Below are 69,632 nucleotides of genomic sequence, written 5' to 3' on the forward strand. Positions count from 1 at the left end.
GCAAAGTTTATACTACAAGTTTTAGACTGCAAGTTTTACATTGCAAGTTTTAGACTGCAAGTTTTACACTGCAAGTTTTACACTGCAAGTTTTACACCGTTGAAATTATATCACCGTGCACCGGAACCGACACATACTGCAACCTACCGGCGCTCCCTGCTCTCGACTTGCTGCCGCCTGACCAGTCATGGGAGATCGTGCAGCTGCCTACCACCACCATCAGGGGAGTACCGAACTGCGGTGCAAAATTAGACCAGGCCAACAGCCACTACCCATTTTTATTATAAATACATATTTTTCTTCTTAAACCGGCACACCACTAGTGGTCAATGTTAATGTTTCTATGTAGTGAATATTACCAATATTTGACTTGACTGCGAGGCCGCCAAGTTCCGCGTGCTACGGTTTGATGATGGGAACCTGGGCACAGGTTGCACCCGGATAACTAAGTCACTTAGCATTCCAACTGCTGCTGCACGAGGCTGCCGGCTCGAGTGCGTGCTTTTATTTGTATCACTCGCCACCGCGGCCGCTTGCGATCACCTGTGCTCGCCACGAGAACAGTGACAGCACAGGCCAATTTGGCAGAACCCGGTTCAAATCGCGCGGACCCACAGCGACGTCGTTCAACGCAAGATTATTACGAGAATCACAAGCGCGCTTCATCTGTGACGCTGTTCATTTATTTATTTCATTATTTTAAGAAATGTTACAACAGCGCTCCGACATTGTAGGGTTGGCGCTGGGCGAAATGACAGCAAAGCTTCATCAATATTCCTGCCATTGGCTACAGAAATTCTACCGGCACGTGGCAAAATCTCGTGTCTATCGACTTTGTAGCAGGGCGCGGTCTTCCCTGGCTACGTCGCGGTTTAATGTTAAGCTGGGCCACGGCGGCGGTCCCAAAGGACGAGCACGACGCCTGCTTTCCTCTGAATGAGAGGAGTGGCGTCCCAGGGCGCGCGGTGCACAACTAACATGTTTGATCTACGGTCGTCCGCGTACCGTCCGCGTACCGTCCGCAAAGCGACGGTCACCGGGCCGACAGTCAGCGTGCGCGACGACACTTCAACGGTTACCAAGAATACAAATCAATTCTAGGAAATGGTTTTGAATTAGAGCCGACAGCAAATTATGAATCAGGAACTTTATTGAAGCCATATGTACAAAAATACAAACATCTGAAAATACACAAGCGAGCCCCGCCGGGCACACGCGGCCTTGTGACGCACTCGCGTATACATATTAAATTCAATACAAAATTATATATAAACTCTATATGGAATATCGTTTAGGCCAATTTATTGGAATTCAGTAACAACATTACAATCTATATAAACACGGCGCCGCAGCGGCGCGCGCGCACCTCGCGTCAGTGCAACAACGCAGCTCGGTCGCGAGCGGTCGCGCCGGTTTGACTCTTATCTCCTAGTGATAAGACTAAGCAGGCAAACGTCAAGGCGTTTTATAAGAAGGCCACAGGTTGTAAACAAGTCGCGCGCGGCCGGGCCCAGCGCTACGTCTCGAAGTGCTTGTAGATGCTGGTCACATACGCCATCACCTGCTGCCAGTCCGGCCGCTCCTGCTGGATCATGTCCTGGATGTTCTGCAAGCACGATCGTTACATTTTATGCGAAGATTTAAAAGCAAGCACAAGGGTTCAGATAGCTGTTAAGGCCACCTCCAAGTGGAACCCACAATAAAAAAGACCCCGAGGAAGACCCAGGTAGAGCTGGCTGGAAAGTGGAGAGGAAGATCGCAGGAGTACCGGAAGACATCTTGGCAAAGAACGGTGAAGTATAGAACTAAGTAGAAGAGAGTCATGGAGGAGGCCGAGGCCCTTAAAAGGCTACAACCCTTTATGCAAGAAGAAAGAATAAAAAGATGGTGCAGATATAAAAGCAAACCGCAGGCTGTCTGTGTCAACGTTGTCAATGTAAAGTCAGTCAGTGTTTTTGTGAAATGAACGCGTGCATGCGCTCTAGGGTGTACGTACCAGCGTGGTGGGGATGCCGGCTGCCTCCGCGGCGGCGAAGGCGACCGCGAAGTTGGTGCGCTTGTCGTGCGGCGTGAGCTCGGCGTAGGGCACGCGCGCCGAGCCCGCGTACGAGTGCAGCAGCGCGCACAGCGCCAGCCCGTCGTTCCACGACGAGCTGCGCGCATGCGTAATACACACGTTACTGACCACCCAGCTCGCGAGAGCACGCGCTACGGTTCTAACGCTACCTGAAGTTGGTGATGTCGATGTTGCTGTAGCCCGCTGTCTTCTGCTGGCACCATTTGAGCAGCGCATTGCGCTTCGAGCCGCCGTTTTTGATCTGCAATGCGTTCAGGGGGTCCTTCCTCTCGCCTGCGTCGAATCAAATAAATCATTTTAATTTTCAATTGACCTCGACTATTAGCTTTGTGGACAAAATATTTACTGGCATTGAAGTGTTTATCAAAACAAAACTATCAAGATAGTTCTCCTTAGTCGAAACCAGAGACATCTACTAGTCTATTAGGTTTCATAGATCGCAAAGTATAACAAAAGGCACTCACAGATGTCCCCGTAGCTGTTGCGTCGCACGAACGACTCCATGGCCTTCTGCTGCAGGCTGGCCAGCGCGCGCTCCTCGTCGGGCACGTTGGTGGCGACGCTCTCTGCGGCACCGCTCGGTTAGCACACACACGCAAACGCACGCACACACGCGCACGCACACACACGCACGCACACCACTCGCACCGGACCCCCGACCCGCAGCCCGCGGTCTCGACACGTCAAATGTACCCCGCACGCGCTGCGGTGTCGGGGTCCAAGTCTGCGTTACTAGTTAGGAGATTATGCCGCCGGCCGGCAACGGTGCGAGTGGATTCACTGGGAGCGGATGCGCCAATGGAAATAGCAGGTCTCTTTAGCCACGAAAGCACCGAATCGGAAAGTGCTGTTGCTCTCCAAGGCAAAGAGCAACGATGCTCTAGCACGCGCGCGCGTAGCGGCGGCGACCCCGCCGGCGCAGCGCGCTCGGACACGTGACAAGCTAAGCGTGAAGCGACTGCACGCAGTCGGTAGGACAGGAGAGGATAAAGCGGGAAAGGGAAAGGATAACGCGCGCAGGGAGAAGCAGTCAGGTTAAATGCATGCGGAGTTGCCGGCGCCCGGCTCGCCGCGCGGCGCTGCAAACAGAAGAGAGGCGCACGCGCTGCAGTGGCCGCCGGAGAGGCTATTCATGCGCTAGTGTGTTTCCACTGGAAGTATTATTTTTAATGACAACAACGATTGCCGGCAGCGCCCCGGCGGCCGAGGCGGAGTACTCTTAGCCGGTGCAGCGACGTCTCGGACGCGTCGAGTGTGCCGAGGGAAGCGGGCGCATACCTGGCTGCGACGGCTGCGGCCGCGAGGAGCGCGCCGGCGATGCCGAGCCTGCCTTGGAGCCGCTGCCACCGTTTCCGGGCGCCTGCAATGTAGAGCAGTGAGCGTGGGCGCAGTGAGAGTGGGCGCAGTGGGCGCAGCGCTTGTCGTGCGTGCGCGGGCACGTACCTCGTCGAAGGAGGCGGCGCGCGGCTCGGCGGGCGCGGCGGGCCCGGGCGGCACCCAGTCGGCGGCGGGCGCCTGCTTGGCCGCCTTGGCCGCGTTCTCGATGCTCTCGATCAGAGACTTCACGGACAGCCGCGAGTCCTGCCGGCTCACTCCTGCGCAAACGTCGGAGCCCTCGTACGCGTGCACCCACGTCGTTCCGCACATCGATGCACAAGATGTATACGCAAATGCGCAAAATGCGATATCAGATAAATCAATCATATATTTTTTTCATATTATCTCTATTGTACGAGATTTTTTTTTAATGAAAGAGAAAAAAATTGAAACATTTCGAGGCAAACAATGAAAACACGTCTTTTCGCTTCTCATACAAATGACAAAATGAATTAAGACTCCCCGGCTGTCAAGCATTTATGGACATCCAAAACAAAAGCAAGAGCACCACCTCCAATGACAAATGTCGTGTGAAGCGTGGACACGGCGCACTGTGCCCAGGGGAGCAAAAGGTTTTTTTTCTGTAAATGACCGCTGTACGGTGTTAGCGCGTTAGATCAAACGAGTAAAGAGATCGTTTGGCGCATGGCGTCGGAGCCGGCGCCGGCGGGGCGCAGTGCGCGGGGCGGGGCGCGGAACGGGGCGCGGGGCAGTGCGCGGGACGGGGCGCACCTTTGGCGCGGCGGTGCGACGCAGCCGACGCCATGATGTCCTGCAGCGAGGCACTGCTCAGCAGCGGCGACGGGGCAGGCGCCTCCTCCGCGCGTGTCGGCGCCGCTGCACACAACAACACGCTCTCAGCCGGTTAGACCTCTATGGGACTGCAGCTCACGTCGCTTGGCGTGAGCTGCAGCCGCGGGGGGGGGGGGCAGCATTATATACACTGCCGCACAGGCGCACACGCTGTGTACGGAACCAGGCAAGACCTGGTTCAGAACGCAGTGTCAACTGTAATGCGTCATTGAATTAATTAACTTAATGACCGAAGCAGGGACATGAGCAAGCGAGAATAAAGCATTAAGCGTACAAAGCGAACAGAACACACTGCACCACCACTGCCACCCACCCGGCGTCCACCATCACCCGCCTCCCGCACCGACACCGCCACACGCACGCGTCCATGCCCTGCGCACGCGCGCACTCAAGCCCAACTTACGTATCGGCGACGAAGGCTGCGACGGCGGTAGCGGCGGTTGCTGGGGCGGTAGTGCGCGCAGCGACCGCACGGGCCGCGCCAGCCGCTTGTGCTCCGGCGTCTGCCAGCGGTAGGGCGCGCGAGCGCCGCGTGCACCCTCGTGTTTTCTCATCAATTGTCCGTCACCGTGAGGTTCGAGCGGGGACGTAACCGATCTCGCTGGGGAACGATGCTTCTTTTGTCTTTTCGCTCTCCTCGGAACCTCCAAGATCCCCTCCCGTGCCAATTCGGGAAAAACTTCTCCGTCCCCCCCGCCGCAGAGCTTGTCGTCGTCGGCAACGTTAGCGCTCAGGCAGGGGACGGGCGCAGCGGGCTGGCCGATCTCCTCGTAATAGTTCTCCTGCAGCGCGGGCGGTGCAGCCTGGTCGTCGGCGACCGGCCGGCCGGGCCGCCGCGCTGGGCCCGCGCGCGTTGCCACGGCGCGCTTGCTGTCGTCGGGTGCAACGGCTTCAAACGAGTCCTCGCTAGAACACTTCCGGGATAAAAATGGCAAATATTTAAACTTCGTGTTCTTTTGGTAAATTCCCTTCTTGGGACTGTCTGTTGGCTGCAGTTCGACAACTTTATTGCTGTCGCATTTTGTCCTCTCGTTCTCTAGCACCTGGTCGATGTCGTCGTAGTACAGGGTGCCGCGCGGTCCGCTCCCCGCCGCGCCCCTCGCAGCGCCCGCTGCGACGCTCACTTTGAAGATGGGCCGTATCAAGAGTGGGCTAATGACTACCGGAGAAATGTTGCCATCAGCGACACTGACTGGGGTCACGAATATCTTGCCGTCATTTCGGCACACCGGGTGTCGATGACGCTGCGTGGGGGGCGGCACCGGGTGCAGCGCGGGCAGCGGCGAGGGCAGCGGCGAGGGCAGCGGCGAGGGCAGCGGCGAGGGCGCGCGCGGCGCGGCGGCGTCGTGTAGGCTGAGTATTTTAAGGCTGTAGCTGAGGTCGCCGGCGGGTGAGCTGGCCGGCGCGTCCGGCGCTGCGGCCACCAACTCGTTGTTGTAGTTGTACCCCGCGCTTTTCTCATTTCGTTTCGTGTCATTTCGTGGGCTCATGTGTGCAAGCAAAGTATTCGGCGACCGCTCCGCTGACTCGTTTACTTTCTTGTCATCGCCGCGCGTCTCTTCCGTTGGTAGTGCTGAAGTGCGCGCGGGCGGGCGCTCGCCCTCGTCCCTCTGCTGCTTCCCGTGTTCCATTTCATTTCTGTGAGTGCTCGCGGCGTCATCGAAAATCGTTTCCAGTTCCTCGATAACGATCTGTGGAACGCAACTGTTGTGGTTTCCGTCGTCGGGAGGAGACGGAGCCACATCCGGCGCTCCGCTACGCACTGAAGTGTTGATACATTCATGACTCCCTAACAACTCTGCGCCGGCAGCCTCCTTAAAATTGTCTTCAAATGCATCGTTCCTGTTGTTACTGTCCGCTGGGAGCGATTCTGGTTGCAGGACCACGAGGCTTCCGGGTGACGCGGCGGATGAGCTGCACGGCATACCCTCCGGCAGCTCATCGACGTCGCTGCCAGCTGTGTCTAAGTAAGCGTGGTCGTCGGTCTCGCCGGTGGTCACGTCTGCAACGTCCACTTTAAAGGGGTCGGGCACAAAGTCCCCGCGCAGCGGCGGCATCGACATGCCGGTCACTCTGCTAAGGTACCGCGTCCGTATGCTGCGAAATATGTCTCCCGGCGAGCGGTCGCCCGGGGAGCCGCTGCCGTCGGCGTCGCGGGGGGAGGCGGGGGGGCAGGCCGTGTCATCGCAACGACCAAGAGCGCTATCGCACGCGGCACCTGCGCCCACCACACGGAATTGCAATTAGACAAGTGATGCTGCAGGTGCGGCCTGCGGGGATGAGCTACAGTTAGTTGGATACCCGCATAACAACCCCTACTCTACGTTTGTTTACCGAGGTGTCTGTGTCATGTCTACCAATCTGCCGAGTCTACCATGCAGCCGCCACCGCGCCGGTCGCGTGCACTCACCTTTGAGGGAGTGCATTTGGTCCTCCAGCAGCCGGATCCTGTCCCTGGCCATTTTGTTCTCCGAAACGAGTCGCTCGAGTTCCCGCTGCGCCTCGGTCTTGAAGTCGTTGGCGACACGGACGGTCATCAGCAGGTCGCTCTGGAACTGCTTCCACTCCGCTTCCTACAAGTTCAAAATAATTACGTGTGAACACGGCGCGTGCTTGTGCGTGCGTGTGTGCGTGCGTGCGTGTGTGCGTGCGTGTGCACGGTGTGCGAGTGCACTCACGTCGCGGTCGCGGTCGCGCGCGAGCTGCGCATGGCGTGCGCGCGCGTCGTGCAGCTGCCGCTCCAAGTCTGCGGCGCGCGCCAGGGCCTCGCCCGCTCGCGACATCAGCGACAGCTTCTCGTCCGACGCCACCTGCACCTGGAGACGAGCACGAGCACGTCATAATACTTGTACTAACAAAGTGTTGCTCAGCCGTTAAGTTCTAGTAGCTCGGATCGGTGATATAATCGTTGCCAGTTTGTGCGCTGCAGTGTTCACATCGCTCGCATTTATGTTCGAGCGCGCGTCGGACCCGCGCGCTACGGCTAGGTGGACGTTGCTGTTCATTTGCGTCGCTTCATTTATTTAAAGCGAAAATTTAGAGAACTTAATTCATTTATTGCCTCCAATTCCACGGCCAAGTGATGACAGCACTTTCCTACCTTATAAGCATTCGAGTTGTAAGCAAAGTTTTCGACTAATATATGTAGACATTGGTAGCGGTAAACGTTATCTGATAAGGAGACATTTAAAATAAAATTATTTAAATTGTGCTGTTTTTATGAAATCACTAGCATTATAAAAAAAAAATATTTTCGTCTCTGGCAACACTCGTATAACAGATGATTTGTCAATTTCAAATTCGATGCTCACGAGTTTGTTTATTAAGAATGACAGGCCAGAGGGGAATGCGATTTAACGGTATTTTTAAACTAAGCTACTAATTTCGTACACTGTGGAGCCACGCGATGGGACGAGCGTTTTTTTGTTTGGATGCACTTGTACCCTCGTCCTGTTACACCACAGACAAATAATTAGCTTCCGAAGAACGAACCATAAAGAGCTCCACCGACTCCGGCGCGGACAGCCTCCGCCGGCGCGACGCAACTAATTTCTCTGATAATCAGCAGCAACCGCCTTGTTTGTGATCGGCGGAAATTAAAATTAGTACTGAGCGTTTCCGAACCTGCATCTGTAGCTCGGCTATGTTCTCCTGCAAGGTGTTCACTTCACCCTGCAGTGCCGCCTTCTCCTGTCGCAATTGCTCCAGCTGGAACTCTAGTTCCGAAATGGTCGATTTGGCATTGTTCCGCGAGACCTGCAAAAGAGTAGTGGCCGCCGAGCTTTATCACAGTGACTAAAGAGTGGTTAAGAAATGAAAAAGTTACGAAGGTTACCAGAGCGTCGTCGTGCAGCCGGCGCGCGTCGTCGTGCGCGCGGTCGAGCTGGCGTTGCGCATGCGCCAGGCGCTCGGCAAGCGCGTGCGCGCGCGCCGCCGCCGCGTCCGCTTCTCGTCGAGCCGCCGCCGCCGCTGCCGCCTCTGCCGCCGCAGCGCCCTCCGCGGCGCCGGCCAGTTTGGCTTTGGCCGCGTCCAGAAGCTCACCGAGGGCCGCCAGCTGCTGCTGCCGCGCGCCGGCCAGCTCACGCGCCGCGGCCGCCTCTTGCTCCCAGTGCGCGCGCCCTGCTTCCGCGCGCTCCAGCGCCGCCTCCGCGCCCCTGAGCACACACACACACACCCGCTACAGGCGCACGTCCACGCCGCGACGACACGACGCACGCTCCACACTCACCGCAAACGCTCCGCCAGTGACTCGTTTTCTTTGGTTTTGTCTTCTAGAGTTTTGTTCACCTCCGCTAGCTCCGCCTGTAACTGCTCCTGCTTGCTGAGGAGCAGTCGTCGCTCCTCTTGTGACGCCTGCAAACACCACTCCGAACGTACAGAACTCTTATGATTTGTTGTCACGGATCGTACTGGATAAAAGCTTGTGAGTTTTGCGGAACCACTGGAGACCCCTGACTCACCTTCAACACGGCCAGCAACTGCTGGTCGCCGTCAGACGCAGGCACCGCCTCCGGCTCCGCGCCCTCGCGCAACAGCATCTCCTGCAGCGTGTCCACCTGCCACACATCGCACGAATAAAGGTCATCATCAGCAGCAGCGAATACGTCCGCATCTTGCAATGATTTCACCCACCTTGGTTCTGCTGTCTTCTAACTTCTCCGTCTGCCGGCACAGTGACTCCAGCAGCACCTGCTTCTCGTCAGCCAGCCGCTCGTTATCGGCGTGCGCGTCCGCCAGCTGAGCCTGAAGGTCCGCCAGCTCCGCCAACGTCGCCTGCAACTCTTCGCTCGTACTGCACACACAAACACGCTGCGTTTACACACACGTGAGCTTCTCCACCACAGCTGCATAGCGACTTCACGAGCTTTCCAAGAGGTAGTAATTGGCGCGTGTCATTTGGACAGTGGTTTAGCCAGCTCGGGACACCGCGGGAACAGTGCGTCTCTGCGGAAAGTGGCGGCGGCGATGCGTGCGGTCGGGGGGCGACATTGTTCTTTAATACAGACAGCTTCGCTCTTCGCTTTAGAGCGGACGCTACTGAATATGGGTATAGCTGACGAAGGTGCGGGGTCGCGTGATCACTAAATGCAACCAAAATGACACAATGAAAACACAAAAAAACGGGCGGTTAGCGCGACTGATAATGCAACAACAACGGTAACAGTAATGGTGGTCACCGAGCGCACGCGCAGCCCGCCCTGCGCGCGTCGACAGATGGCGCACGCCGGGCCCGTCGCGGCCAGCACAGACATGTCAATCATGGATACAAACTTATTACAGACGCGCAGTTGAAGCGCAACCGGAACTACTGCGCTCACGGGGCGCGCTCGGAGACGACGCGGTGAGCGCAGTGACGCGCCTGGTGGAGGCTCTCCGGGGAATAGTGTTCCCCTGCGTCGGCGGGGTTTTATACTCCCACCAGTCTCAACTACTGTTTGGCGGACGATGGGTCCACGTGGTCTCGAACCATCGCTATAGCTTCGGGCGCACCGCAAATCATGCGTACTCCCGGACGAGCTGTCCAAAATAGCACAGCGCGAAGGATAGTGGCAATAATGAAAAAGTTCGTAACGGAGATGTCGCGATCCCGCGCGACACGCTGGGGGCGCCCGGGGCAATTTGAGTGAACAGGAATTCTACATAATTCTTCTTCCCCCAGAGGCGATTTTTCTCGTGAAACCAAGAAAAGGGGTGAGAATTACAAGAAGTAGTTCTTCAGCGAAGAAGTTCACTCTGTGTAACCTGCGTACCTAGCTTGTAATATATGAGCGAGTGGTGCTTAAAGCAGCGGTATATCGACCTGTAATGGTGCTCCTCCATCTGCAGGATGCGGTCCTGCAGGCACGCCACCGACACCTCGCTCAGCGACGACGACGAGTGCTTGTCCCAGTCGGTCGCGCCGGGCTCGCCGCTGTCGCCCTCGCCCTGCCGGAGGAAGCAGAGGCACGGGTGAGCGGTGGCCGGCTGCAGGTGGCGTGCGGCGGCGTGCGGCAGGGTGCGGCGCGGGACGTACGTGGTGCGCGAGCGCGATGGAGGCGGGCGCCGACGAGTGCATGCGGCGCGGCGCCGGTGCGAGCAGCAGCTGCCGCTTCTCGCTGTCGGACAGCGGCGAGTGCGCCACGCCGCGCAGCCGAGCCCGCAGCGCGCCGTTCTCGTCCGCCAGCCGCTCCATCGCCGCCTCGCGCTCCGCGCCCACTGCCTGCGGACACACTGCAGTCACTGCGAGCCCGGCACGCGGCGCGCGGCGCCCCACTTGCGTCGCCGACGTACCCGCAGGCGGTCGAGTTCGGCGCGCAGGCGCTCGGCTTCCGCGGCGCACTGCTGCATGTCGTCGAGGCGCGCTTGCAGCCGCGCGCGTTCCGCCGCGCCGCCCGCCAGCTCGCAGCGCAGCGCCTCCAGCTCGCGCGCCTGAGCCGCCTCGCAGCCGCAGCGCCGCTCCTCGTCCGGCGGCGCGGAGCGCTGCACCTGCGACCGGGGAGCACAAGCAACCGTCATTAGCGACGCACTAGAGGCGACCTCGGGGACGAACAACGAACACTGAGAGCACTGACCTCGTGGCCGGGCGGGACGACGAGCGGAGCTACGAGCGCAGCCGCGGGCACCGGCGCGGGGCGCAGCTCGACGTCGCGGAAGGCGCGCATGTCGGCGTCCAGCGTGACGGGCAGGCTGACGCACTCGTGCGAGCCGCCCAGCTCCTCCGCGCTGCCGTACTCCCTCACCTGCCCATCCTCGTACTCCAGCGCCTCCCTCAGCTCGGGGTCCTCCGGTACGGCATTGTTGTTCCCCGATTCTTTCTTCTTGTGCGCCTTGTTCAACTTCTCCTTGGAGCCGAATATCTTGAGCGCCTTGTCGCGCGAAGGGGCGACTTTGTGATGCTTGGAGTCGAGGCTGGAGACGGAGGGCGCGCCTTTGAGCGCGGGCTCCTGCTTGCCCTGTTGTCCTCTACGGAACAACGATTTGAACTTCATCATCTTGCGGTCCTCACTGTCACTCGGTGCGATATCCGTGGCTGAGCGCGCTCCGCCGCCTGCGCGACCTGCGCCACTCCGACAATGACATAAAGGAGTTCGATTGCGCGCGTGTGCCTCGCGGCGCTCCCGCCGCAGTTACTTATATACCAGGACGTTAGCCGACGAGTCGAGCGCGGCGCGGCGGACGAGTCCCCTCCGAGCGACGATACGGATACGTCACGCGCTACATCATGATGCAGGACAGGCCGACGCGACGTGGGATTAGTTACGGTTTTGGAGGACTTCAAGAACAGGTCATGGGTGCGTTAAAAACGTCAAGTTGAATCTAGATTATGTCGGACGGCAGAAGCTTGGTCAGTCTTATTGGTTATGCTATCAAAGTCAGAGGCTTTATGCGGGCATGGATTGTAGGCGACGTCGTCAACTTTATCGCACGTGACCGGACGTACGTAACGCGCGAACCAACGCCATGAAGGAAGAACAATGGAGGCGGCCCCGCGCACGGGGCGGCGCGTGCGCACGCGGCCTCGGTTCAGATACGAGTGTCTTGATTTCCTCAGTAAAGACGCACCAGCGGGCGGGGCAGTCCGCCGGTGACGGCCGGCAGAGAGGCCCTTGGCCCGTGGTGGTCAGCAGCGGCAGGAGCGCGACATTATTCAACAAGTAAGACAAGCCCGCGAAGTTTTACGCAGATTTTCTCTCAAAAACGAAAGCAACAAAATTGTAATGGAAACGAGTAAATTGGTCAGAGCTAGCAAACGATTAAATTTAAATTAGATGTGGAGGGGAAGGAGACGTGTGAACAGTGGGCTGCAACATGCCCGCCAGGCAGCGCGGCGGCGCGGGCCCGCAGCTGGGCAAACACGGAGCCGGCGCCGCGCTGACGACGAGCCCGGTTCAATAATAATGTATAAAAGCAAAGCGCACACGGCGCCGCCGCGCGCCCGCCGCACTCCCCGCCGCACTCCCCGCCGCACGCCCCGCGGCGACCGAGTGCATTTTGCCTATCAAGTGAATCTAACACACAGCGAGTGGGGTCCCGGGCGCCGGCTGACCGACGTCCACAGTTGCCACGGGTGGAGGCCAGCGCTGAACATTCCAAACCTTTAACGAAGCTAAATCATTTAAATACGTTTGGAAAAACATTTCAGAATGTTAATTTAATCTTGTGGTTATCCACCAAGCATGACTTGCAGTGGTCACTTGTGGACGCCGTGAAAGTATTGGCAGATGAGCTCAGTTAGACGGAAATTGAAAATGCACCGAAGTGCCTGTTCAAATAAAAAATTAGCAGCCATCCAGCTGCGCCACGTGAAGGTATTTCTAGCAGTAGAGTACGCATTTGGCTAGGAAAGAGTTACTACTATTACGCAGGCCGGTGGTATGACAAGCTGTTCGGCTGAAATGTTTCGTCGTTTGATCGTGCACCGGTTGTTCAGATATCTAGGTATACTTTTGTTTATTAAGTTACATATCAATACAAACCAATGGACAGCCTTTGAGAGACCTCTGTTGGCATCGACCTTAAAAATTGAACGCGTTCTGTTTGCGAACAATGCCATCACCAATGAGCAGCGAAAAACGTTCCTGTGACAATAACACCTCGGGGTGAGCCTCTTCACCGACGGGCTCTCAGAACATTTCCGTTCGGATGGGTTCTGGCCTAACAAAAAGAAGTTAACAAATGTTAAGCTCTACTTCTTATTGTGCGCCGTTGCGATTCTCCAGCCTGTCTCTGCCAATGTCGCGCGCTGCGCACAAACAAATGTCTTCAACAATTCACAACAGACACGACAAGCGCCCCGCGCCTTCTCCAGGACAGTTATTTTGAAAGATTTATGTAATTGTGTTCAAATGAAAAATATTTAAGCTTTTTCAAAATTGTACTGAATATTAACAATACTGAGGTAAAGAGGCCCCACGTCTTTTCAAAAAGTCTCTAATACTATTTGATTTGTAAATCGAAGTCATTTTACTAAGTTTCATTTAGTCCGGAAACATCACCGCATACGAAGCTATTAAGCATTCACAACTACACGCAGACGGGCGAGCACTCCAGCGCCGAGCCCGACCTCGCCAGGTCCCGCCGAGCTGCCGCGCCTGCTCGCGGATAGAGTTCCTTGTATCAGTGAAAGTTACGTGCTTCACGGGTTGATATTTGTTGCCGTTGCGGCTCATAGGATACAGCGCGTCGCCGCGCTCCTACGCTACCGATCACTGTTGTGTTTGCTTCTCTATTGCAAAATTAACTTAACATTTCATGTGAATGAAATACTGCTACAACTGGGGATAAAAAGTCGCCCTATAGCGCAAATGGGGCTCTCGTCGCGGAACATTGACAATATATAGCAGCTACATTCCTCGCGGAACAAACTCGAACCCTAACACGTATATCTAGTTCGATGGCGCGACGCCGATCCCAAGGAATACAAGAGGACAAAAACAAGATACGCGCATTAGAAGCGCCGCGAGGCACACTCGGTGCAGCCGAGCGGTCGGCTGCGGTCGCGGCCCGGCGCCGGAGCAGGTCACAGAAAACGATTCGGGCGTGTGAACTCGTTAGTTTGGGGTCAAGTCGCCCTTGTCGGCGCGTCCGACTCCTTGTGAGTAAACTTGGCCCGCGCCCGGCGGCCGTATAAAGAAAGCGACCGAGCGCCGGCCCGTGGGCACACGCGCGCCGCCGCCACGCACCATCACCGAAGCACCAGTACTCGTTTGCAACGACCGCGCACTTTCAAACGGGCAGCGCAATATCGACACGCGCCCGCAGCCCTCGGCGCTCGACTGTCGCTCGCCGCGCAACGCCGCCCCGCGGCGCCGCGCCCCACCCCGCGACGCCGGTATAATCCGTCAGATTTAAAAACGATCAGTTCGCGACGCCGACCTTTAGTTTAGACTGTTATCGAAATCGGCGGTATCGCATTACCTAGAATACATTCTGTAAGAATAAAGAAGGAAGAGATATTCTTCTCTTTTTAACGTATGTGGCTGAAAAGTAATGCACGTGTTGTGAAGTGAGATAGATATATAGGCAAAAAAGATTATCGTCATCACGTGCGTTAATTTCCTGACTCACACCGCACACCGCAGCCGGTTTGCCATTTGGGACTCAGCCGCCCTGGCAATAGAGACTATTTTAGCGCAGCGCGTGCGAGCGGCCGATTTGTTTACGAGAAGTTTAGTCCGGGGACACTCACCGCGCAGTGCGGTCGGCGTCGCGTTCGGCGCAGCGCCGGTCGCCGCTGTTGAGCGACGCGACCGGCTCGGGCTTGGTGTCCGCGGGCCGGGCCCGGAGCGACGGTGGCAGTATGCTGAAGCTGTCGGGAGTCTTCGGCGTACGATTAGGGGTAATGGTTTTCTTCACTATTTGCAGGATAAGATTCGAGGTCCGTGCGTTGCGTCGCGGGCGCGAATCGGCGGGGTCCAGATCGGGCCGCGCGGACCGCACGGGGCGCGGGGCCCTGGCTGACCGCTCGACCGGTTTGGAGCGTTCGATGCCCCTCTTTGGCCTGGAGTCTTCCACTTGCGGTACTATAGACAGAATCCGTGTTACTATAATATACAAGTTTTTCTAATTTTAAAAGGAAAAATAGATACGCTCTTGAAAATTTTAATAATTATTCAGATTCAGATATTCTATTAGATGCGGCGCGAGGCGACGTACCCGGCCTGAGCCTGTTCCAAGTGATAGGCTTGGTCTCGGCGCTGCCGATTTTTGTGGTGTCCTTGACGAAACGCGAGTCGGCGGGCACCGCCTTGCTACGGGAGCTGAAGGTCGCCTTGAAGAAGCTCGCTGATGCCCTTGCACGATCCGCCTGCGTGCCAGGGCGGGCGTGAGCTAGTCTAAAAACAAAAACAAAGTACAGGGGACACCCGGGTTTGAACCGGGGACCTCTCGATCTGCAGTCGAATGCTCTACCACTGAGCTATATCCCCGTCGCAACTGTGCGCTAATATAAACCATTATATACTATATATGTTCATACAAAATCTATATCTGAATATGTTACATCTGCACCAATAGATGACACTATTTACAATTGTCAAATTGATTTTAAACAATTTTGGTATTTAGTATTATGTAAAAAGAAATCGAGTACTCACCGGGTCTGTACATCAGAGGGCGCGCTCGGCGCCTCCTGCCGCATCGCCTCCTCGATCTACCGACGGAAAATTGATTAGATATTGCGTAACGGCGGCGGCCGCGGCCTGGCCCGGCCCGGACCGGGGCCGAGCAACACACAGGCGCGGCGGACGCACACAAACGCGCACAAACGCACACAAACGCGCACGACAGCTGCACGGGATGCGCACCATCAGGTTCCCTGGGCGGCGCAGCGGACGAGGCAGACGGGCGCGGCCGGCACACGCGCGCGCTATCGGCGGCGCTCGCTAATCTCTAATTAGTAAATTTGCGAGCCGGCCCTTATCTCGGGGCTGCGCGCGCCGCCGCTGCGCACGCGCGGCCGCTTTGAATAAAATTATTGAAATGGTATCGGTCCCGTTTTCAACACCATTGGAGTATGTTCACTCCGGCGAAGTGAAAGCATTTCGAGCCACTTGTGGAGGAACCCATGCTATGATTCCTGGCGGCTCCCTGCACAACCACATGTTCCGCTGCGGGCTAGTATAGTTCCTCTGCGCTGCAGCTAACGGGGTGACCAGGGTCTGAATCGATGGCATCTTTTGCTAAACGAGAAAGTGCATCTAGCAATGCATACGGTAATATTAGTTAAATTTAAAAATTATGATTCAAGAAAAGTTGAAGCTATAACCGGGCCACCGCAATCGTTTAGTTCAATAATAATATTGTAATAACGCCGCATGCGACGGCATGCCTGCGGCGCAGCGCCACCTGCACTCGGGCGCGCGCACCGCCGCGGCGCACGGTGGCGCTTTTCCTGTCGATCAGTAGCCGACGCCTTATTGTTCACCGGTGATATGTTCTGGCGCAGATGGCGCTTATCTTAAACCACTTTTTATGTAACAAGGCCCAAGGCCCGAGAGCTTCCAGACTTGTCCCGACTGCCATATTGTTTTACAATGACATATTGTTTTATTGTATAATGAGTACGACTTAGACAGGTACCTATAGTATAAATACGTACAACATACCTATATATATACATAAAATGTACATAAAATATTATATACTCTTATGCCTATATTTATACTATTTGACAACCATTGTTACATAATAATAAGCATGTAAATAAAAAATAAAACTGTAGGCGGCTTGATTAATTAAGTAATTTTTAGTCTCCGTCGCGCTCTCTTTGAAAGTGAATTACGGAAAATGGTGCAAATATGGGCAAGATTTTATTGCTGATTCTGAAAGTAGATAGTTTAGCAAATGTAAAAATCATATTTTCTAATCAGCGGCAATCAGCGCTAACTACTAAAACTTGTCGTTAAACAATTTTTATTTTTTTTTCGGTTGCAGTGCATTTTATTTCTCCAATTTTTTAAATATTTATTATTGTTATTTTATTATAATTTTTATTTAATAAATTCACCAAATAGTTTCTCATGCATATAAAAATATAACATTGTAAATATTTTACGTAAAAGATATTTTAAGATGGTTTGAAGTTGTCCTAGATTTTTTCAAAAAACTTCTGTTTAAAAATTCCGCAACTTTGAGGTCTCATTCTTAATAAATAAAGATAATTACAAAAAAATACCTTGTAAATGAAAAAAACTACAGTTTTATCTCTGTATACCATAGATTATATATATCGTACGACATATCAGACGAAAATGAATTAAGAGATGATATTAGCGTCGATGCACCATAGTGCGTCGTTCGAATATGGGCCAGGAAGCTGTCATTTTAATGGTTTTAGTTTGAATTGAAAATCGTACTCAACCAGCACACGGGTCGGGAACTTGTAAAGCACGGCGGTGCGAAATACATTAGTATGAGCGTATATTTGTAATTTCTCTTCGACTCCCGCCTTGCTTGGTCTGTTACATTTCGCCAGAGCACCCGCAGCGCGATTCTAAACGGTAACCTAAAACTTTTGTTTTTTTTTTTCTTTATTTTATTTTTATGACGACCTCGCTCTGTTGTGTATTTTTTTCTTTGCTTCGCTCCGCACGGCTTCCCGACTGCGCCGGACGTCGTCAATGAAAATGAAATATTTGTGTTTGAATTGTTTATAAAACAGCTTTCGCGAACGTGGCACCGCTGCAGCTTGCTGCTAGCGAACCAGTCAAACATTTCGTGTGATCGTCACAGAATGCTGTTCGTTTCGGCACCATCAGCGGCACCGGGCCGGGGTGCCGGGGCGCCGGGGTGCCGGGGCGCCGGAGCGCGAGGGCCGCAGCTCGGGCGCGGCCGTCTCTTTGTTGTGGCCGCCTCGGTCGCCGGCGCTCGAATCTCCGGGCGCCTCACGGGGACGGCCCTACAGGCGGTGGCGACAGTGTACATCAGTGTACACGTCCATGTACCTGCACGTACACATAGCTGACACTTGCACTAAGCACTCGCTCGCTACGATGTCTCTAGAGCCTTCGACCGAACAAGTACCGAATGTTCGGAATGTTCTTTCAAAGGGGCAAACCAGCTGCCGATGCCTAATCCAAATGACCGACGCGCGTCGCGGGGGATTTACAAAATTCAACATATAAACCATTAAGCACAGTATCTTATGACGGGGCAGTCTTATGAATTCTATGTTTATTTCACAAAAAAGAGCTGCACGGCTTATTTAAACCTAAGAAGACAGGGGACTGACTGCGAGATGTGTTTTAAAAGACTGTGTGTCCTAACGGTTGGTTCTCAAAACATATTTAATAACAAATCGTTTGTGCTTGTTGTTAACCTATAGACACGGCTGATATTACAATGTACACGGTTTAGGACCTAAAGTACGTGATCGCTGGCGGCGCGTCGAACAGGATATCCCATGCCGGAGCCTTCTCTATTCACGTTGCGCAAAAGAGACCACTCTATGTTAGTTCTCTTCTTGTATAGTTTTTGTAGTTTCAAGGCGATATAAATAAGGTCTAAAAATGATCCGCATACGCGCTTCTTCTCTGAACTTCGTGTTGTTATTACCTCCAAGACCTGCCGGCTCTAGGGAGAATTCGATGACATTAAATATGTTAAATAACATTTAAAAGAGCAGCTGTTCAGTTTGTGGCCGGATCTTCTCAGCAGAGCAGCGTTGCCAGCCGGTGGAAGCCAACTGCTTATGTTAAGATAATTAACGATTCAAGAGTGTGTGTAAATGCCTACTGCAGTAGAGATGTTTTGAATTTTTCGTGTGATGCAACCCGAGCTGATTGACCGTAGTGTCGTAGCGGAAATCCGGCCAGCCCGCCAGCCGGCCAGCCCGCCAGCCGGCCAGCCCGCCAGCCCGCCAGCCCGCCAGCCCGCCAGCCGGCCACACGGCGGACGGCAAGTGTTGCGGACTCTAGACACAATTTGTCGCCGAGACCGACAGACTGTCAACCTGCAACTGCCGGGAAAGGGGGCGGCGGCCTCGCAGCTGTCGCTAAGCACATACAATCTAGGATATTACAACCTGAAAAGGTCTCAGGAAGGCCGCCGAACATTGCACTGCTCTACATTTCATTTAACAGCTGTCGGCCCACTGTGTGATGAACGCGAAGCCCTATTTTTAGCATTCATCCGATCGTTGCCGTAAACATTCTTCTGCCCGACGTGCTGAACCAGATGCCGAGAAGTATAATGACATTCTTGCAGGTGGTGTCTTGCTACCTCTGACAACTGATCCCTTGACCTTATTTTTTTTTTTTTTTTTTTTTTTTTTTTTTTTTTTTTTTTTAATTCGTACCCCTATCTAGTTTGGGACAGGGTCTTTTGTATCAATATAATTTTTCACATTTCTTATTATTTTCTTTCTCTTCTTTCTTTCCTTATAATGTCATTTCTTTCATTCTATTTTCTATCTTTCATTCCACAATTCATCTTTCTTTCTCATTCGCCCTATTCAGCTTTCATTCTTCCCTCTTTTCTTATTAATAATTACATTTTTATCTTTTTATTTACATTTGGATTTCTTATTTTATAATTATTTTTTATTTATCACAGTCTTATTTCTTAATTTTTTCCCATTTTATTGTCGCTTTGTTACTTACTTATGTTTGTCTTTTATTTATTTCTATTGTTCTTTTAACTATTTCTTTGCAGAGGGTTATGAAATCTTGCTGGTATTCTCCGCCTATCAGGGAGGCTATTGACTCCTCCCTGATTTGAACCCCAGACCGGCACTCGAAGCCGAACCGGAGTCCCCCGAATGCGGGACACCGGGCCACAAGGTGGATCACGGTCTGGTCCACGCCCGGTTCACAGAAGCACGAGGGGTCCTCCTTGAGCTTGAACCTATGAAGGTACTCAGAGAACCCCCCGTGCCCCGTGAAGAGCTGGGCCGAGACCGCGTCCACCTCGATGCTGCGGAGCACGCGGTAGGCTGAGACGGCGTCCGGGAAAAACATCCTCGTTACCGAAGCCGTCGTTCCTTCCACATACCTCCTGTTCCATTCGTCGAGCGACTCCAGTCTCAGTTGCCGCTTGACGAATGAAACAGGGCCCTTGACCTTATTAGTAGATAATGTGAACGCAGCTTAATCGAAACGCCGCGAGTTCGGTTTGGATTTGAATTTTATTGACTGAGTGGCTGGCGGCCGCAGTGATCTAAAACCATCCATTGACTGCACCCACTCCCTATTCCGACCGACGGAGCTTGGCTGCCTTCCTATGTCTCAATAACTTAACCCAGTTCAGTTAAATCGTGATGGCAATATAAATCAAGCGGAATGAGTTCCGTCTTGCAAAAGCGAACAACCTAGTTGCTCGCAGTAAACATTCGCTGGCACCTCATCGAGCAGCACGAGGGCAATAAACACGCCAGCGATGTCGCGTATAAAGCACGCCCGAGTGTTTCTACAGATGATCAAATAAAACTGTATGTCCTGTGCTTACTTCATTCATTAATCGGTGATTGTGTCGATGCAACGAATGTTCCAGCTCTACTGTACTTAGCTGTACCGAGCAAGATGCCCAGATTCCCGCGGCAGTGTAACACAAAAAGCCCGCGCAGAACGGTCGCATCCACTCCCTTCTACCGAGCCGTGGTAGCTCACGACTAAATTCATTGATTTATCTGTGCACCACCTAACTATTAACTGGTAAATATTGCCTTCGGCATTAAGTTCGTCGTTTTAATTGTATAACATTGCCGTTGAATTGTATAAGAAGTGTCAAATAAAAAAAAATAATTCAAATTGATATCATAAAGTCGTTCCTACACCCTGCGCGGCGCCGGCCGGGCTGCAGTTGTTTTGTATCCGCGGGCCTTTATACACTGGCGCGAGTCAATTGTGCCTTCACATATACACTACTCTTTTCTACTCGTCGCTACAGCATCGTCACCAGATGCCGCGCGAACTCTCGCACTCCCGACTGCTGCCCTAATCGGTTGTGCCGGTTGAAAAAAAGAAAATGTATTTATTTAATGAAAATAGGTAGTTGGCAACAAAAGGCAAAAAAAGAATAATATGTATGTATTTAATTAACTAAGGGTAGTGGGCAGAAGGCCTGGTCTAATTTTGCACCGCAGTTCGGTACTCCCCTGATGGTGGTGGTAGGCAGCTGCACGATCTCCCAGGACTGGTCAGGCGGCAGCAAGTCGAGAGCAGGGAGCGCCGGTAGGTTGCAGTATGTGTCGGTTCCGGTGCACGGTGATATAATTCCAACGGTGTAAAACTTGCAGTGTAAAACTTGCAGTGTAAAACTTGCAATATAAACTTGCAGTCTAAAACTTGCAATGTAAAACTTGCAGTCTAAAACTTGTAGTATAAACTTTGCAGTGTAAATCTCGCACCTGTGAATAAATGTCACAGTTATGATATACATATATAAGTATATGTACGATTTGCTCCGCTGACAGTAAACCCCGAGATGGCTTGCGACGAAGGAAGGGAAGAAGCCGAAAGCAGTTGATGTGATTGTTTACTGTCAGAACGGAGTTGCAAAATGTAAAGAATGTAAAACAAAAAATAGAAGAGATAAATAAATAAACAAATTGTAAAGTAATAATGAATACATAATGATGGAACTATGGACACAGACAAAATGTTGAGCTCTAACTTATAGATAAAGATGATAATGATGTCTTTATAATATTTGTTCAACACTTACCCCTTGGGGTGCGAGACGATGTAAAGGTTGTGGCGTGAACTAAATGATGCCCGGAAAATGAATAGGACCAAGGCGTGAATTTATAACGTAAATTCTAATTGGCCCCGGCGCGTGTGAAGACACATAGCTGGTGAACGCAACCGACACAAAGAGTGTGCGTCGGTGCGTGAGACGACACCTAGCTAGTGAACGCGACCGAGGCCTGGATCCTTCTCCTGGCAAATGTGAACTGCTGTCGCTGGTGCGCGGGCGCATAGGAATTTTTGTTATAAAAACAAAGATCCCTGAACCAATAGCACGCTCCCACGACCCCACGCCACTTGAGACGTACCGTTACCCGCTAAGGGTTGAACAATTTTTTGCTGTATTGCAATTTATGAGACGTTTCTCGTGATAATATTTTTTTGGTTAAAATTTTAACTAAGATTTATGTGACGTTAACTTGCAACGTTACATTACCCCGCGCGTCACCGAAGGATTTTATTTCATTTAAAGGAAATAAAATCCGAACTTATTGATAACAATTTCATTTTTATCCTTTTAAACTCATTCTTTCATACTTCTCGCAAACAAACTAGCAATAGTAATCATTATAAGGATTACTAACGCGACCAAACAATTATGAAGGTTATAGATTCATTCTAATAACCCAAACGAAATATTACGCGGTTAATGGTAATGCTTCAGTTTATGTTGTGTCGCATTATGTTTATTATTTATTCAAACCTATTATTTTTAAATCCTTTATGTGCCATGTTCCAACATTTTTACTGGTCATGTTTTCTAATACATACACTAAGAGAGAATTATTTTTAATTATACATTTTATTTAAAGAATCAAAAATAACGTATGTCTTAACAAGCACGTCTTCTACGCTATCGGAATCGTCCGAAATTTGATTGACTCTATTAGTATAAAACATCCCCAGAAGGAAAAAGAGGACCCAGTGTAGCGATTTGTTTACGTAAGTTGTTAACAATAGCGCCATGTTTAATCTATTTTTATAAGTTGGTAATGAGAGAAAGAAGAAAAAATTAAATGCACCACAATAAGGAAGGTGTTGAACAAGTATTCTACTCAATCTACTCCGTTCTGTTACAAATGCACTAACGAACGTTATGGTTGCTAGTATAAGAATTAAAAAAAATAACACAAAAAAATATGAAAATGATGCGTATAACTGCAACTAATGTGTACGGTCCTATGAAAAAATAGCAGAAGCAAAAAAAAGTTACAACATAAGAACAAAATGTATGTTAAACTAAACAAAAACTAGAAAGTGAAGTAGTTTTTTTTTGGTGAAGGATGTACACTTCAGTTGCTGGCAGTAGAAAAGGCAAAAATAACGTTTTACAAAATTAATTAAATAAAAAAAACAATCACATAACTACACTACAATGCAAAATCAGACCTTTTAATACCACGTTAAGGGCGCCAGTGTGCCGGTTTAGGATGAAAAAAAAATATATATATTTATATATATTTATATATATTTAATTAAGGGTAGTGAATGTTGGCATTAAAAAAAAAAAGCACACAAAGAAAAATATATATGTGTTTAATTATCTATGCGTCGGTGCGTGTGAAGACACATAGCTGGTGAACGCAACCGACACAAAGAGTGTGCGTCGGTGCGTGAGACGACACCTAGCTAGTGAACGCGACCGAGGCCTGGATCCTTCTCCTGGCAAATGTGAACTGCTGTCGCTGGTGCGCGGGCGCATAGGAATTTTTGTTATAAAAACAAAGATCCCTGAACCAATAGCACGCTCCCACGACCCCACGCCACTTGAGACGTACCGTTACCCGCTAAGGGTTGAACAATTTTTTGCTGTATTGCAATTTATGAGACGTTTCTCGTGATAATATTTTTTTGGTTAAAATTTTAACTAAGATTTATGTGACGTTAACTTGCAACGTTACACGGTAATTGGCTGTTCCAGGTTTCAAATAACACCCGGGTGCAAAGGACCAGACAAGTGTAAGCTCACTACTACAAGAAAAAGATACTCACTCATGGTGTCCGCCTGGGTCGCCTGCTCCCCCGGCTGCTCCCGCACCGCCCCTGCGCGCAGAGCGGGCCGTGAGGGGGCGCGATTTACAAACACCAACAAATATTTTGGCCACGTGTGGCGCACTAAGAATGATTGCGTCTCCGCCGGCGTGCGTCACGAAACAACTCACACCATCGGATACTGCCCCCGGGGCGGCCTTGCCGGCGCGGGCACGCGCGCACCGTGACACGGCGCGCTGCACAACCAATGCCGCTTTACAAAGTCGTGTGCCGCCCGCCATCTTATACCATTGTATTTAGCGCTGTCAGCCCTTCCGATTCTAACAGCCTAGACGCACTCGGGACTCGGATTCCGGAGCCCGCGAGGTAGGAAGCGACCGTCGTACTAATCATCAGAACAAACGTGTCGAAGAGATCAGAGCGGATCTAGCTATGAGATGGACTAATTCCCAACCGGCAGATCTCCTGAGAATTACATAATAGCACTGTCGTAAGGGATGCTGCGCATCGTCGCGAAACAGAATGACTTCGGACCAACGCTTAGAAAGCCAACCGAAGTCCTGCAGGGCGCTACCACTTCGCCGTGTTGAGAGCCTACCCTCGCAGTAGAGACATTACGAATTTTTACAAATATTAAATCCAAGTACACTTGCAGAGCTGGACGTTTACAGATTGAGATGACTCGATGTCGGCCGTGCACCGATCGATACCCGCAACGCCGCGCTGCGTGTCGGCGCCCGGTTCACGCAAGGAGAAACTCAGCGCTCGCCCGGCGCTGCGTGCGTGCCGACGGTTCGAAGTAGGGCTGCAGTCGCTGTTCGGTGCACTCGCACCGGATAGAGCTCAGTCGGTCGAGCAGCACCGTGCGACGCGCCCCTCGCTGCGCGCGGTGTGGGACTGACTGAAGCGCAGGGGGCGCCGCCCCGTCGGGGGCGGGAGGGGGCAGGGGGGAAAGGAGTTACGATGCGACAGCTGCCGAGGGCGCCGTGCGAGGGGTGCAAATGAAAAAGCGGTGTTCAATTTTATACAAACTTTATTTAAATCAAAAAATAAAGTCTACAGTAATCTTTTATTTTAATAATAAACTGTATAGCAATAGAATTTGTCTCAGTTGTCCAATCGTCACCGTGGCGCACCCAATTCGCTAAACCTTTACGTAATTATCTTAACAAATTATATTATCTCTTCTTTTACAGCTAAATTACACAGCATAAAATTTATTTCAATAAAAAATATCATCTCATAGTATCGAAGAACACTTTCACCTAACTACTTGGTGTCTAGTCGGTAACAGTCGAGGCACATCGTACTTGCACTTGCGGCCCTGAAGGCACCCGTCCCGCGAGCCCGCGCGGCTCCGTCCCCAGGACCCTACAACATAATTCTTTTCCCAAAAGAATAACCTCGCTAATTGTTTATTACAATAAAAGAATTCAATAGTCACTGTACAAAATCTACTCTGCATAATTTTAGCTAAATATCTTTATCTCTATATAAATATTTCGATTTTTGAGAAGAGCACTCGCGGCGCCGCGGCAATCACATTCCCGCGGGCCGCTGCGGCGCTGCAGGCATCTACGTGGGCTAATTGGTCGCGTGGTCCTCGAGTACCCCCTTATCCCCCCTTACGTGTAACTATTCAATAAGTCGTTTGTACTATCGTTGGCGCGGACGGAGCCGCGCGCGGCTCTGTCCGGGCGAGTGGTACGACGGAGCAATAAAATACAAAATAATAACAACACAAGTGTAACCGTATACGAAGCAGTCATCTTTGGATACATCAGCTCGCGCTATGAAACGTCAAACGTCAAAGTGTACCACCGTGGCAGTACTAGAAGGCACCGCGGGGGCTCGTCGCGCTCCGCGCCCGCCGCCGGGGCGCAGAGCGCGCGCCACTATTTGCCGAGGCGGCGCCGCAGCCGCTCGCGCAGCGCCAGCGCCGGCCAGGTGGCGCGCTGCCCGCCCGCCGCCGGCTCGCAGCGCGCGCGTTTAGCGGGCGGCGGCGCGGCCTGCGCTGAGGACGCGGGCTGCGCGGTCGGCGCGGCGGCGTTGCGCGAGCGCAGCGCGCGCGCCCAGCCCGTGGTGGAGTGCACCTCGTCGCTAGGCAGGCGGCGCGCGCGCGGGCGTGGCGCGGGCGCGGGGCGCGCGCGCGTCCTCCCCGCGCACAGGTTCTCCTTGCAGTGCGCCGCCGCGGCCCGCCGCGAGCCCGGGGCGCGCGCGCAGTTTCCCGGCGCGAGCTGCGAGCGTGTGCGGCGCGCCTCGTCGTCGGCGGCGGCGGGCGCGGCGGCGGGGGCGGGGGCGGGCGACGCGGCCGCGCGGTCCGGACGGCGCGTGAGGATGACGACGCGGTCGACGTGCTTGCCGCGCGCCTGGCGCGTGTGGGGGCGCGCCGGAGGTCGCGCGGGCGCGTCGGACTCGAGCTGCGGGTGCGAGCGCAGAACGCGATCGTGCGGCGCGGCGTCGCGGCGGGCGCGTCGAGCACGTGGTCGCGGCGCATCCGCTGGCGAGCTTGAGGAAACCTCGTTGATCTGTATGCCGCCATCAGCGTCGGGTTCGGGTGCGGGCGCGTCCCCGGCGGAGCGCGCGCGCCGCTCGGGCTGCGGGTCGGGCGCGAGCGGGCGCGCAGCGTCGCCGCCGGCCGCCGGCACGGGCGTGGTGAGCGCGGACTCGAGCGCGTCCGGCGCCGCCTTACGCCCGTTCGCTATCTCGTCGTATACGTCGGACAGCGTATTGACGACGCGGGTGCGGTTCAATAGGCGCGCCATGAAGTAAGACTCCGCCGGGTTTCCGTAGTTTGTGATGGCATCCTCCTCTGGCTCCCGAGGAGACTCCTCCCGACTAGGAACAGAGAAGCGACCGTCCAGGGTCGCGCACGGAGGTAGGGGGCTCCGCTCCGCGTTGTCCGCGGGGGGCTGCGGTTTCTCTACGTCAGAGTATCTAGTCATGATGGTGAGGCCGTTCTGCGGCACCTGGCGGGTGTCGGCGTCGCAGTGTGCGACTGCGGCGCTGGTGGCGGCTGGGGCGACAGCGGGCGTCGCGGAGGGGGTGGGGGCGTGCGCGGGGGCGGGTGCTTGCGGCGAATGCGCGGCATGCGTGCGGTGTGCGGCACCGGTACGCGAGCGCAGCACTGTGGCGCGCGGAGGCCCGGGCGGGTCCAGCATCAAGGTCACCACTGAAGTGTTATCGGCCCTCATGCGAGTATTCGACCACCTGCAACATGACACAGACATGCATTGATTTTTTATTACTGAGAAAGCTTACATCTGCATTTGTACTGACAGTAAAACGACTGACAAAATATATTTATAATAAATTGCTAATAACAAATAATAATAAGCTCCCACAGTTACCTTATTTATGACATGAGGAAACTAAGCAAGTATTTATAAAACAAACCAAAAACAAAAGTCACTGTCTGTCAACAAAAACTCTGTTTTGCAATATGTCAAGATAAAAAAAAACTGGAATGCAAACCTCTCCAGCGCATGGTCCACTAAGCTCTTGGAAGGGTTGAGCCAGTCGCGAGGCTGGTTGGCGCCGCCGCCCACCAGCGCGGCCTCGTTGTGCCTCTCCGTGGCTTGTACCAGGCTAACCGCTCCTTCTGGTGATATCATATTCCACAATCCGTCTGTTCCAAATATTAAACACCTGGAATAGGAAATCCATTTTTATCACAGTGCATACAGTATCTTTGTATGTTTGAAATTATCTCTCCTACTGACTGACAAGTCAAAGTGGATGGTGTAATGTTTTGAAGTTAGTGTAATGTTTTGGATAGCAGCCGGTGCAATCACAGCCAACATTTGAGCCTTCACAATCTGCAATGTACTACTTTTCTTTTTCTATATTCCTAAAACAATACAGCAATAGCATCTGCATGTTTGTTTTTACAATTACAATCAACATTACCACATTGCTGCTTGTCACATTGTATACAGAGTCTCTTAAACTACTTCTTAACTTAAATCTTAGGCTTTTACAATTTTTTATTATCCATGGACAACATGCTTTTGCTCATTACTAAACTTGAAATTACAATTTCATGTAGCCTGGCTGCTTTTAGAAGTAGGGTCTTTCAATTTAATAAACAGATGATAGCTGCACATGGTGCGCAATCAGTTTAAGATTCAATTCTTTGCAAACATGTTTTTGTTTATCAAAAACTGTCAATGTTAAACAAGATAATTTTTGTTCCTGCAGTGAGTGTCCAAAAATATGAACAATCACAAATGTCAAAATGAAGACATTGTAATAGTAATAACAAACAGCAAGTGATTCGGGGAACCCGCAGTGACGGGTAAGGTATTTTGTTTATTCCATTTCCACTTTTAGTCAGTGAACTTTTGTTCATAGTTCAGGTTTACAACAATGGCAGTATAATGTTAATGTAAATAGCACTTGCCTAAACTTGGAAGGGTCGATAGTCAGGACCCCAACATCAGGATCTGGGCTCACTATAAACTCATCATTTTGTGGGTTATAGCTCCATAAGTCACCCAGTGACCTTGCTACAGCTAAAAATGGTATCTCATCCATGGGAGTATTCTTTTTTATAGGTCCTTTGTGACCTAAACGCGGCCTGTTCCACACAACCCGTGGGACACCAGCTTTGGTAATCACTTTCCCACCACACTTTTGAATTCTTTCTATTTCCATGGTAGCTTCAGGTTTATGATCTGATGTCAGTGGTTTTGCAGCCCATTCCTCACTGCCTGGAACAGAACAATCACAACAATATACAATCACAAACACATTATGCTAACAGGTAGACACTCCACTTGGTACACCAAACCAGTGTAGTATATTTCATACAAAAACCAGTGTACAGGTGCAAGGATATTTTTTAATCAACTACAAGTGTTTACTTAGTCTGGCCATAAATACTGTTACTATTCAAAAAAAGAAAATATTACGTTTGAATTTGGAATCTGTCATTTTTATATGATTGCTTGATGTGTTTTCTTATTTTCGCGCCATTATATTGTTAAATATTTTGTTATATTAAAATGGAGTGGGGTGATAAAGAGAACCGAATCGCTGTGATTGCCTTACATAAAGTAGGTATGGAGAAAAGTGCAATTTTTAAAACCCTCCACCCGCTTGGTATTAGTCAAATGTTTGTTTACCGGGCTATTGATAGGTACAATGATACCTCCTCTGTTTGTGACAGAAAAAGATCTGGCCGTCCACGTACCGTTCGTGTGAAAAAGGTGATTAAAGCAGTTAGGGAAAGAATTCGAAGAAATCCTGTCCGTAAGCAAAAGATTTTATCTCGGGAGATGAAGATAGCTCCTAGAACCATGTCGCGTATATTAAAAGATGACTTAGGACTTGCAGCCTATAAGAGACGTACTGGTCACTTCTTAACTGATAATTTAAAGAAGAATAGGGTGGTAAAATCCAAACAACTACTTAAGCGGTACGCAAAGGGAGGTCACAAAAAAATTTTGTTTACGGATGAGAAAATTTTTACAATTGAGCAGTATTTTAATAAACAAAATGACCGTATTTATGCTGGAAGCTCTAAAGAAGCTTCGCAATTAGTAAACAGAGTACAACGTGGGCATTATCCCACTTCAGTGATGGTTTGGTGGGGTGTTAGCTATGAGGGGGTGACTGAGCCATATTTTTGTGAAAAAGGTATTAAAACGTCGGCACAAGTTTATCAAAATACCATTCTTGAGACGGTAGTTAAGCCTTTAACTAACACCATGTTCAATAACAAAGAATGGTGCTTTCAACAAGACTCGGCACCGGGTCATAGAGCTCGATCCACCCAATCTTGGTTGAAAACTAACGTTCCGGACTTTATCAGCACTGAAAACTGGCCGTCGTCAAGTCCTGACCTAAATCCATTGGATTATGATTTATGGTCAGTTTTAGAGAGTAAGGCTTGCTCTAAACGCCATGATAATTTGGAGTCCCTAAAACGATCCATTCGGTTGGCAGTGAAGAATTTTCCTCTAGAAAGAGTTCGTGCTGCTATTGATAACTGGCCTCAACGTTTAAAAGACTGTATTGCAGCCAATGGAGACCACTTCGAATAAACATTGTATATTTTTAATAGTTATATATTGATGTATTAAACTAACTCACTATGAAAGGAATAAATGTTACGTATAAAAAAAAATCGTGCTTTTCTTTATAACAATATTTATGGCAAGACTAAGTATATACCAATAAGTGACAAATATTGCGAACACTAACCCTCCTTCTGGTATCCGAGCACTATAGCCGAATCTCCTACATGCCCCACATAGATCTTGCCTCGGCGGATGAACGCCACACTGGCAGTGGTGCCCGCGGTACTCGGCAGCCCCGTCACAGTTTTAGGCCATTTTTCTGAAAAACATCATTTTGCAACATTAACAGTTGTACATGTCTATATGCAAACGCACTGCATTTGGACAAAGGCAACACGGCGTAATGTTAAATTAAAACTGGTAAAACTGCTTTCACTTCACAAAATGTGTGGGAATCCCAAACCTTGTGAAATTACATTCCGAGGGAACAGCGCCGGAAGCGCCTCACACGTCTCCAGAGTGACGCGAATATCAGAAGTTTCAATTGCTGCTGTTGACTCAATGTCAAAGCACTACACAAAAAATAGCATCGACGTCAAGGTCAAGCGGCATATTACGCACGTTCACCGCCCGAACCAGGGACGGCTCGCGAAGCAAGCAGCTTCTGAAGCAGAAAGTGCGCCGCGCAAAGTTACGCGTGAGCTTACCTAGCTCTTTCCACATGTTCAAGTGGGTCAACATGTAGCCATTGCGAATGGCTTTCAGGACGTCTTCGTCGTCGTCCGACCAGAACTGCCGCTGCTTGACAATGGAATCCATTAAATGCTCCTTGGCAAACGCGGCCGCCTCGCTGCCTCCGTGTCCGTCGTAAATTCCAAAGAAAGCGTATTCCAAATCCCTTTCGTCTTCGGTTTGTTGATAGGCAACGGAAAACAAATCTTCCATATACTTTCTCCCGCCTTGACTGCAGTGGCCCGTAACGCGTAAATTGACACCTATCGAAGGTGGCATTTTGTAAACGGTAACAAAACAACTTAACCACAAAATATTATGATTTTTCTACAAAATAAAAGTTTCCACATTTTGCATTTGCAATAACTCGATTTACGAGCGGAGCGAGACTGACGACAGGTCACGTGGACATATTGATTGCCGCGCCATCTCGCTCTCTTGCGGCCGATTGTACGCGTTAAAAAGAGCTAGCTATATCTCAAAGGTTGCTTCATAAAGCAGAAAAGAAACAGACGCCATCATGATTTCCGCCATTTTAAAGACGATACAGACGCTTAATATTTTTGTATTAAATAATTGGATATATTCTTCTTTTAAATACTTTCATATTTAAAAGAAGAATATTTCCAATTCCTCCGACGATAGTTACATGAAATAATTTTATTTAAAATTAAGTTAAAACCTACTTTTTGTTTGAAAATTACTCGATGACGAATTGTTATAAACATAATCTGTGGTTAATGAACAGTTTTTTTTTCGATAAATAATATATTGTAAAATATAAGGTACAACAACCGCGAAACACATTGTGTTGTAAATTAATATCTTTTTTCATGCCATTTAAAGCTCTAGATCAGTGATTCCCAAAGTGGTCTATATTGACCCCTAGGGTTCTATGACAACCTGCGAGGGGTCTACGTCAGCGAAAAAAAATTTGGGGGTCCATGAAATGAAAATGGGGGTCCACGATAGTGGATCTTAACACATGCACTGGTAGTACCTATATACTTACATCATACCATGTTATAATATCAAAACATTTACATTATTTATAAAAGTACCTATGAAGAAAATAAGAAACAGACTGGACATCATTAGTCGAGGAGATTTAAGATTAACCCTTACAAAATTAACGCCAAATGTTGATAATTTATTATTTAAGCATCAGGTTCATCCTTCTCACTTAAAATATTGACTTATTGTTTATGTTATTTTATATATAGTTCATATTTATTTAATGTTACGTATATTTTACATACCAGATACAAATTTTTTTTGAGTAGTTTTAATTTAAATTCAATTAATAAATGTATAAATTAACATTTTTTTTTACTTTAAGTTTTAGGGGTCTACGACACAAAAAAGTTTGGGGAACTTTGCTCTAGATAAAAGCAATTAATTTTAAATAAACAGCATTAATTATGCGATAAGTAGTGCCAAACACAGAGGCACACTAATCAGTGTAACATTACTCCTGAAGATGCCCCGTGGAGGGGTTAAACATGTGTTGAGTGATTTAACGGTGGTAGTTGAGTAATTAGCATTGTTTGCCACATGCGCATCTATCAGCGGGCTGGCAGGCGGTGCACTTTATTGCACGACTACTGCTGCATGGCGGAAGTAGCTATATATTGGTCCTTTTCTTACTTAGGATGGACTTTCACAAATTAACGCCTGAATCCATTAGATATTCTGCAATAACAAACCTTGTTATTTTTGTAGAAACAAAATTACTTTTTTATATTTAAAAGCTTTTCTAATAAATGTTATGTATTTCAGCTTCGCTACTCATTATGTTACAATTCTCAAAGGAACATACAATGAATAATTGGAGGTATTCATTACTTTTAAAATTTGTTTCAAATATGCTAAGGATTATGCAAGTAGTCATGCATTGCATTAATGCTGTCGACAGCTTGACTCCACACATGTGACAACAATGAAACTGAAGAAAGCTTGCACCATCGCTTTCCAAGCTGCTCCATATACTAGTTGAGTATCATCACCCATGAATTGGAAGTTTATATAGTAAATTATGGTGCAATCAATTTTGAACATGTGAAATACTTAGATGTCAAAATATCCTCTAGTCAGAAACATAAATCAGCATTTGCTTATCTATTTATATGGTACTTATATCATTGTAGTGTGACAATGAGAAAAATGTTTTAGACATCAATATATGAGATAGAAAGAAAACTGCAATTTGTCTAAATTTATTGAATGTAATTACATGACATTATCTCTAAAACTATAATTTCTTTTTATTACATTGTATATTTATTTTATAGAATAAAAAACAATGGTTTATTTATTTAGTATTTTAATAATGCCATTTTCTACTGACTGGTATTCTATACAATGACTAACAAACAATCAGGTAAGCCAATTATTCAGCTGTGACTTCCCATGGTTTTTCAGGCCTAAACTGGTCCCAGGGATTGGGTTTCTTGTAAACATCTGGTTCTTCAAGCTTCACTCCCCCATTAATAACTTCGTTCAAAAACTTTTCAACCTTTCCTCCTTTTATTGGTTTTATATCACAATACATTTCAGTAATGCCCGACTCCAGGCACCTTTGTGCAAATACTCTTCCTAAATTTAAGTAGGCACATGTGTCTGTGATGCTGTATAGCTGTTTTCTCAAAGCCCATTCCGAAGACTTTGCCTCAACTACTGCACCATTTACAAAGTGAACCACCTGTGCCATCACTGTACGGTTGCTTCTGGTTAATACCAATCTGAAAATGATGAAATTATACTCCGTGTATATCAGCATTGCGGTTCTTAAGTTGAGATGTGAGCACGCGACAGCGAGGTGGCACCCGCTACATGAACATATTAAAAATTATTTAACGTCACAGTTTACTTACTTGTGCCAAAATTTACGAGTCGGTTTATCCAAATGGTACCCATCTGGTTTACGAGCAATTCGGAGCCGTTCCAAGTTTCTGGGATTTCTGTTTATAAATTCCGGGGCCGTTAATGAACAGAACCTAACAAATTGTGAGGATATCTTTATGTTTCTCGTCGAAAACATTTTCCTGATTCAATTGTTTTAAGACTGCTAATAATTACGAATTAAGGTCTTGGCATTCATTTACGCGCGCAGTGTCTTTAATTTGCAATGCGGTATTGTTACATTTAACATACTCTTCAGTAGCCCAGCTCTGTCAGTCGCCTGTCACTGTCATCGGGGGCGCATTTCGATTAACAAAGCATGTGCAATTATAAATAAAAATGTTCTTCGAAATATTCACGGAATAGTATAAAGTGTTAAAGTTTATTTATAATTACAAGTGCGCAGGGAAGTGACGAGTATCCTTGTAATTCTAACACATGGATGCGTCAGAGAATAAAAAGTAACGCACACTCGCGCTACTTATTGGGAATAAAATGTGTTTTATATAAAACACTGATGCATATTTACGCAAACGTTAAGGCTAGTTACTTTACGGGAGCCGATCAATATCGTGAAGTGGCTGCCGTGCACAACACTAGGCCGATGCAATAAATAATGTTTCATAGTCTGTGCGCTACTACTCACTGTGTAGTACGTTTGTGGATTGTTGCAATAAGTTTACCATTTTATTTGTGCAAGGATATTGCATACGAAACTGTGAAACTTCGTAAGCAGGCAGTGCCACAGTGTTTTCTTTTCGGAACATACGATCGACGTTCGTTAACCTGTAAAAGAGCATCGGAGCGCTGCAACCATTCGACGGGCGTGAACATCCGGGACAACAGTTGTTCGGCAAGTGACGCGGGAGGGAGCACCGCGCGTGATGCCGGGCGGGCGCTAGCGCGGCTCGCCGGGAGCATGTCGCTGCAGAAGAGCGTGAAGAGCGCAGGCAGCGCGGGCGAGCGCGGCGAGGCAGCTGATAACGCCTCCATATCCTCGTCGGCGACCACGCAGCCGGACCGACACGGCTTCTTCGGTGGCGCGCAATACAGTCCGGAGCCGTAAGTCGCGTACGCACCACCGCGTATGACGCGTTGGATGCTAATTGCACTCTATCTGCTTTATCACTATCACAGCAAACGTTAAATGCCTCTCAATAAGACGCAAATATATGAAACTAAATCATGATCATTAATATATAATATGTGGAACACAAATATAGCATTGTTTTTGTAAAAATCATTGTAATGAACAAAGTGGATGTGTCACTGTACAATTTTAATAATGTAGTTTGTGTACTATTTTGTTTAAATTAAAGTCATCATAGCATACAGGCTGTTATGTGAAAAATTGCAATACAACTAGACAAAAAGCCATTCTGCCTTACCACATGGCAGTTAAAAGATCTAATAGATCAAGAATTTTAACGAACAGGGTGTTTATTACCAGCACCGTGAGCATTATATTGTTGAGTATGAGGCTTGTATCAGGCACGCGCCTGTTCATTTCCATATAGTTATGTAGTCGGTTGGCACTGATAGGGAACAGCTCCAATGTGAACAAACATTTATATATTAATCCTTCATTGAACAAGTCCTTACTTAATATTGCCAATGAACCAAGAGTAATCAATAAATATATAACAGTTCTTGTGTTTCAGTAAGGAATTTGAATGATGTACCTGAACAATCACATGACTACTTGCAATTAGTGCAATGTTGGAGAATGCTGGACATTGCTTTCATGTTGTGTTTAAAACTTTGCATGTGGTCGAACCTGTGTACAATGTCATTGTTGTCGATATGTGTTCCTGCTGTGGGCCCAAGTTGACAGACTTTGTAAAATGGTTATGATAATATATCTTGTTTTGTCTTCATTTTATACTCTGCTATGTAAGAGATGATCAAGCTAAGGCCAGAAACTAACAAATATAAGGAAGGAACATCAGCATCAGTTACTGTTGCAGACCAAGTTGAATGTGCACATACACTACATATTGTCTTCCAATGACCCGCCAGGCCAGGGGTGGCTGATAGCTATGCTCTATTCATAACAGTAACAAAACACAACAATTAATATCCAAACAGGATAAAAAATATTGACTTCAATTCTGGCTGCCCATAGTAGTGAGAGTTGTAATCTCAAATTACCTTTCAGATAATGTTTGTTAATGGTTTAAAACCTGCTTCCTGTCTTCTTCCTATTGATACAAAACTTAAACATGTGATTGGTAGTTGAATGAGTGATTAATACTCAAAATTATTTTTTTAATTAAATCTTAATGAAACATAAAAATTAAAAAGCATATACAGGGGAAATTAAACAATTTTTTTTGAAAGTACAACAATGATGTACCTTCATAAAGTATCAGTAATTCTTGCAATGAGTTGGACACAACACAACAGTAACTTATTACAGCATCATGTTTATAATGAGACCTTGTGATGACAGTTGGACTATTGATGTCAAAAACCTATTTTTGTTTATGTCATCACCGAGAAACTGGTTTTAATCCCTACAGGTCTGGCATGAAATACACTGTTATCAAGTTTAATTGAACGGGTCACAGACTTCCTCCTTTGCTTCAGTAGATGAATGATGCTCCGTTCACTATCTGCTAAACAACCTCCCTCATGAATGACCATTTGTCAAAATTATTTAAATGAAATGCTGTGTAATATGCTTCTATATGTGCATCACAAGTCCAGTTCACTAATTTGTATTATTTCCACTTGTTCTCTTAATGTTTAGTCCTGTTGGCAGCCAACAGTCAAGAAATAAATACATGATTAGTGTATCAAAATAAAATATTTCCAAGATCATGCATAGAGATAGTGTTTGTCAACCCAACACCATCACTTAACTGTTGACTGACCATCTGAAGCAGGCCAGACTGAGTGATGCTAGAGCTCTTGTGGTTGTGTGCATGCCACAGCTTTCATTGTGTGGGGTTCCACTTCATTTGAGTTTGGGGAATTAGTTGCGGTCACCCGTCTATTGGACAAATAGCAAGCAATTTACTAGAGATTTTGTAAGATGTCATAGAGTTTTGTAACCAGAGGAACTCGGTCATAGCCTGCATATTATGTATGGTAATTTTTTTTTTATACTCTTTCCTCCATTTTTTTTTACACATTACATTCATGTGTTGCCTCCTATCCTTTACCACATTTCTTGTTACACATAATTACACAACACCCTACACTAAACCACAAGCAATGCTCCTACCCATTGCCACTTTACAAGCCACTCTAAGCCCTTCATATATGGGACAGCAAGAAATTGCATGCACCACAGTGTGGTGCACTGCTGGGTCACAGATGCTCGTGGGACTCCCTTTGAGCTTAAACCTGTACAGATACTCTGAGAATTCCCGATTATATGTGTAGGGTGGTCAGTTATAGGTGCTAGAGTATTTATATATATAGTGGTTACTGTGAAACACATTCAGTTCATTATTTTTTATCTCATTGTTTTTCTTTTGGAATGTGACGGGTAATTTTTGGCAGAACAAAGTGCAGAGACAGATTCCGATTTTGAAAGTGCTTTTTCTTGCTTTATTATCGTTATGATGTTTATTATTTTTAAAACATTGGTTTTTTGATAGGGGGTACTATGCATTAGTTGGAAGAAAATCAAAACGAACATTAGGCCCGCTAGGCGAATTGACGAAATAGGAAAAGTCTCTGGACGTGGGCAGGCGCGGGACCGGTTACCGTGGCGATCTTTGGCGTTTGTCGGATGAGATGATGATGATGTGTAACTGTATATTCGCCCTTTTAAAAACCCCGACAACTATATAAAACCATCACCCTGTAGATTTAGTGCTGCAGAAGGAGCTCGTGCACAGCGCTTGCAGTTTGGCTTTCAAACGAAAGAGTCGCCCGCTGCACCTCATTACATAGCTGCCCGTTACGTTGCGCGTGCCGAGCGCTCTCGTGTATCGATCTGAAACAAGCCGATGCTGATCCACAAGCGGGCTGCCTGCTAAAGTCAGTTCGGCCGCCGGCTGTCCGATTCTGTCTGAATAAATATCGCGGCGTGAGACCCTCTCGCGTGTAATTGATGACGAGGCGATGACGCGTCGACGCGCAGCAGACTCATTGTCCCGAGTAAAAGCGCAGCGCGAGCGCGAGGCGGCCCGCTCGCTTTAATGAGTGCGAACCGACTCGAGTTTTTTTAGCTGCTTACCTCATTGGGCGCAGTTTTGAACTTGCGCGATAATTGATTCATTTGTTAATGCAACAGCCGCGCTTTGCTGTTCTCACGCACACACAGCTTGTGCAAACGACCCGGCGCGCGCGCTGACCGCTTTCCGTTCGAAATGAAGGCAGCGCGGGCGCCACCCGGACGCCTGCGACAAGATTTTCAATGAAAAAAAGAGTGAGCTTGGACAGAGGGTTAACCTTGACTCCGGCGCCGGGTAACGCCGGTAGTTGTAACGGCGGGGGTGTTGCAGGAAGCGCAGCGTGTCGCCAAGCACCGTGCTGAAGCGAGAGCAGAAGTGGCTGCGCATGCTCGACAACTGGGAGGCTTTCATGAGCAGGAACTACAAGAAGGTGCGCGAGCGCTGCAGGAAAGGTGCGAACATGTCTACGTACACACACGCGCACACCAGCCGTGGTTTCCACACATTGTGTATAATCTCCTTTGTTTCCATTTAAACAGTAAGAGCAATAATGCCGGCGCTGTGCCGTCACTCCATTTAACAATATAAAGAGCAAAACATTTTCATCTGTCTATGTATGTTCGAGTTCTGGGTTGGGAATTGCGCAACCCCATGCCGTGTCCGTACGCGGCGGACCCGCTGACCTCGGCGCGTGTCCGGCAGGTATCCCCGCGTCGGTGCGACCGAAGGCGTGGCTGTACCTGTGCGGCGGGCAGCTGCTGTTAGAGAAGCACCCGCACGAGTACGAGGAGCTGCTGCGCGCGCCCGGCGATCCCAAGTGCATGGACGACATCCGCAAGGACCTGCACCGCCAGTTCCCCTACCACGAGATGTTTATCCGCGAGGAGGGCTTGGGGTGAGTGCACGCCGGGTGCGAGTAGCCACTCGTTTGCAGTTGGCTGGACACCGGAGACTACTTTCGTTCCGTGTTCACAGGCAACAGGAGCTGTTCTCGGTGCTCAAAGCTTACTCGGTGCTGAACCCCAAAGTGGGGTACTTCCAGGCACAGGCGCCGGTGGCCGCCTTCCTGCTGATGCACATGCCCGCGGTGCAGGCCTTCTGGTGTCTCGTCAGCATCAGCGACAAGTATCTCAGCGGGTATTACAACCCCGGCCTCGAGGTACGACATCCTCCGCCGCCCGGCGGTCGAGCGCTCAAACGCCGGGCGTGCACTGAGAGCGTTGCGTGCGCAGGTGCTGCAGCGCGACGGCGACATCCTGCACGCGCTGCTGCGGCGCACGGCGCCCGCGGTGCACCGCCACCTGCTGCGCCACAAGGTGGAACCCGTACTGTATGCCACCGAGTGGTTCCTGTGCGCGCTGACGCGCACCCTGCCCTGGGACAGCCTGCTGCGCGTGTGGGACTGCTTCCTGTGCGAGGGCGTCAAGGTACGCGACCGCCCCCGGTAGCCCGTGGCGACGCGGGGCGGCAGTGCGCTAACGCGTGCTGCGGGCGCAGGTGCTGTTCAAGGCGGCGCTGGTGATACTCGCGGGCGCGTTGGGACCCACGCGCGCCAGGCGCCGCGCCGCCGGGCTGTGCGAGACGCTGGAGCTGCTGCGGCACCCGCCGCCCGCCGTGCTCGCCGAGGACTACCTGCTGCATCACATGCAGCGGCTCGCGCTCACCGAGGACGACTTTGAGTTCGAGCACCAGCGTCAGACGGCCCGTCGCCGCGCCATGCACGAGCGCAGGTTAGTGCAGCAGAGGGCCCGGGAGCTGCACCGACGGCGCAGGCCCCGGGCTCACGTGCGGCCTTGTGTTGCAGTGGCAGCTGATTCAGCGAGTGCTCGTACCGGCGGTACTCGAAGAACAACGCGCGCGATATCTTCAACACGCTGTGAGCCGCCGTGCGAGCGGGGCCGGCGCCGCCCCTCCGCCCCCCACACTCGTCATGTTAGAGTAAAGTGAAGTGACACTCCGCGAACTGTACGCAGGCGCCCTCGCGCCGCGCGCCGCGTGCGAGTGTACCGCCTGTATGTGTTATGCCGCTAGCTCGGACTTTGTACTTGTATGTCAATTACGTTATATTATTTTGAAAACTGTATTTATTGTGCGCCCGCGCGCTGCATTTCTGTAAATCTTCAACATTCCTGTCGAAGCGGCACAACTATTCCATTTCCGCGCACCGGTCACGACACGCCGCCGCGTGCGGGGCGACGCGGCCGGCGCGCCGCTCGCTCCGGCACGAGGTGTCGTACCGCGCCTATGTTCACATTTTATTTCATTTTTCGTGTTGTAAATAAAATATATCGAGTTACGTTTTGTTTGTTTTATTTCCGCGCGGGAGAGCGGCAGCGCAAATGAAACTACATTGTTGTTAGTAATATATAATATTTGCTGTACATAAAAATATTAGTATTCCGACGCGCACTCGCCGCTGCTTCGTGGTTTGAACAATAACGCAGAGGTGGCGCCGCGCTGCGGGCAGGCCGAGCTCCCGTCTCGCTCCCGCACTATCTTAACAATTCGTTCACTTAAGACTAAGGGATTTCCTGGTCGTTACAATGAAGGCGACCCATTATGCTAACGCTCGCCCGCTGGCCGCGCCGGCGCCGCCGCTGCGCGCCGAGCCGACCGATCCCAACGACGCCCATTAAACAATTATCAGAATGAAACAAAACAAATGTATTGAGCAGGCAAGCAGTTTTGCCGAGAGTTTAAAGCGCGTCCCGTGGCGGCGATGCGGGCGGATCTGGGGCCGCAGAACTCCTGGAGGTGGCCGCCTGCAAGTGTTGTGTTGTGTGCTCAAAGCCCAAGACTAAGACTGTCCCCGCAGCTCAGCGTAGAAATGGCTGAGCCCGGACGCACCCCATTTCATTTCAGCCATTTGTATAAGTTATCTCGTGGTGTTATGAACAAAAATTCGAATCGTATTTCATTAAATAACACAATATTGTTACCGCATCAATGTCTGCCGCTCACGTTCGCCGCGCCGGTCGGCATCAGGCCGCTACGTGATTTAATATTGAATTATGGCATTACGCGAACGAGGTGCTCCACCCGTAGCAACAGATTTGGCACAGTGCCTTCGCTGGCCTGGCCTGTCGACGGCACTGTGCCAAGGCTGTAGCCAGCTGAAGCAACCAGGCTGTAGCATGTCGCGGTGAGCCTTTGGAACAATGGGAACCTCATGAGAATTTATTTTTCCTTCGGAGGCGCTCACATGGTGTTCTATCATAATTATGGGTCATTGCACGGGGCAGTAAAACTGTTTTGTTTTGGTCAGTTGTCTATTTCCATCGCAGCGGCGAGTGTACACGGCGGCCGACATACAAAATAACGTGTAAACAGTAAATCAGTCCGTGGCGTTGCGCGGGGCGGCGCGGGCGGTATTTACACGACAAGCACGCGGGGCGCGCGCGGCGCCGGCGCGGTCACTGCAGCGATTTCAGGTACTTGACTTTGGCCTCGAGCGTCTCTTTCGCGTAGCGCAGCGCGTCGTCGTAGCTGCGACGCAGCTTGCCGGCGACGGCGCGCTGCTGCTCGTCCTCCGCGCCCTCGGCGCCCGCTTCGCACTCGAAGCGCGGCCACGCGTCCACGTGTTGTTCCGCAAACTTCAGCAGCTCGACCATGTCCTCGTTGAGTTCGTTGAGGAGACGAGAGGTTTCCAGCTGGTCCGGCGATTGATTGGGTTTCTTCTTGGTCTTTTTGGAGTTGGCGGGAGCCACCAAGTCATGGCACACGCCCATCACGTAAGTCGCGATGCCCACAAACTGAAAAATACGCATACAGTTGCTTCAATAATTGTCAACTGTCTCGCGGGCGGGCTGCTTCTTATACGAAAGCGGTCGATGTACCTCTAGGAAGTGCGCGAGGTGGTCGAGGGCGTCGCGCGCGCCCCAAAGCGCCGCGGGCGCGGCGTGTGGCAGGTGCGCGCGCGCCGCCCGCAGCGCCGCACGCAGCGCGTCCGCCGCCGCCGCGCAGCGCGCCGACTCGCGCGCGCACGCCGCCCTCGCAGCGCGCAGCACGCCCGCGTACAGCGCGCCGTAGCGCAGCGGCGACTGCACCAGCGCTGACACATTGCACGCTTTAGTACTGCCGCGCGACGGGCATAAAGGTTCGGTCCTATCGGTTTAAAGACTTACTGAAAATTCGTGAAGGCAGTGGTGTGGATAAACTAATTTTTTCTCTCTCGCAGTATTTTTCTTTGCAGCGGTCCATGGCGTCGCTAAAGGCTTCTATGCACGTATCCAGCTGCTCTAGAAGGTGTTGGTTGTCGTGAACGGCGGCGGCCTCGGCGCACAGAGAGACGCCGCAGAGCAGCGCGTCTTTGAGCCGCAGGTAGGCCACGTCCTGCTCGAAGGTGCGCGTGCGCAGGCCTGGGTCGCGCGCCTGCGGCGGCTCCCAGCTCACGATCACGTCCAGGTCGCGATTGTCCCTGCGAAGCAGACGTACGTTACAGCACGTGTGCGTGCAGAGGTACAAGCGCGCTCCCATGCCGTACTCACGTGAGGCGGTCGTCGAGCGCGCGCGCTTGGTGCGGCACGTGCGGCGCCAGCAGCGCCCGCTCGCGCGCTGCCAGCGCCGCCCAGGCGCACGCCTCCAGTCGCGCGTGCCACGCCTGCAGCTCCACCAGCTTCTCGAACGTCCCGTACTTGTACGCGTACGTAAGGTGCTCCACGCTCTGCGGCACAACGTATGCTCATTCAATATACACTGTATGCACGGAGAAGTCATAACAAGCTATCCCTGACGGTCCTCGGGTTTATAAACAACGGCAGGTTGCGTTCAGGACTTACGTCCTTAGTGTGGTGCAGGTAGAAGGTGTGCGCGTCCGCGAGGCGTGCGGGCGCCAGCGCCGGGGCGCAGGCGGGTAGGCGCGCTGCGTGCAGCCAGCCCAGTGACACCAGCTGCACGTGCTTCGCCTCCAACCGCGCGAACGTCGCGTCCGCCGCCCACCCGGCACCTGCAAGGCGCATCAGCGAAATTCAGTCGGCGGCGCGGAAGCAGCCAGCAGGGGAGAGGAGCACTCACCGAGCACGTGGTAGAGCGCGAGCAACAGGAGCTTCACGTGCAAGTTGGCAGGCGAGTGGCACAGCGCCAGCTCCAGCACGCCCAGCGCTTCCAGCAGCGGCGCCGCGTCCTGCAGCTGCGTCGCTGGGCCAACACCACATGCATATCAATGGCTTCCGTATGCAGGAATCGAGAAGTAAAGCATTACAACAATAGGCAGGGAGCGGATACCGGCATAGAAGTAGTGGTGTGCTGCGAGCACGGCGTAGGCGTCGGCGGCGCAGGGCTCGGTGGGCGTGGCGGTGAGCAGACCGGCGCGCAGGCAGCGCGCGTGCTGGGACCGCAGCGCCCGCGCCAGCGCCAGGCAGCCGGGCGCGTCGAGCGGCGGCGCGCACATGCGCCAGGCGCTCACACACGACACGTGGCGCTGCACGTCCGCCGCCTGCCGCACACACACAAACACATTGAGTTGCGCAGCTGGCGGCCGCGTTCGGGATCGCGCGCTGCACTTACGTTGTCGGGTTCGCTATTTTCGTCGAAGCCTAAACACGTGAGGAAGTCTCTGCAATGTTCCTCCCTCTCCCGCTGTGGGATGGCGGCCAGGTAGGGCTTGATGTCCGGAACGGAACAAGATTTGTTGGCGAATATTCTGAGGTACTGGACGCACAGCGCCAAGCCGCTCCCGAGCAGCGAGGTGGGGTCCCCGTCTTCCGACAGCCGCTTCCACAGCTCCAAGCGCGCCAAGTAGGGGCCGCGCAGGGTCCGGCGCGCGGACACGCTCTCCACCAGCAAGCAGATGAATTCGTGGCATTTCTCCGCGGTGTCGTCGACCGAGCCATTCCCGCCTTCGGGATCCGCACCCCTCATCAGCTCAAAGACTGAATCAAAGTAGGGCATGTAGTAGTCCCAGCGGTCCTGGTTTTCCCACAGTAAGTCTTTACATAACAAATTCAGTCTTCTCCAATAGCCTAATTTTTTTAAAAATGGTATGCTGGCTTGAGCTGTGGACCCGGGTACCAGTTGTGAGTATACATCTCCTTCTAAGAATTTCAGAATCTCCTCGAACTTCTCTTGCAGTTCCAATATCATGATGTACAAGCGGGCCTCTTGTTCTGCTTCCATCTTGTTCTCAGCTATGAAATTGTCCACCATCCTCTGAGCTAATGTCAAAAGTATGCCCTTTTTAGCTTTATCTTCCGTTGATTTGGCCTGTGAACAATTGACAGCCATAGAGAAAACGCCAAACATTAAAACTTTCTGTGGATTTCAGGAAATACCGTTAACATTTCTAACATTTGCAGTTTTGATAATAAATTTAGTTTTCACCGCCAATTTTCTTTCATTTTACAAATATCACCGAGTTCATGTAAAATATTTACAGACTGCTCTAGGAATGCATGCTAGGGTGCCAGATATGATATACACATGATTGAAATTTTAAAAATTGGGGTTAGTTATAATATTAGACTTGGTGTATCTGTAATGTTGGTGGAACTTATTGTGATGTGAAGCACTGGATGATAGAAATAGACAAAACCTAAACAAGCTAGTTATATTTATTGACAGTATGAGCTCTCCACAATATTTGTCTTGATTTCCAAATTAGGGGATGGATTTTGATATTGCAATGGGTTCCAGCTTATTCTGGGCTATGGGGTATTGAAAAGAAAGACGAAATACCTAAGTCTGTGCAACACTAGAGGGAAACACCTTTGGAACACTCTCCAGTCATAGCAAAGTTCATATATAAAATATAAAAAAGAAACATTGAGAGAATCATCAGGAATAATATGATTTGTGATTGAGCAACAAGGGAATATGATATAGGACTATACATGCTCACTGATTTATTGTCCAAGGTGTGCTGATATGCCAAACCCAAGAAATTACTTAAAAATAGTGGTAGTTTCCCAATTGCAAGGTTTGTGGCGTAATTGGAGATGTGCAACATTTACTAGTGGGGTGTGAACATAATTGTATATTTATATCAAAGAGAGACTTGGGAGCCTTTGGGATGTCTGCACTCAATGTCAGTTTGTTTCAATCTATATTATCTAACACTGAGACCTCTTGGCTGGTCTATGACTTGGTCATGGTCTCCCAGCAGCAAATCTTGTATGATTTTACTTGAGGATATGTATCTGAAAAGAGAAGTTTATGTTTCCATAGGGTTGGCAAGTATTGTAAAGAAAAAACTTTGTATAAATGACATAAAACAAAACAAGATCATGTAGGCTATAAAGCAAAATTAAGTTTGCAATTGTATTTTCAGCAGACCAAACAAATTGGCTAATTTATTGGCCTCATGGATATAAATCCAACATATGCCTGTAATCAAATGGCAGTGCAAGGTATTTCTTAAACATCCTCCCTCTTAAATTTATTAATGGACTAAATAGTGCTAGATATGTGTGGAGTCAAACCTGCAAGACGATGCTCATTACAGCCCAGAAGTAGTAGGGGTTCTTGGGTGTGAGTTTATAGAGTGCCATTGCTGTGCGTTGCTGTGCACGGTGGTCAGCGACACGGACATATGCCATGAAAAGATGCGAGTGCAGCTCCTCGCTGCTTGGCTCCGCACGCACCGCTGCCTCATACAGTGCACACACCTGCTGCACTGCAAGCTCCAATTAATCACAATTGTTTTATTGTTACACGGCAGACTATGGGATAACTGACCACACAGTGCCCCAGTGTCAATGCTCAATTGTAATCTTCTTTCCTTACCGCATAAGGAAAATGAAATTTTGACCACTGGTCTTAAAAAGTGGCCACAGCATATTTGGTTTTCAAAGATTTAATTCTGTATTATTAAGGTGTGTGAAAAAGCTAACCACAAAAATTTACCATGTTCAGCAACATACATATTTGTCATTATTTATTAAGATTAATAATTGATATTAAACACATGCTTAGAGCGTGTTCAAATCTAAATCTAGAAATGAATCTTAAACACAAGACTCACTGTCTGCAGTTCATTGGGGGTCAGTGTGGATATTATGCCAATGGGTGCCAAGTTGTCAACAAGTACAAAAACAAGATAGTAAAATAAGGGAGCGTGGAAGTCGCCGATTAAATCGCAGCACAAAAAAATTGTTCACAATAAACTTGCGCTTCATCACAACAGAAATGAGTTAACCCTGTCCCCACAAGTCGGAGCCCGTACTCACACTGCTGCGACTCCCGGTAAGAGATGGTCATGGCCTGGAGCGTGGTGTCGTCGCTCGGCTTCTCCTGCGCGAGGGCGTCCAGCACCGCTTGAGCTTCGGGTTTTTTTCCTAACCTTAAAAGCGCCAGTGCTTTGAGCGCGCGCGCCGCTTGCAGCGTTGGACTTTTTTTGAGCACCTTCTCGGCTTCCTGCAATGCTTTCTTATTCACCCCATTGTCCAGCCAGTCTGGAAGTTCACAAGTTAATTCATCGTCAGGCCGTGCACCTAGCGCCAGTAATAGGTTAATGCGATTATTTACCGTAAATCGGCCGCAGGCGCCGCTCTACGATGCCGCCGTCGTGCATATGCTGCGGTCGCACCGCCATTTTTCATTTAAAAATATATTTTCTCTAATTAAATGCAGTTTCGTGTCTTTTTATAATTTTTTTCGTCGCACGTCTGTTTTGTGCTTGTCGTTGATTGCCGACTGACACTGACATATAGTTCCGTACTGGGTTGCCAGGAAACGATTTAACGCTTGTTCAATTATTTCTGGTAATTTTATCGGGATAAAAGAAATTTACAGCCACGAACATGATATTTTGAAGGAGGTAATCATAGCTTTGAAGTATAATTATATTAATATTATCTTTCCTTCTATTGTAGTTTGTAATTCACAACATGGTTTATTTGTGCATTTTTTATGGCATTTAAGCAGAACAACCGAACTGGGCTCCCACTCAGTTGTAACTGGCAAATTCAGTTTTTTTTTGTTTTGGTGGCTAAAACCTTCTAAATATTTAACCCTGGTAGCCGGTGGTAGGTACTCTGCCCTCCTGGGGAGGACAGGATTATGTGGGATTGCTGCGCACTGAAACCCTCGTGGTTGTTGTCTACGCTGTGCGCGTTATTGAAACTACCTTTGAAACCGTTGTGCATGATGGGTCAAGACCACGTCGATACATCGTCTACCTCAGAGTGGCTGTAGCAAGTGGAAGTCAAGGGCTCCCACCTTAATCATCAGCAAAATAAAGATAGCCTACTCCAACGTACAATGCATACGACTGTGAGAGGAACTGCTATATACTTTTTGGTATTTTATTCTTTTAATTCTGAAATTACTACGTGTTACTACTAATTGTTACGTGTCTGAAATTACTCATATTAATTGTTAATTTTCATAAAAATGCTTAAAATATTAACACGCGTTTTGAATTTAAAAAGTGAAATACTGTTGATAAACACATTAGATGTCAGCCATGAAACAATAACCAAAGCGACAAAAGAGAATTAGGAACTTCAGCGGTTACTTTTAAGTTTTCTAACGCGAAGACCATCACATGAACTGGGCTACAACGACAATGAGCTGACACTTCAGAACGAATGTATGTTGAAAGGAACTCGTATCGTGATCCTTCAGTGCTTGCGCACCCGCTGCTCGATGAGCTACATGCCAAGCGGGTCTGCCCCGGCGCCCGGCGCGGCCGGGGCGCGGAAGTTCCGTCGGCGCACTGCTCGCGCGCCGCTGACGCCCAACACCTTGCTCCCGGCGTTTAGTTTTCGTATAGAGTTTAAATTTTATTAACATTTAGTTGGAGTATTGTTTCACCGTTATACTCGACCGTGGCGCACTCACAGAACTCACACCTATACTCTATAAAGGCAATGAGCCTGACGTTGGAAATTACCGTCTCATGTCAAGAACACGCATGTTTACTCGCCGAAGCACTGGAGCGAGTTGTTTGCACCGCAAAGTATTCAGCGGTAGTATGCAATCCTCGCATCGAACAACGTGGTGTTATTAGAAGTCGCTCAACAATGTCTCCCGATGCAAATGATTTGAATGTATCGGTCATAGACTACGTTCGCAAAAGGTATTTCATACATGTATACATTTAAACAAGATACGAATGCTATGACTTGAAAAGAAAACCGGATATAAGTAGTGATGTTTCAAGGATTTACTTCAAAAAGCCCTCAGTGCCATAAGGCTCTATACAGGAGTCTTTCCCTGTGGCGTTGCACGTCAGCGTCCCGTAAACCTTAGTTAAAATTTTAACAAAAAAAATATAAACGTGAGAAATGTCACATAAATTGTAATACAGTTAAAAATTGTTGAACCCTTGCCGGGGAACGGTTCATCTCAAGTGGCGTGAGGACGAGAAAGCGTGCTATTGGTTCAGCGGACCGTTTGTTTCTGTAACAAACTCTCCAATGCGCCTGCGCACCAGCCGCAGCAGTTTATATCCATTTTGCCCGGAAGAAGGAGCCTGGCCTCGGTCGCGTTCACTAGCTAGGTGACGTCTCACGCACCGACGCACTCTTCGTGTCGGTTGCGTTCACCAGCTACGTGACGTCGCGCGCGCCGGGCCAGTTCGAAGTTACTTAATAATTTCTCGTAACCAACGGTCATTGAAGTTGAATCCATTCGTACCTCGCACCGGCACGAACACATCCTGTCAACTACCGGCGCTCCCTGCTCTCGACGTGCTCCGCCTGACCAGTGCCGGGAGATCGAGCGGCTGCTCACCACCACCATCAGGGGAGTACCGAGCTGCGGTGTAAAATCAGACCAGGCCTTCTGTCCGCTACCCTTAATATAGAGATTGTTTTCTGTTGTCGAGCTACTGTTTCCTTTTTACTTTCACCATTTAAATATATTTTTCTTCTAACGGTACATCCCCTTGTACTATTTATTCTGGATATCAGAATCTCGTTTTTGCATTATCATGGCATTGTATTAGCAGACAGCGTGTAGGACTGCGAGTGGTGATCACGGGCCGGTAGACGCGGCGCGGTCAGGTCTCCTGCTAGGTGGATCGACGAAATAGTTGTAGTTGTTCAACGCGGACAGAAATAATTATACACGGCTTCGGTTGATACTGCTTGTTTATTCGTATTGTTTTTGCAGATGTTTACGCGGCTAGCCCGAGGGCTTTTACAGCTCCATCGGTTCACAGAACGCAAGGGTTTGAGAACTTACACTTGTTTATTAGAAACGTTATCTAAATTTATGTGAATTGCTTGACGAGAAGTCGTCGCGACACAGCGAGCGCGGGCCAGTAGTCTCCCTCACGATCCAGCGCGCCCCAGCGCCCGCGCGCACCCTCGTTTGCTGCCAGTTCACGTGCTTTCGTGAGTGGATCCCGCGTAACCAAGGTCGCGGGAAGTCATCGGATGCGGGCAACCGGTTGTCCGGCGGAGGCTTGTGCCAGGCAGCTGCGCTTCCATCCACTGACAGGATTCGCAAACTCGTCCGCAGCAAGCCCGATGCCTATCAATTGCAGGACGACCATCGATCTGGACCACCGAACCCGAAACATACGACGCGCAACCAACTGCCAAACAAAGCGGCGCTCGCGACGCAAATCGGTTTTTAATTACAAGTACTAACAGTAATAGTAGTAGTAATAGTAAATAGTAAAACATGAACGGCTAGAAAATGCAGCCAGTTCCGGTTCGAAAAGTGGCAATTTTTACTAAATTTACTTAATTGTTTTTGTCATTGCATAAACATATTTTTACATAATATTTTTCCGTTTTTGTAATTATTGTAATAAGTTTTCAAATCAGTTTGTTTATTTCTTATTTGCGAACACGTAATGGGTTATTTGAAAATAAATAATCAAGTAAAGATTTTACATATTGAATAACAAAAGTAACTGTTTATTTTCTTGCTTGTTACTAGAAAAAAGTAAATGTTGCCCTGTCTGCAGTTTTTGACCGCATTGAAATGATACAGGTACCATATATTGACACTGGACTATTGTCGAATTTGCGGCGCTGGGAAAAATGCAAGGAGAATCGGCCCAAAAATTGAAATGCGTCAGAACAGCAGAATAAAAGTAATATTCATTGTGTGTCATGTATTTTATAAGATAAATAATTTACAAACGTTCGAGTTAAAGCTAGCTTATAGTATCTTAAACTAAGCGGCGCGGCGGCTGCCCTCACTGCGGCCGCAGGTCGACGGTGTGGAAGCCGGCGTCGGCGGGCGGCGTGCTGTCCTTGCAGAGCGACGGGCGCTTGTGGCGCGGCGGCGGCACGGGCGCGGCGCCGGCGGCGGCGGCCTGCGACTTCAACAGGCTCTTGATGCGCATGCCGCCTCTGTAGTAGTACAGGTAGATGCCGGCCAGTGCCACGAGCGCGACGAACAGCGTAGCCAGCGCGATGCCCGGCCCGTACCACGCGGACGCGGCAGGCGCGGTGGGCGCGGTGGGCGAGGTGGGCGAGGCGGGCACGTCTGATGAGGGGCGCGCAGGGCGTGGGCGGCGCGTGGTGGGCGCGTTCGCATCCACCGCCACGTCGGCGCATGCGCGGAACTCCTCCTGCGGGCCGCAGCCCACGGCGCCGCTGCCGTCGGCGCACGTGCCCCAGTTGTTGCCCGCGATGTACTTCCACTGCAGCACGCAGTGTGTGCACTCCAGCCCTTCCGGCAGCCGATATTTCATTTCGTAAACTTTATTGCCATCCTTGGGAAAGTATTTGGTAGAATTTGAGCCTTCCAGTTTGAGAACGTTCCGGTCGAGGCACTCTTGGGTGGTGGCCTTCGGTTCCTCGCACAGCCTGAACTCGAAAAAGCCCATGTGGCTGGCGGTGAGCTCGACCTTGATGGTGACGAGCGCGCCGGGCGTGTAGCGGCGCACGATCACGCCGCGCCCGAAGCGGCCGCCCAGCTCGTGGGCGCGCGGCGCGGGCGCGTCCCACGCGTCGCCGCACACGCCGCACTTGCCGCCGTTGCGCTGCCACTGCCGCGTGAAGCCGCCGCAGTACAGCTCGTGGTCGTTGTAGTTGTGCGGCGTATCGAAGCCGTAGCGCCAGGCAGACGCGCGCGACGGCGGCTCCACTAGCCGGCCGTGCGCGCGCACACCCGCCCATTGCGCGCTCAGCAGCGCCGCCACGCACCACACCACCTGCGAGCAGCGAGCCTGCGTTATCGGCGCCGACCTAGCGCAGCCTGGAGGCAGTTCCCGGACAAAACAAAGGGAAGCGCCTGCGGACGCGCCAATCATAGTGACCGCAGCCGGTTGTTCGACGTTGGCGAATCCTTTGGAAAATATATGAAGAAATCGCGTCGGAAACTCTCCATGGAAGCCATGTTAAAATGTTCTACATGTTATCGAAGTCAATCGAAGCCGCTACCCGAACGAGACTGGTTAGTACAAGGTGCACGAATAGGAGGCGAGTAGAGGAGGCCGCGCTCGCCGCAGAACCGGTCGCGGGGCGCTGCGTCCTCTGACATTCGCGTTAATTGCTCCGGTTTACAATTTATAGATTAATACGTGGGTGTCCGGCATCCGCCGACTGGAAGGCGCGACGGACTCGCGCGACACACTGACAAATTTGGTAACCGGTCCGCGGGCGGGCCGCCCTGCTGACGCCCCTGGCGAGCGGGAGTTGACGCACGGCGCGCAACTCTCCAACTTCGTTACCGTACCCGGCGTTTGAACACGCGAACCTACAATAAAGTAAAACGCTTTCGAGTGACGTCACGTCACAATATACTGTATATTGACGACGGTGCGCGAGTGTCGCTCGCCGGGGCCCGCGCGCCGGGCACCGTTTGACGAAAGTGAGTGAAACTTGATCAGTTTGTCGGTTGGCGTCAACTTATGAATAATTCCGTGTGCCGCGGTGCGGCGGGGCGGTGCGCACCTGATTCAAATTTCGTGCTGTCGCGGACCATCAAAACACATTTATAAATTAAGAGCGCATGACGGGACGCCCGCCAGATCGAGCACCGCGGCTGTGAGTTCTGCGAGCGGGGCTACTCGGACTCACACCGTCACGTCACGGTGACACGGTGGTATACTGTTCACTAATGCCGCGAGCGCGGGGCGAGCGCAGGGCAGCCGCGTTCCCCTGCGCTGGCCGCGTTTCATTTCACCCTCCGAGCAGCGTCTCATTTTGGACGGAAGCACCTCCAAGCCGACTTTACTTATCCTTCGCTTCGTTCCGTGTGCGTAGGATGCGCGGTGTCCCCTCCTAAATTTATCGTTTATTACAGTTTTAATGGAAGGCTGACAGCTGTAAGCAGTTGAATTGTATGTTAAAGAGAACAAGTGTTGAGGCGTAGACAAAGAGCAGCGCGGCGGCGCACTAAGACTGCGATGTAACGGACGTGCGGCCGCGCAGGAGGCTGCACGGTTGTTCGGCCGGTGGCGCCAGTGCCCCGGCAGTTTCACAAAGAGACTTCTGCTCCTCCTGGCGCATGTAATCCTCCAGCAGAGTTGCTGTGACCCTCGCCTACGACTCAGTCCCGCGAACTTCTCGCGGCGGTACCAGCTGCGCCTGTTGAATGCAATCATGCCGCCCATCACGTAGTCGAGTTCGGAACGAAATTAGAACTGATATTGTACAGGGGTGCGACGGCCCTCGCGTCCGCAGGCTGCTGCAGCCACAGTAAGCAGTCCGAAGATTCAAACAATCGTTGCCCTGTTTCTGGATTATAAAAGATAACGTGAGCGACATACAATACATTACTTCAGCCCAGGCCCCGCGGAGGGAAGTTGGAGTCCTATGGCGGTGCTCTTACGGGATAAAGTTGGCCCTGCACAGCAACGGAGCAAGGCTCTGTAACATTCTCAGGACAAAGGACGACCCACGACGCATCCTCCGCTGATGTGGCGGGACAGGTTCGGACGCTGTGCTCGCGACGACGCAACACTCGGGAGAGGACAAACTTTTGTTTGCCGCGGGCGGAACACAACGACCGTGTGGTGGCGGAAGTTTTCAAATCAAAATACAGACGCGTTTAGTGGTCTCACGCAAGATTGAGGATAATTAATTTATCCTTATCGGCTTGGGGCTCGCACATGTCCAGGCGTGCGGAGCCGCTCGACGGCGGCGCGTCACGGCCACGAGCGGGGACGCGAGCGTGCTCCTTTTGCGTTCAAAACAAAATTATAATTAACGTTGAAGCGCCGCTAAGCAACTTAATTAGCATAAGATTAGACGCACCCGGAACTCGCGGCGGTGGACGTCTTTGGATGTTTATGCTTTTAGCAAACGACGCGAGCAAATGTCAGGGCCGCGGCCGCTATACTCTGTCCCGTGAGCAAGGAGCCCCCGCGAGGGCGCGCTCCGGTCGAATTAAAAAGAGTTAAGAGTGACATGAAGCGAGAGGCAACGCCACTGTCCGAACCCTCCCCTGGATGAGCAGGAGGCTCCTCTCCGCGCACGGCGAGCGAGCCGTCCGGCCCGTCCGACCCGGCGCTGTACGTCAGCTGTGCCTAGCGCGTGACTAATCGCCGCCACCGACGAGCTCGCGGCGAGGTCTGCTCGTGAGAATGAGAACCGGGACCTCGGAAGTGGAAGCCAGGTGTAACGACACAAACAACACAAGCGGAGCGCGGCCGGGCGCCGCACACTCGACTTACGTTCATGGTGCACGCGGGGCGGAGACACGGGCTACGCGGAGAACGTTGGCTGCACTGAACACAAACTTTCTTCGCTGAGCGACGGACAAAGAGCGCGGGACACGTGCGTGCGGGGCGGCCGAGCGGCGGCGACTGCCGCGCGCCCAAAACAATATACTTTCTCAAACGGCCGCGATTTTTACTCGCGACCGCTTCGCGAGGCGCGCGGCGACGCGGGCGGCGCGGGGGGCGCGGGCGGCGCGCGGGGCGCGGCGGCGTGCGCTCGCGCCGTTGAACTATATATTTAGTAAACTTTCGTTTTCGCAGGGCGACGCGCTGCACGCGGCGCCAGTACCGCCCGACCACTGGGAGCGTCGTGCCCGAGCTAAAGATCATATTTATTCAGATGTCAGTTGCACGTTATTATGTTTACGAGGATTTGAATAAGAAGAAAGAAAGTAAGAACGAAACAATAATAAATTCTTGCAATAATTGTTAGCTCGTCGTGGGCTCTTTCTTCTCAGATCGGAGCGCATTGAGAACCCGCGCAGTAAAAACTTGAAGAATGCTACTGCCGGTAGCTCACCGACGAGCGCAAGGCTTCTCCAGCGTTCTTCTCGTGAGGCGCTCGAGGCGCTTCAGGCGCTCGAGAGGCCACTGGAAATTTAGTTTTCTCCTCTTCAAAAACAAATATACCATAAGATCTTGTAGTGAAACACGGAGTTTTGTGTAAAATAAAATGAGATGGTTCCTTTGGGTGAGGAATGGTCATGAGGAACAGGAAGCGGGCGCCGGCGTGACGAGGTGGCGTGTGCGGCGTGCGCGCGTCATCAGGACTGACGGGGCACGCCGGAAACTTCTTCATGCACACAATCTAAAAACCGATTGCGCCGGCTATTGTGATTAATTTTCGGCGGCGGCACTCATGCTTGTTTTTCCCCCAACCCCGCTTCGTCGTGCTTCCTGTGGCGCGGTATAGCGGTTTTGGTAGCACTTTTATAAATTACAAAGTTTGATCGATTTCGACATGTCCAAAACGTTGCGCTCCAAGCTTGGACGTATGGCAAACTATCCGCCCCTACCTGTTGGCGTTCATATCGCGGTGTCTCATACTTCGAGCCGAGTGGATATTTGTGATTTTCTTTACTAAATAATCGTCATTTGCGAGAAGGATTACTTTTACTAATTAAAAGAAAATGCGGTCGAAGCGCATCGCGTGTTAATTTACGGAAATTCTGCTCTAAGTACAACGACGTGCCGCGATTACTTCCGTATGTAATATGATGGAAAAGTCGGTGATTTCGCGCGAGAATTCGTCTATGCACGAATGAAGACCAAACGCATCAGGAGACGCGGAGTTGAACGAGCTTCTGTCCGGGGACCCGCACCGCGTGCGACGTGGGCACGTGGGCACGTGGGCACGCTGCGGCGCCGCTGTGCAGCGTGCGACGTGCTTTACCGCCGCCTCGGCGTTTAACATCGGCTTGTCTAGCCTTATCAAAGCGCGCGGACTCGTCATCCTCATTATATTATTTGCAATAAAGTCTGCAAGTTATGAAGTAAACAAGCCACCGTGTAGTTGTACCCTTGCAGCGCACAAGTTTGTTGTTCCCGGAGCCGGTGACTACGTCAGCCAGCGCACGCTTCGCCCGGCTCGCTTTGCGAAAAGCACATAATTAGTGACGTAACTTCATGGTTTAAGTCTATGTTAAGCACATTTAAATTGACTTTTAATAATTAAAACGCATACTTTGTTGCACCCCATTTGTCATTAATTATTAAACTAATAACTGTCAACTCATTTCTAAACAATTGCAAGCGCATGGAATAATTCCAAAGCAAAGAACTCGGTTACCTTAAAATTTGAAGCTAGGGGACGTTGACTGTAGTTTTTTCTCCCGTGGACAAATGGACAAACGCTCAGACAGCAAAGAAGAAATGGTTTTCTCCATCACATTGTGATGGGTTACGAAAAATAAAATGAAAGGATTGCGTGAAGAACGGAAACAATACCTAAATAACAAAAGTAATTAAATTCACTCAAAATAATTACTTCGTATACAAGGCGGTGCAAGTCGGTGCGGCGCTGAGTGGCTAAATGCGATTCGAACGCAGGCGGGGACGAGAGCGCGGCGCTATCGACAGATTAAATGTTGTAGCGTTTATACTCGATTTGCACGCGCTGTTGAGCGCTCTCTGGACTTTACTCACATCACCATGGACTGATCGTGGACGTTCGGCTTTCTCAACTCTGGCGCGACGGTAAGATGAATCTGCTCCACCAGCGCCTTTCTTAAAGGTACCTTCAGCAGTGACTGTAACGCGCTTTGTCATCTCATCGTCACAGTACTGCTTAAAATCATCGTTCACAAATGCAGTCCCTTTATCTGTCATATCTGAGTTTCCAAAAATTTGTTGTAATTTAAATTGTCTCTCCATTCTGATTATGGATTTTGTAACGTCGCATGTTAACGCCCCATACATCTTAATTAAAATTTTAACCAAACATGAGAAATGTCATAAAAATTTCAACACAGTAAAAAATTGTTGAACCCTTGGCGGGGAACGGTATATAACCTAACCTAACCTTGAGATATATCAAGTATCGTGGGACTGTGGAAGCGTGCTATTGGTTTAGAGCAGAGTTGTCCAAACTTTTTTGTGTCGTAGACCCCTTGTCATGTTTTTCCGTGTTGGGTAGACCCCCTACTTACCTGATATTGATTTCCTGTAAATTTCTAAATGTAGTGAAGTTTAGTGTTAAAAACTCAAAGTAAAAACACATGTTAATTTATACATTTATTAATTGAATTTAAATTAAAACTACTCAAAATAAAATTTTGTATCTGTTATGTAAAATATACGTAACATTAAATAAATATAAAATAAACTATAAATAAAATAACATAAACAATAAGTTAATATTTTTAGTGAGAAGGATGAACCTGATGCTTTAATAATAAATTATCAACATTTGGCGTCAAGTTTTAATCAAATTTAAACTATCGCCTTGTCATTGCAAATTAACAATATAAAATTTTGTGAACAAATCTGTTAAATAGGCGATGTCTGTTTTCCTCTTCATTAAATATTTTTTTTAAATTTTATCTTTAGTATTCAGAAATTCTAAAATAGTCTAAAAAAGTGCAAAAAATCTTGTCAAACATAAGCCTTTCGACAGCCGGCGTACTTCAGTGTGAAGGAGTAATTGATGAAAGTGTTTGTCATTTTGTTCACACGACTGCGCAAATAACCGCGTGTTCAACGCGTTGCTTCGGATTCGGTTTACTGCATCAATGACTAAATGAAGTGATTCATGCAATCTAACACTCAAATTATTAGCAATTAAATGTTGTCGATGGATGACGCAATGTGTTGCTAACACCCCAGACACGTTTTGTTTTAAACAGCTTATAAATCCACGATAACGTCCAACCATAGCAGGTGCTCCATCTGTAGCTAAGTAATCCTTCAAAACATGAAATATTGATTCACCTTTAGTGTCGGTTATCAAAGTTCTTGCGAAGAGCAGTTCTTCGTAGATTTCTTGATTCATAATGAAACTAACATGTGCCAATAACAATGCTGCATTATCTGGTAAAGTTGACTCGTCCGGTTGTATAGAGAAATGGGTCGTTTGCAAATAATTACACAAGAAGCTTTCAATATCAGAACTTATTTCATCAATATGTCTTTCAACAGTATTGTTGCTTAAGGGTTGCTTTTAATGATATCAGATGCAGGTTTGTGTGAACAGTTTTTAAAACCGCTTCAACAGCTGGCAAAATTAACTTCTCTCCGATAGTATGCGGTTTTCCGGATTTTGCTATAAGTATCGAGATATTGTAAGACGCGCGCAAACCATCATCATTACTTTGTGACGTCGAAGCGAACATTCTGTCCGGTGTAGGTCTCTTCTGTAGTTTATCTTTGATTGTTTGAAAGTATTTCAAATCTTCCTCTGTTTTATCAGGGTGGCATCTTCTCAGATGATCTTGCAGTTTAGATGGTCTCATAGCGTCATTGCCCAAAACTTTGTTGCATAAAAGGCAAATAGGCAATTGTGTGCCCGGCAATATGGAATGAAGCCAAATTTCAAATAATCAACACTGTACTGTCTACATTTCTTTTTAGATTCGGACATGGCATCAGTCATTTGAGGGCAAAATTAAATTATTTAAATAAGACGGAAAATCCAGCAGCAAAATATTAAAAATATTGTTTGATTTTTCCGAATACATTCCATAATTCGAACATCTGCTGCCCGATTGCACTGTAATTATAATACCGATTGTTAAAACTTTCAAAAAGAAACTATTGAGGAGTACTCGTGTCATTTTGCATGATTGAATATTAAACAACTAATAACTAAAGTCATGATTGGCGTAATTTATCTATCTTTGCTAACTGCGAGTACAAAACTAAAATTTAATAAAAAATAATATACTTGCTTTTTCTCCAGTACTCTCAAACAAAATAACACTGACTCGCTATAATTTGTGTGATATACTATCTGTTTATATTTTATAAAATATTTTCTTAGCACATTCCCTTTCAAGATTCAGGAAACGAATAAACGTTTTTGTCCCACATTCGTATTATAGAGTGAGGAATTGAACAAGTCAGTGCAAGGTAGCGAAGCTCTGCGACTGCGACTATCAGGTTTTTACAAGTTCAAAATGTATTGCGACCACAAAGCGAATACCAACATCCTACAACTTACACAATTTTATAAACATATATAATACATTTTTTACTTCATGTGTACTTTTATAAATAATGTAAATGTTTTGATATTATAAGATAGTGTGATGTAAGTAAATAGGTACTATCAGTGTATGTGTTGAGATCCACTATCGTGGACCCCTATTTTCGTTCCATGGATCCCCAAATTTTTTTTCGCTGACGTAGACCCCTTGCAGGTTGTCATAAGGGTCGATATAGACCACTTTGGGAATATATGATAATGGGTTTAGAGGACCTTTGTTTTTATAACAAACATTCCAATGCACCCGCGCACCAGCCACACCTGTTTAAATCCATTGCCCGGGGAGAAGGACCCTGGCCTCGGTTGCGTTCACTAACTAGGTGACGTTTAATGCACCGACGCACTCTCTTTGTGTCGGTTGCGTTAGAATTTACGTTATAAATTCTCGCAATGGTTCTTTTCATTCTCGGAGCATCTTTAAGTTCACGCCACAACCTTTATATCGCCCCGTAACCCTTTGGGGTGCGAGTTTTATACTAAAAATAACCTACGGTCAATGAGGTTGAATGTATTCGTACCTCGCACCGGCACGAACACATCCTGTCAACTACCGGCGCTCCCTGCTCTTGACCTGCTGCCGCCTGACCAGTGCCAGGAGATCGTGCGGCTGCTCACCACCACCATCAGGGGAGGACCGAGCTGCGGTGTACAATCAGACCAGACCTTCTGCCCACTACCCTTAATATAGAGATTGTTTTCTGTTGTCGAGCTACTGTTTCCTTTTTACCTTCACCACTTACAGCTAGGACCGGTATAATTCCTTAAGGAATAGCCAAACAATTTTTTTAAAAGCATTCATTACAGTGTCATCCAAACTGCACGTGCTTTCTATTCTTTCTCGATGCAGGAGTGCACGGCATGTGCGACGACAAACACTCTCCACGTCTGCAATAAAACAATTGTTATTAATACTTGGTGTTGAAAATTAATTATGGATGCTGTTCACCATTGCACTAATACATAATAAATATGGAATAAATAAGGAAAATATACTTTGAAAGTAAAATAAACTGAAAATCAATGCCAGTTCGACGTACATGTATACCAAAGGTAACAAAAAGGTCGAAGTCCTATTAAAAATGTATTTTTCGTCTGAATAAAGATCAAATGAAGCAAAAGACCGATGTGCAGTGGTTGCTCCGCGGAGGGGGAGTGAGACTTGCGATCGCGGATCGCGAATTCGATGCCAGGCGGTTTAAAGCAACACGTTTGTACTGTAGTCGTCTAATTCAATTATTTATAAATCCAAGGGATGATTAAATTAGGTGTGAGCAAGTCTTTCTGTCTTTTCTATGTTTAATATAACCTATATGTTTTATATCACTATATAAAGAAAAGGAGACCTTGTTTATCTTGACTCTAATTTGGCATTGTAAGGAGACGTGAGAAAAAACCATCCGGCCTTAGGCCTAGTAGATCAAATATACGATCGTATACACACACACACATATAAAATTATACACGTGTAGTGCACGCGCCATCGACCCGAAGGTTTAAATTAACATTAGGATAAATCGACAAGTCGCGTTGGCAACTGCAGCGCAGTACATAAACAACCGCGTTCTTGCAAATAATAAGTCGACGCGCAAAAGCCTCCGCGACTCCACGCGCGCGCAGGCGACGGAGCTGCCTGACCCGCGTGCAACGATTATGATTGTGATTGTGATAGTGATGACGAGGCGATGATAATAATTTTAATAATAAAAATTAAAAATGATTGTAGTGGTTTCTTTCTTAGAATAAAACTTCACAAATATTCAAAACTATATCAACATACATGGTGCCATAATAATAAATAAAAAAATGACCGAGGTCATTTTTTATAAAGAATATTGATTAAGTACAAATGAATGTTAGAAAACTTGTACCACTCCAAGTGGTTGTTGTTATAATTTTAATGTAATAAACATTACTCGGGTCCGAGAGGTTGTAAAAATCACGCCTGGTTGCCAAATACTCGGATCCGAGTGAGTTTTCGAATTCATAACCAGCTGGCACATCGACTCCCGCCGCGCCGGCACCGCACGCGGCCTGCAATAGCATACGTTCAATAAAAGGCCTGCGATCCGGCTCACTCTCACATCTGGATCTGGCGCTTAGAAGCTGATGATTTTAAAGGTGGATACAAATCTTTTTTATATTGTAAGAATGAATCCAATACTAGTTTCCAAAAGTCAACCATATTATCAGAGTAGTTAAAACAATACTCACGTGCTGGTTTTCTTTACTAATACGTAACGAACGGGACGCCTGCTCGGGTCCGAGTGGTAGGCACTGCTACTATAAAAAGATTCCGTATACAGGTGGTGAGAACAGAAAAGATTAAGATACGGGACGAAGTCGTAACTAAACATAGTTACGTAAATAAAAACCGACAGCCGCTTGGGTCGAAAGATTCTCAAGTGGCGACCGCGAGCCGGCAGACGCAGCGCGGGCGCCGCCACTGCCTCCGCTCGGCGGAGCGACGACAAGGTTAAGGTCGCGGGCAGTTGACGCGAGCAGCGCGGGACCGGCGAACGTGGCGATCTTTGCGGGAGGCCTGGGCTTTGCAGCGCGCGTCCCATCGGCTGAAAAGAAGAACAACAACAAAGTTGAGTCGCGCGAGCAAGCGTCGCGGGTGCGGCGAGACTACCTCGCCGCGCGGGATTCCTTATTCATTTTTGGTGTTTGTGTTTATGTTACTGTTGAAGTTTATATGTGCACGTGTAATGAATAAATAGTGTAAATATATTGTATTTATTTTTAAACTCCGAACGAGTCCGCCGTAAATAATAACAATAACGACTGTGCTCGCCGCGCAGCGCAATGTGAGTAGGGGTGGTCCTAACAGCTGTCAAATGAAACAACGCAGCCCTTAGGCTTTACTTTATTCCTCGAGTTTCTTCGTTGCTTCCGCATCTTTATGACTCCCTTGGTTCCGGATTGCTTGCTATTAACTGACTTGTTTCTTATGTTACTAGTTATTTTACTTACTGGAACTAAAACTCCAGTCGAGTCATCAGTCGGTGCGCTTCCGCGCGACCGGTTGGGAAATAGAAAAGATTAAACGTACTCTTATGTTTTCATCACGAAAGACACCATTAGATATCTGGTATCGATATCCCCGATTTTGTTCAATATTGATACCACTTTGTGGAATTTATTCCTAGGACTGGTAGACCTTGGAGATGATGACAATGTGAAATCTTAAAACTATGAATACAATACTTAACCCAATAATAACACAAAATTGCAGCCAATCAAAAAGCGAGAAATATTGTACAGCGTTGTCTCTTCCGCACAACGCATGTTGAGGATAACGCCATCTAGTTGTGTCGCCAGCAACTGTATGTAGTTCTATCCAATTTCGTAGTAAGCACCGTCTAGTGAATTTTCTGTAATATAATTAACGCAATGCGGAAATCGAAATTGAGTCCGGCAAATATTTTTAGTAGTTTTAGCGGTCACTAGGCAACATTAACGTAAAAGAAAAGAAAATAAATAAATTCGTTGAGAGAGCAAATGAAACATCCATTCAAGACGGCAACAAACCTGCGTTTAATATATAAAGTCAGTGTTTACGCCGTGATATGTATTATATGTACAATTATTATTATTCTAATTATCAATACATTTACTTTTTCGCTTTCATATTTCACACTCGAAATTTATTAAATAACTATGTAGCTGTCAGTATGTCTTTTCCTATGTTGCCATCCTTTTCCCACTCACGCATCCATACGCCGAGGGAACATGCTGCGCTGCGAAGTGGCAACATTGACGCACAGGGTAAAAACCGCGACAAAACTTTCTTCCGCCTGCCATTATTGTTTCGCATACCTTGATACTAACCGCTTCCACGCCGCGTGTGTTTTTTTATTGTAAAACAGACAATTAGTGCTAGAACGAGCATCGAGTTCCGTGCCGCTCTCAGGACTCTGAGAATAAGGAATTAATGCTGATGTGGTGAGTTCCTTGGCCCTTGTCTTCCTATCTTACTATTCTCTTTCCTGTTGTAACAAACTGAAGCTAAATAATATTTCATACCGCGTAATTTGCACAACCGCCCCGCAAATAAAGTCCACTTATAACATAATAATATAAAACATTATTAACCCGCAAGCGACCAGTCAGTTTAACACAGATGTACAAGGTAGTTACCTAAAAGCTCCAGACCAATTCGAAACTATATTCCTTATGTCACAGAGCAAACGACGCACAAGATCAATGAGCAGTGGCAGCCTTGCCGAGCAGGAGTGAGACTTGCGATCGTTAGGTAGAGTTTTGGTCTGGCTCCCTTCTCTGGTCTCTCGTACGACCCGAGTTTTTCAGCTTTGTTCTATCCATTTTTTCTTTTATTTTTCGCATAATCTTTCGCTCTCTCTAGGAAGTAGTAGGCAGTACTTCACAAATTCTATCACTTTGTCTCATTCAGCATATTACTGTCTTTCGTTTTCTCTCCTTCTTCACCACATTTAAATTGTTTTTCCATGTTTTTTCTTTTTTTATTATTCCTCATTTAAATATATATAACTAGGTTGCTCTGTGTGCGGGATGCTCAGCAGCACGCGTGCACCTGCTCATCCCCCAGAAGCCTATACACTTGCCAGAGTCGATTGAGACAAAAGAAAATAATAAAGTCACATTCAAAATAGTGTGAAAAATCTACTTTTTCTTACATAATATTTCTCTTATAAACTACGATTTGTGTACGTCCGAGCTGATGAAAAAATATTATAAAAACCATTATAAACCCCTGCGAACCGACCCCGCTTACTGATAAAACTCAACGACACAAATCTTCTTAGTTCACAATTTGTAAAATCCATCACCTAAAACTCGGTGGGCATACTTTAGAACCAAAGTAGATTATCATCCAAAACTAAGACTCAAGTTCTGTAACTATCGTCTGTGTAAATCTATAGGAACAGTAAAACAGTAAATTCAAATCATCTAATCTAATGTTTAATATAACATTCAAAGAATTGATAAATAGTTATACAACTGCCGTTAAATTTACAGCAAATTACCATCGTATAAAGAATATCTAGGAATTGTAAAGTTAATAAAAAGTCAAAATGAAAAGATTTGATCGTAATTATTATTATTAATCATGTTTTACGAATTTGAACTACACTTATAATTAAACTGCTTATGATGATGCGAGCGTATTACAACGTGTAGCAGTTATTTTGTTATATTGTTAAGATTTATAACATTTATATTTTAGGGAACTATAAGTCTGTAATGAAGCTTCTCATAGAAAAACTATAGTTGTGCGACTGCTTGTTCCTGAAATATAATAAATAAATAATTATTTAGTAAAACGAAAACGCTACCAATTACTACATTTTGTATTAATCAATGTGATAATAACAACGTTTCACAAAACAATAACACGCTTATTAAGCAAAGCCAGACAGCGCAGTGGCGGCGGTTATTAAACGCGAGCGGCCCATGGGCGGCTTCTTATGTGAACATTTTGTTTCATCTTGAATTACACTATTTACGTACTTAAGGTTTAGAAGCGGCCAGACAGCCCAGTGGCAGCAGTTATTAAACGCTCACGCCCTGTTGACGCGTTTTTTTGACATTTTGTTTCTACTGGAAAAATACCTTATGTCACGAGTTGAACATTTAGAAACGGCCAGCCAGTGCAGGGGCGGCAAATAAAACGCTCACGCCCTATTGACGCGTTTTATTAACATTTTGTTTCTACTGGAAAAATTCCTTATTTCACGAGTTGAACGTTTAGATTCGGCCAGCCAGTGCAGGGGTGGCAAATAAAACGCTCACGCCCTATTGATGCGGTTTATTAACATTTTGTTTCTACTGGAAAAATTCCTTATTTCACGAGTTGAACGTTTAGATTCGGCCAGCCAGTGCAGGGGTGGCAAATAAAACGCTCACGCCCTATTGATGCGGTTTATTAACATTTTGTTTCTACTGGAAAAATTCCTTATTTCACGAGTTGAACGTTTAGATTCGGCCAGCCAGTGCAGGGGTGGCAAATAAAACGCTCACGCCCTATTGATGCGGTTTATTAACATTTTGTTTCTACTGGAAAAATTCCTTATTTCACGAGTTGAACGTTTAGATTCGGCCAGCCAGTGCAGGGGCGGCAAATAAAACGCTCACGCCCTATTGACGCGTTTTATTAACATTTTGTTTCTACTGGAAAAATTCCTTATTTCACGAGTTGAACGTTTAGATTCGGCCAGCCAGTGCAGGGGTGGCAAATAAAACGCTCACGCCCTATTGATGCGGTTTATTAACATTTTGTTTCTACTGGAAAAATACCTTATTTCACGAGTTGAACGTTTAGATTCGGCCAGCCAGTGCAGGGGTGGCAAATAAAACGCTCACGCCCTATTGACGCGTTTTATTAACATTTTGTTTCTACTGGAAAAATACCTTATTTCACGAGTTGAACGTTTAGATTCGGCCAGCCAGTGCAGGGGTGGCAAATAAAACGCTCACGCCCTATTGATGCGGTTTATTAACATTTTGTTTCTACTGGAAAAATACCTTATTTCACGAGTTGAACGTTTAGATTCGGCCAGCCAGTGCAGGGGTGGCAAATAAAACGCTCACGCCCTATTGACGCGTTTTATTAACATTTTGTTTCTACTGGAAAAATTCCTTATTTCACGAGTTGAACGTTTAGATTCGGCCAGCCAGTGCAGGGGTGGCAAATAAAACGCTCACGCCCTATTGATGCGGTTTATTAACATTTTGTTTCTACTGGAAAAATACCTTATTTCACGAGTTGAACGTTTAGATTCGGCCAAACCTAGACGATACCAGAAGTAGATACGGACAGTGAAAGTCTGCCCAATGTGGCCAGTATTCTGTTCTTCTATCAGCTGACATGATTTTAAACTTCCCTATATATCTTCAGTCTTTCTTTGTAATATCGTGTCATCTTGGCAGTTCAAATACTGTCACAATGACTAATTGTGTTTTCTCGTATAATAGGGAAGAGAATACTCATTACGAGCAGTTCCAGGAAGCAGTTGAAGAGTATTTAAAAATTTTATCAACGTGAATCAATGTCAACTGAAAATGTAAACAGTAAAACCCATGCCGACTAAACAATTAGAACGAAATAGTGGCTATTGTGTTGCGCGGCATACTAATTCAAGCAATAAACATCGATATACCTACCTGATAAGGATCACAATGGTATGCGCTTTGTCAACGGACAGACGCATATGTGGGCCCATCACGTCGTGTTCCCGCGAATGAGGAAGTGAAACATGCCTTAGTGTAAAAACGATCGCGTAATTCCTTTCAAATTTTCTAAGAAGATGTTGCACCAAATGTCCGAACTTTTTACCCAAAAAATAAGGCTGCAGACATACTAGAGAAATTAAGGGCGGGATTACACTTAAACAATATTGAAATACATGAATATATATTTCATTTTATTTTGGCCCCTGCTATTGGGAACCTATCGTTCTACCTCCTATTTTGTTTTCAGTTCTCAGTTTTCTTTTTATTTTACAGTTCTCTTTTCTCTTCTTTCGCTCTATTATATTTTTCATTTATCTTTATTCCTTTTATTGGTCATCTTTCATTCTATCCTCAGTCACTACAATCTAACTCTATTTTATTGTTACACAGTATTACATTTTTACTTAGATTATTTATATATACATTTCCACAGTTTTATCTCCAGTTTTGTCCAACAACGTGCAGTGGTAGCGAAATGGGATGAGACTTGCAATCGTAAGTCGTGGGTTTTGTTAAGCAAAAAAAAATTCACTCACGTGATCGGTCACTTGACTTTGAGTGGTGGGGAGGGGGGAGAGATAGCATATAAATGGCAGAGCGGTGACGGACGGAGCTGCTAGTTCACGGACTCTTCCGCTCCGTGAACTCAGTACCGATGAAGCTGTAAAAGCCAAAACGGCTAACAGCGCGCATCAACATTCGAATATAGCCAACGGAGCTTACTCGGTTTTTGGCACTGGTCGATCTAACATCTCCAGAGGATGCCCCGTGGTAAAACACGTGTAGAGTAGATTAACGGCGGTAGTTGTGTTTCGCATTGTTTACCGCACGCGCATTTATCAGCGGACTGGCGGGCGGTGCACTTCATTGCACGACTAATGCTGCATAGCGAAAGTAGATATATATTAGTCCCTTTCTTAGTTAGGATGGACTTCCACAAGGTAATGCCTGATTGTATAAGACAAAACGATCGTGTTTTAACTCTGACATAAGAAATAACACGAATCTTTACGTGAAGGTCGTTAAAAAGTGTCAGGCCAAGCTGATGTCACCTTTTGGGGTCCTTTGATCCTAGTCTCTTCATACTCTGTTAGCCGAAGCATCCCGAGTGTTACGAACAGATGCTCCGGGAGCTTTCAAATATAAGTAATAGTATTATTTTTAACGAAATCCGTCTTGGGGGCTTCAGCTGCCCCCTGATTTGTATGGGGCAGACACGTTACAATATTAGGTTAAGTAATTATTACAGTATTTATCTTAACATTTTGATATTCTCAGAGAATAAAATTAAAAGAACTTTGACGGAATAAAAGAAGAATAGAAATTTTAGTTAATTAAATTTTTTACTGAAGTTTTTTTGAATTTATTACAACAGTAAAACATACGATAATAAGAAGATATGGTACAAAGCTTGTACAAAGTAGTTGCGAAGTAAATACATATCAAACTGGAGGCCTCTTCGCGACTCATACGACAATAAGTATATTTGCCATTGGTGAGCTTTACCGCTGTCATTGCAAATATTGTCTATGGTATGTGGACGGGACGTGCCCTAGAGCAAGTGACGTGCATGTACCATTCCGCATAGTAATGTGCCATCTTTATCGATAGATATATCGATAAATTAAAATGTCTTTTACGCGCGTTTTTTTAACATTTTATTTCTACTGGACAAATACTTTATTTCGCGAGATTAAAGTTTAGATTCGGCCAGCCAGTGCATGGGCGGCAGTTATAATACGCGGGCGCCCTATGGGCGCGTTTTTTTGACATTTGGCTTCAATTCGAAATAAACATTTGTTAAACTCGAAATAAACATTTGTTACGAGTTTTTCACACAATTAGGACAGTTAGGGGAATCTTAGTATTTGAACCTATGGAGGTACGTTCGGTAACAGCCGCGGCCGGATATCATCTGTGTTAGGAAGTAGTTCAACTCTCCATGATCCCGGTTCACCCATGGCTCTAGGTCTGCTATTAGCTTACGCGTCCACTTTCCTTTCGTCGACTTATCCCAGGGCGATTGCTACTGATGCAAGCGTTGCAGATTCGTCATTTCGTCTGCAAGAAGAGTAACGGGAACCATACCCACTATCACGCATGCCGCATCTTCTACTATTGACTACTTGCTCTATAGCGTCTAGCGTAGACCGGCCTTTTCTGAACCCATACTGTGAGTTAGCTAGGTGGGGTTCAACTGCTGCTTCGATCCTGCTGTGGATAATACGTTCTAGTATTTTCCCCGCAGTATCCAGCATACAGAGGGGCCGGTATGACGATGGCTCGTCTGGTGGCTTCTTACCTTTAGGGAGAAGTACCAGTCTCTGTCGTTTCCACGCGGTAGGAAAAGTGCCTTCCAGTAAGTAGCTATTGTAGGTCTCCAAGAAGACTCCTGGTGTTGCTACAACAGCTTGCTTAAGAGCTACGTTGGGGGATCCCATCCGGTCCCGGAGCTTTGTTGTTTCCAACCCTACCGAATGCTACCATTTGCTCCTTCTCGGTAATAGGGGGGATCTCATTCGGATCCACAATCCCTAGTTGAAAGGAGGATTTTGGTTGCGTGGGGAACAGAGCTCTTACAATTCTTCCTAGTAGAATAGGACAAGTGGGCGATGTATTCTCATGTCTCAGTTGTTTAACTACAACCTGGTACGGCTTGCCCCATGGATTCATTTCAACCTCTTCCAACAATATTTTCCACGCGTTTCTCTTGCTCTCTTTAATGGATTTATTTAATTTTAATCGCGCTTCCTTATATTTGTCGTAGAGCTGCTCGAATTGTGGTGTTTTCCGAGCCCGTTGGGAGGTTCTACGCGCCTTAACACATATTTTCCTAAGCTCAGCAATGTTATCATTCCACCAGTACACCGTTGGGGTTCGGTTGTTGTTGCGTCGTCTTGGCATTGTTGCATCGCAGGCCTCAGTCAGCCTCCTTATGATTTCATCCGCCTTTTCACTAGCACTTTTGTAAAGCAGTGGTCGATCCTCGAGTGCTATCTTGAACAGGCTGGGATCATACATGCTAGTCCTCCAACCCACTGAACCAGTTCTTGTGTGTGGTACTCTATTTGTATTTGGCTTACATGATACCTCCCAGTATATGGCACAGTGGTCGCTAGCGGTGTAAGTATCCGAGATCTCCCAACTGCTATTTCCTCTTGCTAGTGTACTGCTGACGAAAGTGAGATCCACAATTGAGCTCGCCTCGCCTCTTGTGAACGTGGGTTTATCGCCCGTATTAAGTAAGGCGACGTCCAACAGTGATATCGCTTCCAGAAGCTGGCAACCTCTAGTGTTAGTAGCTTTACTACCCCAGTCCACTGCCCAAGCGTTAAAATCTCCAGCTATAGCTACCGGGGAGTACATTCGGGCATCCTCCACTAATTTGGCCAGGAACCGGACGAACTCATCGTGTGTTAGGCAGGCTAGGTGGTGCATAGCAACTGTAGAAATGTATTCCATTAAATTTGGCTCTTACAAATCCAGAACAATTATTTTGATTACCCTGGAGAGGTTTAGTGCCACATGCCCAGATGACAGCTTTTCCTTCCTTATCGGTGATCCAGTTTAGGCCACTGATGTGCTTATAGGGTTCCGAAATTAGTACTACGTCTAATTTTAGCTCCCGTACAGTCTGCATGAGTAGGTCTTGGGCAACCTCACAATGATTAAGATTAATTTGTAGTACCTTGATCATTTTTGAGGCTGTCTTAACATCTGAAGTGCTTTTTTAAATACAGGGCAATGACCACATCCTGCAATGTGAGCACAGTCTTCGGAATTCCCATTATCAACACAGAGGATACATCGGGCTTCCTTACCGCACTCTTTGGCTTTGTGGCCTATTTCCCCACATTTGATGCAGCTCTTCGATCTGTCATGTTTGTTGCTGCATTTGTTTGCAACGTGACCATAGTGCCAGCACCTGAAGCATTTTATAGGCCTTTGAGTAGCTCTTATTCTACAATTGACCCAACCTATCTTGATGTTTTGCCGCTCTGTTAAGATTCTGGCCAATTCTGCTGCTACTCTAATAGAAGCCGTAAGTGTTCCTCCGTATGCTTTGCGAAGGGACTTGACACAGTGTTCAGAAATATTGCTTCCTCCGCCGGCTATTTTCTGTAGGGCTTCTACGATTTCAGGCACCGTCGTGGTTTCGTCTAGGTCCTTAATCTCTAATTCCTGTTCAGGTACTTTGCATACTACCGTAGCATCTTTTCCAAGAACTGTGGAAATGGTGTTTCTTATCTCCTGCGTTTTATCTTTTTGATCTTTTGATTAGGATAAGAAGCATATCGCCCGTAGCCGTCCTTCTAATTTGATCAACACATTTGCCTAAATGATCCGCGGAAGCATCTTTTTTGACCCGCTTAAGGATCTCAGCGTACTGATCCTTCTGGCTTGGGCGAATGATAAGAGCACTCGGACGCGTTGCTACTTTTTTCTTGGGTTGCTTTTTCTTTTTTACCTCTTTCCACTCCGAGTGATCGTGTGGAAGTGGCGGCTTTGGCTTCAGCTCTGGCCTTACCGTAACTGCTAAGTCCGTTGTATAAGCTTTTCGCAGTTTCGGTGCCTGGCTGATCTCCAAGGGTGAAGAGCGTTCCGTCCTTTTGACTTTTCGCGTTTTTCGGCTCTTCGGTGTTGCCGATTTGCTTTCTTCTTCGGTTTCTTTTACAGTCGTGTCCGAATACAATCTGTAAAGAGACGGTGACGTTTGCACTTCTCCTACAGATGTGGTGGCGTTTGATTTTCCGACGCTTCCAATTTCCCTGGTGATCTTTGCAAACGATGTACCTAGCGCGGCCACATGTTTGCGGATCTCTCCATGAACGTTTAATTTGCACTTTATGTACTCCGCCAGGGCAGTGATTGTATTTTCGTGGAGCTGTAATGCCTTCTTCAGCTCCATATTACTTTCATTTTCGTTTGTTTTTTTGATT

The 69,632-nt window shown here is 48.2% G+C and overlaps 6 protein-coding genes and 1 non-coding gene across 8 annotated transcripts; 1 reads left to right on the plus strand and 6 right to left on the minus strand.

The window, feature by feature from the left end:
* Positions 1 to 1,437: 1,437 nt before the first annotated feature.
* On the minus strand, positions 1,438 to 15,596 carry LOC137924418 (cytospin-A-like). Of its 2 annotated transcripts, XM_068767816.1 has the most exons (22): positions 15,553 to 15,596; positions 15,343 to 15,398; positions 14,903 to 15,081; positions 14,436 to 14,769; positions 10,819 to 11,209; positions 10,538 to 10,732; positions 10,281 to 10,466; positions 10,068 to 10,192; positions 8,900 to 9,059; positions 8,728 to 8,823; positions 8,496 to 8,620; positions 8,103 to 8,421; positions 7,892 to 8,023; positions 6,946 to 7,083; positions 6,678 to 6,840; positions 4,187 to 4,291; positions 3,521 to 3,672; positions 3,356 to 3,437; positions 2,542 to 2,643; positions 2,227 to 2,350; positions 1,997 to 2,153; positions 1,438 to 1,606 (listed from the first exon to the last, which is right to left on the minus strand). In XM_068767816.1, exons 1-22 carry the CDS (start codon positions 15,553 to 15,555, stop codon positions 1,517 to 1,519), a joined length of 3,414 nt encoding a protein of 1,137 aa, XP_068623917.1. In that variant the 5' UTR covers positions 15,556 to 15,596; the 3' UTR covers positions 1,438 to 1,516. The 2 variants fall into 2 exon arrangements, with proteins under 2 accessions (XP_068623917.1, XP_068623919.1); XM_068767818.1 differs by lacking the exon at positions 4,187 to 4,291.
* Positions 15,103 to 15,174, minus strand: TRNAC-GCA (transfer RNA cysteine (anticodon GCA)). The gene has a single exon. It is a non-coding gene; the product is annotated as a tRNA-Cys (tRNA).
* A 9,723-nt stretch (positions 15,597 to 25,319) lies between the features above and the next one.
* Positions 25,320 to 30,563, minus strand: Pp2C1 (protein phosphatase 2C). Its single transcript, XM_068767815.1, has 5 exons — positions 30,155 to 30,563; positions 29,632 to 29,766; positions 27,827 to 28,136; positions 26,899 to 27,072; positions 25,320 to 26,634 (listed from the first exon to the last, which is right to left on the minus strand). Exons 1-5 carry the CDS (start codon positions 30,456 to 30,458, stop codon positions 25,320 to 25,322), a joined length of 2,238 nt encoding a protein of 745 aa, XP_068623916.1. The 5' UTR covers positions 30,459 to 30,563.
* A 1,853-nt stretch (positions 30,564 to 32,416) lies between these two features.
* Positions 32,417 to 33,377, minus strand: mRpL18 (mitochondrial ribosomal protein L18). Its single transcript, XM_068767691.1, has 2 exons — positions 33,053 to 33,377; positions 32,417 to 32,920 (listed from the first exon to the last, which is right to left on the minus strand). The coding sequence occupies exons 1-2, from the start codon at positions 33,217 to 33,219 to the stop codon at positions 32,569 to 32,571; spliced, it is 519 nt and encodes a 172-aa protein (XP_068623792.1). The 5' UTR covers positions 33,220 to 33,377; the 3' UTR covers positions 32,417 to 32,568.
* On the plus strand, positions 33,373 to 39,501 carry wkd (whacked). The gene is made up of 7 exons (XM_068767690.1): positions 33,373 to 34,142; positions 37,541 to 37,662; positions 37,913 to 38,105; positions 38,186 to 38,369; positions 38,443 to 38,637; positions 38,708 to 38,940; positions 39,015 to 39,501. The coding sequence occupies exons 1-7, from the start codon at positions 33,697 to 33,699 to the stop codon at positions 39,022 to 39,024; spliced, it is 1,383 nt and encodes a 460-aa protein (XP_068623791.1). The 5' UTR covers positions 33,373 to 33,696; the 3' UTR covers positions 39,025 to 39,501.
* A 50-nt stretch (positions 39,502 to 39,551) lies between these two features.
* Positions 39,552 to 45,826, minus strand: psidin (phagocyte signaling impaired). The gene is made up of 11 exons (XM_068767692.1): positions 45,671 to 45,826; positions 45,373 to 45,597; positions 44,626 to 44,819; positions 42,716 to 43,411; positions 42,434 to 42,644; positions 42,224 to 42,346; positions 41,989 to 42,155; positions 41,698 to 41,873; positions 41,335 to 41,627; positions 41,047 to 41,261; positions 39,552 to 40,962 (listed from the first exon to the last, which is right to left on the minus strand). The coding sequence occupies exons 1-11, from the start codon at positions 45,735 to 45,737 to the stop codon at positions 40,624 to 40,626; spliced, it is 2,706 nt and encodes a 901-aa protein (XP_068623793.1). The 5' UTR covers positions 45,738 to 45,826; the 3' UTR covers positions 39,552 to 40,623.
* A 3,289-nt stretch (positions 45,827 to 49,115) lies between these two features.
* Positions 49,116 to 52,845, minus strand: LOC137924256 (uncharacterized). The gene is made up of 2 exons (XM_068767636.1): positions 52,731 to 52,845; positions 49,116 to 50,264 (listed from the first exon to the last, which is right to left on the minus strand). Exons 1-2 carry the CDS (start codon positions 52,734 to 52,736, stop codon positions 49,302 to 49,304), a joined length of 969 nt encoding a protein of 322 aa, XP_068623737.1. The 5' UTR covers positions 52,737 to 52,845; the 3' UTR covers positions 49,116 to 49,301.
* Between the last annotated feature and the right edge of the window lie 16,787 nt (positions 52,846 to 69,632).

The sequence above is a fragment of the Battus philenor genome, unplaced genomic scaffold (assembly GCF_028537555.1).
Source record: "Battus philenor isolate CCGP_79_NKW_IND1 unplaced genomic scaffold, ilBatPhil1.0.hap1 SCAF_23, whole genome shotgun sequence".
In the NCBI taxonomy this organism is placed as follows: Eukaryota; Metazoa; Arthropoda; class Insecta; order Lepidoptera; family Papilionidae; genus Battus; species Battus philenor.

Coding starts and splice junctions, on each gene's coding strand:
- LOC137924418 (XM_068767816.1), bottom strand. Junction 7,084..7,891: donor TAGCCGAGCTACAGATGCAG/GTTCGGAAACGC, acceptor GCTCGTCTCCAG/GTGCAGGTGGCGTCGGACGA. Junction 2,644..3,355: donor GCCGCAGCCGTCGCAGCCAG/GTATGCGCCCGC, acceptor GCGGTGCCGCAG/AGAGCGTCGCCACCAACGTG.
- Pp2C1 (XM_068767815.1), bottom strand. CDS start 30,458: ATGCCACCTTCGATAGGTGTCAATTTACGCGTTACGGGCCACTGCAGT. Junction 29,767..30,154: donor GAACATGTGGAAAGAGCTAG/GTAAGCTCACGC, acceptor GATGTTTTTCAG/AAAAATGGCCTAAAACTGTG. Junction 26,635..26,898: donor GTGGACCATGCGCTGGAGAG/GTTTGCATTCCA, acceptor GTCATGTTGCAG/GTGGTCGAATACTCGCATGA.
- mRpL18 (XM_068767691.1), bottom strand. CDS start 33,219: ATGTTTTCGACGAGAAACATAAAGATATCCTCACAATTTGTTAGGTTC. Junction 32,921..33,052: donor ACTCGTAAATTTTGGCACAA/GTAAGTAAACTG, acceptor CATCATTTTCAG/ATTGGTATTAACCAGAAGCA.
- wkd (XM_068767690.1), top strand. CDS start 33,697: ATGTTTCATAGTCTGTGCGCTACTACTCACTGTGTAGTACGTTTGTGG. Junction 38,106..38,185: donor ATCCGCGAGGAGGGCTTGGG/GTGAGTGCACGC, acceptor CCGTGTTCACAG/GCAACAGGAGCTGTTCTCGG. Junction 38,370..38,442: donor ATTACAACCCCGGCCTCGAG/GTACGACATCCT, acceptor TTGCGTGCGCAG/GTGCTGCAGCGCGACGGCGA.
- psidin (XM_068767692.1), bottom strand. CDS start 45,737: ATGGCGGTGCGACCGCAGCATATGCACGACGGCGGCATCGTAGAGCGG. Junction 43,412..44,625: donor TAATGAGCATCGTCTTGCAG/GTTTGACTCCAC, acceptor AATTGTTCACAG/GCCAAATCAACGGAAGATAA. Junction 41,628..41,697: donor GCGCTCGACGACCGCCTCAC/GTGAGTACGGCA, acceptor TCTGCTTCGCAG/GGACAATCGCGACCTGGACG.